The sequence below is a fragment of the Lethenteron reissneri genome, chromosome 65 (assembly GCF_015708825.2).
Source record: "Lethenteron reissneri isolate LAM-NWPU_2019-01 chromosome 65, ASM1570882v1, whole genome shotgun sequence".
NCBI classification, from domain to species: Eukaryota; Metazoa; Chordata; class Hyperoartia; order Petromyzontiformes; family Petromyzontidae; genus Lethenteron; species Lethenteron reissneri.
The window spans coordinates 1,756,481-1,823,712 of record NC_083843.1 but is presented as its reverse complement, the minus strand read 5'-3'; the positions used below and the strand labels follow the sequence as shown (position 1 = coordinate 1,823,712).

At 49.9% G+C, this 67,232-nt stretch overlaps 1 protein-coding gene across 2 annotated transcripts; it reads right to left on the bottom strand.

Moving 5' to 3' along the window:
* Positions 1-26,357: 26,357 nt before the first annotated feature.
* LOC133359716 (E3 ubiquitin/ISG15 ligase TRIM25-like) lies at positions 26,358-48,570 on the bottom strand. 2 transcript variants are annotated; one of them, XM_061578236.1, is made up of 8 exons: positions 48,277-48,570; positions 44,045-44,252; positions 43,419-43,514; positions 43,080-43,181; positions 40,490-40,723; positions 40,346-40,368; positions 39,955-40,058; positions 26,358-30,318 (listed from the first exon to the last, which is right to left on the bottom strand). In XM_061578236.1, exons 2-8 carry the CDS (start codon positions 44,213-44,215, stop codon positions 29,756-29,758), a joined length of 1,293 nt encoding a protein of 430 aa, XP_061434220.1. In that variant the 5' UTR covers positions 44,216-44,252; positions 48,277-48,570; the 3' UTR covers positions 26,358-29,755. The 2 variants fall into 2 exon arrangements, with proteins under 2 accessions (XP_061434220.1, XP_061434219.1); XM_061578235.1 differs by lacking the exon at positions 48,277-48,570 and having other exon boundaries at positions 44,045-44,654.
* Between the last annotated feature and the right edge of the window lie 18,662 nt (positions 48,571-67,232).

Below are 67,232 nucleotides of genomic sequence, written 5' to 3'. Positions count from 1 at the left end.
CGAAGGTTGTAGAATCGGCCAATACCCGTTTACTATAAGTTGGTTATAGAGTCGATATAAACTGCAACGAACGGGAAATATCCGGCGATGCCCGGGGCAAAAATATATTTTAAAACTTCTGAAAACTTTAAAATGAAAATAAAACTCTGTAATTCAAATTGTAACCCAAGCGCACCAAGAAGCGATTCTTTGGAATCTTTGCCAAGGAATCGAGGGTTGCAGATTACTTTAGAATCGCCCTATTCCCTTTTTAACAAACTGCGTGTCGTCAAGTTTGCTTAACATTTCCAACAGACACACACATTCACACATTTAGCTTTTACATTTAACATACAAAACGTCACCATGTACTGCTGTCATCATAGGCAAAAATATATACACCCTCACCACTCTCCCTCACCACTCGCTCACCACTCACCCCTCTCCCTCAACACTCAAGCTCACCCTCACCAATCATCCTCACCACCACCACTCACCCTCACCACTCACACTCACCCTCATCACCACCACTCACCCTGACCACCACTCACCCTCACCACTCACCCTCACCACTCACTCTCACCACTCACGCTCACCACTCACCCTCACCACTAACACCACTCACTCACCACTCACCCTCACCACTCACCCTCACCAATCACCACTCACTCTCACCACTCACCACCACCACTCACCCTCACCACTCACTCTCACCACCTCACCACTTACCACCTCACCACCTCACCACTCACACTCACCACAGACCCCTCACCACTCACACTCACCACTCACTTACCCTCACCACGCACCCTCACTACTCACCACTCACCCTCACCACTCACCCCTCTCCCTCACCACGCACCCTAACTACTCACCACTCTTCCTCACCACTCTTCCTCACCACTCACCACTCACCCTTACTACTCACCCTCACCACTCACCCTCACCACTACTCACCACTCACGCTCACCACTCACCCTCACCACTCACGCTCACCAATAACCCTCAATACTCACCCTCACCACTCACCCTTACTACTCACCCTCACCACTCACCCTCACCGCTACTCACCACTCACAACTCACCCTTATTACTCACCACTCACCCTCACCACTCACCCTCACCACTCACCCTCAACACTCACCTTCAACACTCACCACTCAACCCTTACTACTCACCACTTACCTTCGCCACTCACCCTCACTACTCACCACTCACCCCTCACCACTCACCCTCACAACTCATGCTCACCACTCACCACTCACCCTCACCAATCACCCTCACCAATCATCCTCCTTACTCACCCCTCTCCCTTACCACTTACCGCTCTCCCTCAACACTAATGCTCACCCTCACCAATCACCCTCACCACCACCACTCACCCTCACCACCACTCACCCTCACCACCACCACTCACCCTGACCACTCACCCTCACCACTCTCACTACTCACCCTCACCACCACCACTCACTCTCACCACTCACGTTCACCACTCACCCGCACCAATCACACCACTCACTCACCCTCACCACTCACCCTCACCACTCAGCCTCAACACTCACCACTCACCCCTCACTACTCACCACTTACCCTCACCACTCACCCTCACTACTCACCACTCACCCCTCACCACTCACCCTCACCACTCACCCTCACCACTCACCCTCAACACTCACCACTCACCCTTCACTACTCACCACTTACCCTCGCCACTCACCCTCACTACTCACCACTCACCCCTCACCACTCACCCTCACAACTCATGCTCACCACTCACCCCTCACCACTCACACTCGCTACTCACTAATCATCCTCACCCCCACCACCACTACTCAGCCTCACCACTCTCCCTGACCACTCACCCTCACCACTCACCCCTCTCCCTCACCACTCACGCTCACCACTCACTCTCACCAATCATCCTCACTACTCACCCCTCTCCCTCACCACTCACCCTTACCACTCACCCCTCTCCCTCACCACTCACGCTCACCATTCACCCTCACCACTCATCCCTCTCCATCACCACTAACCACTCACCCTCACCCTCACCCTCCCCACTCACCCTTACCACTCTTCCTCACCACTTTTTCTCACCACTCACCCTTACTACTCACCCTCACCACTCACCCTCGCCACTACTCACCACTCACGTTGACCACTCACCCTCACCACTCACGCTCAACACTCACCTTCAACACTCACCCCTCACTACTCACCACTCACCCTCGCCAATCACCCTCACTACTCACCACTCACCACTCACCCTCACAACTCACGCTCACCACTCACCCTCACCACTCACCAATCATCCTCACCCTCACCACCACTACTCAGCCTCACCACTCTCCCTGACCAATCACCATCACCACTCACCCCTCTCCCTCACCACTCACGCTCACCACTCACTCTCACCAATCATCCTCACTACTCACCCCTCTCCCTCACCACTCACCCTTACCACTCACCCGTCTCCCTCAACACTCTGGCTCACCCTCACCAATCATCCTCACCACCACCACTCACCCTCACCACTCACACTCAACACTCACCCTCACCACCACCACTCACCCTCACCACCACTCACCCTCACCACCACCACTCACCCTCACCACTCACCCTCACCACTCTCACTACTCACCCTGACCACCACCACTCACTCTCACCACTCACCCTCACCACTCACTCTCACCACTCACGCTCACCACTCACCCTCAACACTCACACCACTCACTCACCACTCACCCTCACCACTCACCCTCACCACTGACCCTCACCACTCACCTCTCACCCTCACCACCACCACTCACACTCACCACTCACCCTCACCACTCACCCCTCTCCCTCACCACGCACCCTCACTACTCACCACTCACCCGCACCACTCACCCTCACAACTCACGCTCACCACTCACCACTCACCCTCACCACTCACCCTCGCTACTCACTAATCATCCTCACCCTCACCACCACTACTCAGCCTCACCACTCTCCCTGACCACTCACCATCACCACTCACCCCTCTCCCTCACCACTCACGCTCACCACTCACTCTCACCAATCATCCTCACTACTCACCCCTCTCCCTCACCACTCACCCTTACCACTCACCCGTCTCCCTCAACACTCTGGCTCACCCTCACCGATCATCCTCACAACCACCACTCACCCTCACCACTCACACTCAACACTCACCCTCACCACCACCACTCACCCTCACCACAACTCACCCTCACCACCACCACTCACCCTCACCACTCACCCTCACCACTCTCACTACTCACCCTCACCACCACAACTCACTCTCACCACTCACCCTCACCACTCACTCTCACCACTCACGCTCACCACTCACCCTCACCACTCACACCACTCACTCACCACTCACCCTCACCACTCACTCTCACCCCTCTCCCTCACCACGCACCCTCACTACTCACCACTCACGTTAACCACTCACCCCTCTCCCTCACCACTGACGCTCACCATTCACCGTCACCACTCACCACTCACGCTCACCACTCACGCTCACCAATCACCCTCACCACTCACCCCTCACCCCTCTCCCTCACCACTCACGCTCACCAATCATCCTCACTACTCACCACTCACCCTCACCACTCACCCTCACTGTCCACCATTCACTCTCACAACTCACGCTCACCACTCACCCTCATCACTCACCCCTCACCGTCACCACTCACCCCTCTCCCTCACCACTCACGCTCACCACTCACCCCTCTCCCTCACCACTGACTCTCACCATTCACCCTCACCAATCATCCTCACTACTCACCACTCACCCTCACCACTCACCGCTCACCACTCACGCTCACCACTCACCCTCACCACTCACCCCTCTCCCTGACCCTCACCACTCACCCCTCTCCCTCACCACTCACGCTCATCAATCATCCTCACTACTCACTACTCACTCTCACCACTCACGCTCATCACTCACCCCTCTCCTTCACCACTCACCCTCACCCTCACCCTTCTTTGTCACCGCTCACCACTCACCCTCACCACTCTTCCTCACCACTCTTCCTCACCACTCACCCTTACTACTCACCCTCACCACTCACCCTCACCACTACTCACCACTCATGCTCACCACTCACCCTCACCACTCACACCACTCACTCACCCTCACCACTCACCCTCACCATCACCACTCACCCTCACCACTCACTCTCACCACCTCACCACTGACCACCTCACCACCTCACCACTCACACTCACCACAAACTACTCACCACTCACACTCACCACTCACTCTCACCACACACCCTCACCATGCACCCTCACTACTCACCACTCACGCTCACCACTCACCCCTCTCCCTCACCACTGATGCTCACCATTCACCCTCACCAATCATCCTCACTACTCACCACTCACCCTCACCACTCACGCTCACCAATCATCCTCACTACTCACTACTCACCCTCACCACTCACCCTCACCACTCACCCTCGCCACTCACCACTCACTCTCACCACTCACCCTCATCACTCACCCCTCTACTTCACCACTCACCCTCACCACTCTCCCCACTCACGCTCACCACTCACCATCACCACTCACCCCTCTCCTTCACCACTTACCCTCACCACTCTCATCACTCACTCTCACCACTCACGCTCATCACTCACCCCTCTACTTCACCACTGACCCTCACCACTCTCATCACTCACTCTCACCACTCACGCTCATCACTCACCCCTCTCCTTCACCACTCACCCTCACCCTCACCCCTCTCTGTCAACGCTCACCACTCACCCTCACCACTCTTCCTCACCACTCTTCCTCACCACACACCACTCACCCTTACTACTCACCCTCACCACTCACCCTCACCACTACTCACCACTCATGCTCACCACTCACCCTCACCAGTCACACCACTCACTCACCCTCACCACTCACCCTCACCACTCAACCTCACCACTCACCTTTACCACTCACCCCTCTCCCTCACCACTCACGCTCACCATTCACCCTCACCACTCATCCCTCTCCATCACCACTAACCACTCACCCTCACCCTCACCCTCCCCACTCACCCTTACCACTCTTCCTCACCACTTTTTCTCACCACTCACCCTTACTACTCACCCTCACCACTCACCCTCGCCACTACTCACCACTCACGTTGACCACTCACCCTCACCACTCACGCTCAACACTCACCTTCAACACTCACCCCTCACTACTCACCACTCACCCTCGCCAATCACCCTCACTACTCACCACTCACCACTCACCCTCACAACTCACGCTCACCACTCACCCTCACCACTCACCCTCGCTACTCACTAATCATCCTCACCCTCACCACCACTACTCAGCCTCACCACTCTCCCTGACCAATCACCATCACCACTCACCCCTCTCCCTCACCACTCACGCTCACCACTCACTCTCACCAATCATCCTCACTACTCACCCCTCTCCCTCACCACTCACCCTTACCACTCACCCGTCTCCCTCAACACTCTGGCTCACCCTCACCAATCATCCTCACCACCACCACTCACCCTCACCACTCACACTCAACACTCACCCTCACCACCACCACTCACCCTCACCACCACTCACCCTCACCACCACCACTCACCCTCACCACTCACCCTCACCACTCTCACTACTCACCCTGACCACCACCACTCACTCTCACCACTCACCCTCACCACTCACTCTCACCACTCACGCTCACCACTCACCCTCAACACTCACACCACTCACTCACCACTCACCCTCACCACTCACCCTCACCACTGACCCTCACCACTCACCCTCACCACCACCACTCACACTCACCACTCACCCTCACCACTCACCCCTCACCATGCACCCTCACTACTCACCACTCACCCGCACCACTCACCCTCACAACTCACGCTCACCACTCACCACTCACCCTCACCACTCACCCTCGCTACTCACTAATCATCCTCACCCTCACCACCACTACTCAGCCTCACCACTCTCCCTGACCACTCACCATCACCACTCACCCCTCTCCCTCACCACTCACGCTCACCACTCACTCTCACCAATCATCCTCACTACTCACCCCTCTCCCTCACCACTCACCCTTACCACTCACCCGTCTCCCTCAACACTCTGGCTCACCCTCACCGATCATCCTCACCACCACCACTCACCCTCACCACTCACACTCAACACTCACCCTCACCACCACCACTCACCCTCACCACCACTCACCCTCACCACCACCACTCACCCTCACCACTCACCCTCACCACTCTCACTACTCACCCTCACCACCACAACTCACTCTCACCACTCACCCTCACCACTCACTCTCACCACTCACGCTCACCACTCACCCTCACCACTCACACCACTCACTCACCACTCACCCTCACCACTCACTCTCACCCCTCTCCCTCACCACGCACCCTCACTACTCACCACTCACGTTAACCACTCACCCCTCTCCCTCACCACTGACGCTCACCATTCACCGTCACCACTCACCACTCACGCTCACCACTCACGCTCACCAATCACCCTCACCACTCACCCCTCACCCTCACCCCTCTCCCTCACCACTCACGCTCACCAATCATCCTCACTACTCACCACTCACCCTCACCACTCACCCTCACTGTCCACCATTCACTCTCACCACTCACGCTCACCACTCACCCTCATCACTCACCCCTCACCGTCACCACTCACCCCTCTCCCTCACCACTCACGCTCACCACTCACCCCTCTCCCTCACCACTGACTCTCACCATTCACCCTCACCAATCATCCTCACTACTCACCACTCACCCTCACCACTCACCGCTCACCACTCACGCTCACCACTCACCCTCACCACTCACCCCTTTCCCTGACCCTCACCACTCACCCCTCTCCCTCACCACTCACGCTCATCAATCATCCTCACTACTCACTACTCACTCTCACCACTCACGCTCATCACTCACCCCTCTCCTTCACCACTCACCCTCACCCTCACCCTTCTCTGTCACCGCTCACCACTCACCCTCACCACTCTTCCTCACCACTCACCCTTACTACTCACCCTCACCACTCACCCTCGCCACTACTCACCACTCACGTTGACCACTCACCCTCACCACTCACGCTCAACACTCACCTTCAACACTCACCCCTCACTACTCACCACTCACCCTCGCCAATCACCCTCACTACTCACCACTCACCACTCACCCTCACAACTCACGCTCACCACTCACCCTCACCACTCACCCTCGCTACTCACTAATCATCCTCACCCTCACCACCACTACTCAGCCTCACCACTCTCCCTGACCAATCACCATCACCACTCACCCCTCTCCCTCACCACTCACGCTCACCACTCACTCTCACCAATCATCCTCACTACTCACCCCTCTCCCTCACCACTCACCCTTACCACTCACCCGTCTCCCTCAACACTCTGGCTCACCCTCACCAATCATCCTCACCACCACCACTCACCCTCACCACTCACACTCAACACTCACCCTCACCACCACCACTCACCCTCACCACCACTCACTCTCACCACCACCACTCACCCTCACCACTCACCCTCACCACTCTCACTACTCACCCTGACCACCACCACTCACTCTCACCACTCACCCTCACCACTCACTCTCACCACTCACGCTCACCACTCACCCTCAACACTCACACCACTCACTCACCACTCACCCTCACCACTCACCCTCACCACTGACCCTCACCACTCACCTCTCACCCTCACCACCACCACTCACACTCACCACTCACCCTCACCACTCACCCCTCACCACGCACCCTCACTACTCACCACTCACCCGCACCACTCACCCTCACAACTCACGCTCACCACTCACCACTCACCCTCACCACTCACCCTCGCTACTCACTAATCATCCTCACCCTCACCACCACTACTCAGCCTCACCACTCTCCCTGACCACTCACCATCACCACTCACCCCTCTCCCTCACCACTCACGCTCACCACTCACTCTCACCAATCATCCTCACTACTCACCCCTCTCCCTCACCACTCACCCTTACCACTCACCCGTCTCCCTCAACACTCTGGCTCACCCTCACCGATCATCCTCACCACCACCACTCACCCTCACCACTCACACTCAACACTCACCCTCACCACCACCACTCACCCTCACCACCACTCACCCTCACCACCACCACTCACCCTCACCACTCACCCTCACCACTCTCACTACTCACCCTCACCACCACAACTCACTCTCACCACTCACCCTCACCACTCACTCTCACCACTCACTCTCACCACTCACCCTCACCACTCACACCACTCACTCACCACTCACCCTCACCACTCACTCTCACCCCTCTCCCTCACCACGCACCCTCACTACTCACCACTCACGTTAACCACTCACCCCTCTCCCTCACCACTGACGCTCACCATTCACCGTCACCACTCACCACTCACGCTCACCACTCACGCTCACCAATCACCCTCACCACTCACCCCTCACCCTCACCCCTCTCCCTCACCACTCACGCTCACCAATCATCCTCACTACTCACCACTCACCCTCACCACTCACCCTCACTGTCCACCATTCACTCTCACCACTCACGCTCACCACTCATCCTCATCACTCACCCCTCACCGTCACCACTCACCCCTCTCCCTCACCACTCACGCTCACCACTCACCCCTCTCCCTCACCACTGACTCTCACCATTCACCCTCACCAATCATCCTCACTACTCACCACTCACCCTCACCACTCACCGCTCACCACTCACGCTCACCACTCACCCTCACCACTCACCCCTCTCCCTGACCCTCACCACTCACCCCTCTCCCTCACCACTCACGCTCATCAATCATCCTCACTACTCACTACTCACTCTCACCACTCACGCTCATCACTCACCCCTCTCCTTCACCACTCACCCTCACCCTCACCCTTCTCTGTCACCGCTCACCACTCACCCTCACCACTCTTCCTCACCACTCTTCCTCACCACTCACCCTTACTACTCACCCTCACCACTCACCCTCACCACTACTCACCACTCATGCTCACCACTCACCCTCACCACTCACACCACTCACTCACCCTCACCACTCACCCTCACCATCACCACTCACCCTCACCACTCACTCTCACCACCTCACCACTGACCACCTCACCACCTCACCACTCACACTCACCACAAACTACTCACCACTCACACTCACCACTCACTCTCACCACATACCCTCACCATGCACCCTCACTACTCACCACTCACGCTCACCACTCACCCCTCTCCCTCACCACTGATGCTCACCATTCACCCTCACCAATCATCCTCACTACTCACCACTCACCCTCACCACTCACGCTCACCAATCATCCTCACTACTCACTACTCACCCTCACCACTCACCCTCACCACTCACCCTCGCCACTCACCACTCACTCTCACCACTCACCCTCATCACTCACCCCTCTACTTCACCACTCACCCTCACCACTCTCCCCACTCACGCTCACCACTCACCATCACCACTCACCCCTCTCCTTCACCACTTACCTTCACCACTCTCATCACTCACTCTCACCACTCACGCTCATCACTCACCCCTCTACTTCACCACTCACCCTCACCACTCTCATCACTCACTCTCACCACTCACGCTCATCACTCATCCCTCTCCTTCACCACTCACCCTCACCCTCACCCCTCTCTGTCAACGCTCACCACTCACCCTCACCACTCTTCCTCACCACTCTTCCTCACCACACACCACTCACCCTTACTACTCACCCTCACCACTCACCCTCACCACTACTCACCACTCATGCTCACCACTCACCCTCACCAGTCACACCACTCACTCACCCTCACCACTCACCCTCACCACTCAACCTCACCACTCACCACTCACTCTCACCACTCACCCTCACCACCACCACTCACCCTCACCACCACTCACCCTCACCACCACCACTCACCCTCACCACTCACCCTCGCTACTCACTAATCATCCTCACCCCCACCACCACTACTCAGCCTCACCACTCACCCTCACCACTCACCCTCACCACTCACCCTCAACACTCACCACTCACCCCTCACTACTCACCACTTACCCTCGCCACTCACCCTCACTACTCACCACTCACCCCTCACCACTCACCCTCACAACTCATGCTCACCACTCACCACTCACCCTCACCACTCACCTTCGCTACTCACTAATCATCCTCACCCCCACAACCACTACTCAGCCTCACCACTCTCCCTGACCACTCACCCTGACCACTCACCCCTCTCCTTCACCACTCACGCTCACCACTCACCCTCACCAATCATCCTCCTTACTCACCCCTCTCCCTTACCACTCACCGCTCTCCCTCAACACTCATGCTCACCCTCACCAATCACCCTCACCATCACCACTCACCCTCACCACCACTCACCCTCACCACCACCACTCACCCTGACCACTCACCCTCACCACTCTCACTACTCACCCTCACCACCACCACTCACTCTCACCACTCACGCTCACCACTCACCCTCACCACTCACACCACTCACTCACCCCCACCACTCACCCTCACCACTCACCCTCACCACTCACCCTCAACACTCACCTTCAACACTCACCACTCACCCCTCACTACTCACCACTTACCCTTGCCACTCACCCTCACAACTCACCACTCACCCCTCACCACTCACCCTCACAACTCATGCTCACCACTCACCCTCACCACTCACCCTCGCTACTCACTAATCATCCTCACCCCCACCACCACTACTCAGCCTCACCACTCTCCCTGACCACTCACCACTCACCCCTCTCCCTCACCACTCACGCTCACCACTCACTCTCACCAATCATCCTCACTACTCACCCCTCTCCCTCACCACTCACCCTTACCACTCACCCCTCTCCCTCACCACTCACGCTCACCATTCACCCTCACCACTCATCCCTCTCCGTCACCACTAACCACTCACCCTCACCCTCCCCACTCACCCTTACCACTCTTCCTCACCACTTTTTCTCACCACTCAACCTTACTACTCACCCTCACCACTCACCCTCGCCACTACTCACCACTCACGCTGACCACTCACCCTCACCACTCACGCTCAACACTCACCTTCAACAATCACCCCTCACTACTCACCACTCACCCTCGCCAATCACCCTCACTACTCACCACTCACCCCTCACCACTCACCCTCACAACTCACGCTCACCACTCACCCTCACCACTCACCCTCGCTACTCACTAATCATCCTCACCCTCACCACCACTACTCAGCCTCACCCCTCTCCCTTACCACTTACCGCTCTCCCTCAACACTCATGCTCACCCTCACCAATCACCCTCACCACCACCACTCACCCTCACCACCACTCACCCTCACCACCACCACTCACCCTGACCACTCACCCTCACCACTCTCACTACTCACCCTCACCACCACCACTCACTCTCAGCACTCACGTTCACCACTCACCCGCACCAATCACACCACTCACTCACCCTCACCACTCACCCTCACCACTCAGCCTCAACACTCACCACTCACCCCTCACTACTCACCACTTACCCTCGCCAATCACCCTCACTACTCACCACTCACCCCTCACCACTCACCCTCACAACTCACGCTCACCACTCACCCTCACCACTCACCCTCGCTACTCATTAATCATCCTCACCCTCACCACCACTACTCAGCCTCACCACTCTCCCTGACCACTCACCATCACCACTCACCCCTCTCCCTCACCACTCACGCTCACCACTCACTCTCACCAATCATCCTCACTACTCACCCCTCTCCCTCACCACTCACCCTTACCACTCACCCGTCTCCCTCAACACTCTGGCTCACCCTCACCAATCATCCTCACCACCACCACTCACCCTCACCACTCACACTCAACACTCACCCTCACCACCACCACTCACCCTCACCACCACTCACCCTCACCACCACCACTCACCCTCACCACTCACCCTCACCACTCTCACTACTCACCCTCACCACCACCACTCACTCTCACCACTCACCCTCACCACTCACTCTCACCACTCACGCTCACCACTCACCCTCAACACTCACACCACTCACTCACCACTCACCCTCACCACTCACCCTCACCACTCACCCTCACTACTCACCTCTCACCCTCACCACCACCACTCACACTCACCACTCACCCTCACCACTCACCCCTCTCCCTCATCCACGCACCCTCACTACTCACCACTCACCCGCACCACTCACCTTCACAACTCACGCTCACCACTCACCACTCACCCTCACAACTCACCCTCGCTACTCACTAATCATCCTCACCCTCACCACCACTACTCAGCCTCACCACTCTCCCTGACCACTCACCATCACCACTCACCCCTCTCCCTCACCACTCACGCTCACCACTCACTCTCACCAATCATCCTCACTACTCACCCCTCTCCCTCACCACTCACCCTTACCACTCAGCCGTCTCCCTCAACACTCTGGCTCACCCTCACCAATCATCCTCACCACCACCACTCACCCTCACCACTCACACTCAACACTCACCCTCACCACCACCACTCACCCTCACCACCACTCACCCTCACCACCACCACTCACCCTCACCACTCACCCTCACCACTCTCACTACTCACCCTCACCGTCACCACTCACCCCTCTCCCTCACCACTCACGCTCACCACTCACCCCTCTCCCTCACCACTGACTCTCACCATTCACCCTCACCAATCATCCTCACTACTCACCACTCACCCTCACCACTCACCGCTCACCACTCACGCTCACCACTCACCCTCACCACTCACCCCTCTCCCTGACCCTCACCACTCACCCCTCTCCCTCACCACTCACGCTCACCAATCATCCTCACTTCTCACTACTCACCCTCACCACTCACCATCACCACTCACTACTCACTCTCACCACTCACGCTCATCACTCACCCCTCTCCTTCACCACTTACCCTCACCACTCTCACCACTCACTCTCACCACTCATGCTCATCACTCACCCCTCTCCTTCACCACTCACCCTCACCCTCACCCTTCTCTGTCACCGCTCACCACTCACCCTCACCACTCTTCCTCACCACTCTTCCTCACCACTCACCACTCACCCTTACTACTCACCCTCACCACTCACCACTACTCACCACTCATGCTCACCACTCACCCTCACCACTCACACCACTCACTCACCCTCACCACTCACCATCACCACTCACGCTCACCACTCACCTTTCTCCCTCACCACTGATGCTCACCATTCACCCTCACCAATCATCCTCACTACTCACCACTCACCCTCACCACTCACGCTCACCAATCATCCTCACTACTCACTACTCACCCTCACCACTCACCCTCACCACTCACCCTCACCACTCACTCTCACCACTCACTGTCATCACTCACCCCTCTACTTCACCACTCACCCACACCACTCTCACCACTCACGCTCACCACTCACCATCACCACTCACCCCTCTCCTTCACCACTCACCCTCACCACTCACCCCTCTCCGTCATTGCTCACCACTCACCCTCACCCTCCCCACTCACCCTCACCACTCTTCCTCACCACTCTTCCTCACCACTCACCCTTACTACTCACCCTCACCACTCACCCTCACCACCAATCACCACTCACGCTCACCACTCACCCTCACCACTCACGCTCACCAATCACCCTCAATACTCACCCTCACCACTCACCCTTACTACTCACCCTCACCACTCACCCTCACCACTACTCACCACTCACCCTCACCACTCACCCTCACTACTCACCACTCACCCTCACCACTCACCCTCACCACTCACCCTCAACCCACACCTTCAACACTCACCACTCACCCCTCACTACTCACCACTTATCCTCGCCACTCACCCTCACTACTCACCACTCACCCCTCACCATCGTCTAAATAAATCAAACATGTCTCCCACTGCAGACCCGTTAACACCAGCTCCATCAACCGCTGAAAAGTGGCGGGGGCCGCATTCAAGCCCATCGGAAGGCAATTAAACTGAAACAATCCCTGCGGCGTACGGAAAGCCGTCTTTTCCCTCGAGGACTCATCGAGGGGAAGCTGCCAGAATCCCAAGGAGAAATCCAGTGTTGAAAAAAACTTCGCCCCGGACAAGGCATCGAGGAAATCATCCATACGCGGCAGGGGGTATGCGTCTGCGATGGACACCTTGTTCAATTTTCGAAAATCGACACAAAATCGCAGTTTCCCATCCTTCTTCTTCACAAAGACTACCGGCGCACCCCATGGACTGTTAGACGGGGATATTATGTCAGCGGCCAGCATGTCCTCCACTGCACCGCGGACCTGATCCCACTCCGTCGGGCTCAACCGATGCGAGTTCAACCGAATTGGAGCGGCATCCCCCGTATCAATGTGGTGGGAAAGCAATGAGGTGCGTCCCAAGTCAAAATCATCTGAGCTGAACACGTCGGAATAGCTTAGCAATAGCGCGCGAAGCGCGGACCGTTGCTCTCCGGTCAGGGATGAATTCTCCCCGCACAACTCGGCAACCGAACGATCGTCCTGCCCCGTAGGCCCCGAAACCCCCCCTACCATGTCCCGGCAGCCCCGGTTGTCATGGGCCGTGAACGCGGTCATGGCGTGAGCCAAAACCGTTCCGGCCGGGACACTAACATTCTCCGCACTCCCATTCAGCACCTGCAAGAACGGGGGCTGGCCCGGCCGGACAATTGTTTGTGCCCCAACCAGCGCCGAGCCGCCCGTTATAGCCGTGGACGGCGATAACAAAACCCCCGCCGCTCTCTCAACGCCAGGTACTGGCTTCCGATATCTCAACGGGATAAGCATCTGCGAACCAGGTGGAATGTCAACATATACCTCGGACAGCGCCTGTACCTGGCAAACAGGGGCAGACCGGCCCCATGGCGACGGTAAGAACGAAATATTCCACCCCCCCGGTAATTCAATGCAAATTTGATGAACCCTTATTTGAATGGGCATTTTTGCTAGGAAATCAGTCCCCAACAAACAGGGTACCGCGAGGGACCTAGAGATCAAAACGGTCCCTGAAGCCGACACCCCCCCAATCGATATGTTGGCATCCACCTGGCCCACAATGCCCATACTTCCCCCGTTCGCCGCTATGCACAAATCATAAACCGCTCACACTCTCCCTGGCGGAATGCCCAAAAGATAAAAAATTACATCCGAAATAATGGTCGCGGACGCACCGGAGTCCACCAAAATACGCACCTCGACCCCCTGAACAGAACCCGGTACCGTGGACGACCCAGTAGCGGCCGCAACTACCCTCCGTGCCAATCGCCGCCATTGCGTCAGCGAGCAACACGGGTCAATTGGCGGCACCTCGTTGATAACGACACACGGACCGCGCGGCGATGGTGATGCATGAGGTGACAGGTCTTGCCGGGTGTCTGATGCGCACCGACTTGCCTGTCCTGGCTGGTCTTTTCGCGCGACGTCCGTGATTGAGGCCTCCTGCTGGGGCGGCCCCGGGATGCGAGCCCAACAGTCCCTGGCGAAGTTGCCCTTACGGCCGCAGCGGAAACACTCCACGTCGTTTCTGTGCGTGGCACCCCCTCTGTCCCGACGCTCCCGCGCCGGTGGGCCGGACCTCGGCCCCGTTCCCCCCTGAGCAGGTCACTGGGCGGAGGCGGCCGTCAACTCCTGCGGACCGCCTTCTTAGGATCCCACCCCGTAGCACCGCCTTCAACGATGGGACCCCCCGTCCAAGCTGACACCTGTTTCCAGCATCGGAGATTAAATTGAGCATCCAAGCACTTATCCGCAGCACGGGACGTCAACTTATCATGGCTGCACACCGGCATGGAGATCCCCAGGTCTCTAGACAATTCCAGCATCTTGCCCAACACAAGGGGTTCCAACAAATCTGGCTCCGTCTCGGGGTATGCTGCCATCGCCAGTTCCAGAACGGTGCCTCTGAAAGCCACCGGCGATTCTTCAGGCGCCCGTTGCCGCTGTACAAATCTACAATGGGCATTGTCCGGAGGCTCGTACGCATCCGCCATTTCCTCGAAGACACCCTGCAGCGTCCTCTTTTTGTCAGCCTTGATGGAGCGGAAGAACCTGACGGACTCGTCGTCGAGAAGTGTTGGTAGGACTTCCAGGGCCTCCGCATCCATCCATTTGGCGGATCGTACGGCCGCTTGAAAACGGCAGGCGAATGCGCTCCAGTCGCCGCCGATGGAGAATTCTTTGACCGTTGTTAAATGACGGCTTCGGGTCCTTGCTCCGCCATCCTCCACCGATGGTGACTCACGCGGCAGTGACAAGATGGCGTCACTCCGCAACGTGTGCAAGATGGCGGCTTCCCGCGGCGGAGGGCGCAAGATGGCGGCTTCCCGCCGTTCCTCCTCGGCCACGCCCAATATGGCGTCTTCGTGCCACGTGGTCGAGAGGGTTGATGGCGACGGCAAGGCCCCGGCCCGCTGTTCCCCGCCGGGCCTCCCCGAAGTCGTCGCCAGCGTCACAAGGTCGCACAACTGCGCCAACATCATCTTCAGTGCCTCCAGTTGGGCCGCCACCTGTCGCCATCCTTCATCAGCGTCCACTCGCGTGGATGGGCCCACCGAGGCGGCCACGTCCTGCACGCCCGGACCCCCGCTTGTCCCAGTGTCGCTTCCCTTCTCCATCGTCGGTAGCGCCACCGCTGGAGGGAGGTCGTCGTCAGAAGATGCTGCAGAAGATGGTGCAGGGACGTTCTTCCTTCTGAGCTGCTTTGACATGCCGTTTCACTTCTGACACCAATGTAATAAAGGACTCTTTCTCATATGTCGATCTCTGTTGTCCTTTATTGGGTTCGTAGAATCTCGTTACCACGGCGTCCTCGCTCAGGCCCGCGTCTCTCCCGACGATCACTCCACAGCCACTCTGCTGCTCCGATATGCAGTCTCCCTGCTGCTCCGCCTTGCAGCCACACCGCTGCTCCGCTCTCCAGCTTCACTGCTGCCCCGTATACAGCTAGCCTCCCACAGCCCGCTAGCTCTCTGCGTCTGACACCGATGGCTGACAGTGTCGACGTCTCCCACCGCGTGGCAACCGCGCCACTCTCCCCGTACTGCCCAGCGTGGCCTCCTCCCGTTTCACTCCGTCTCCACTCCCCATTCCTCTTCCGGTTCTCTCCATAAATCCTCTCTCCCACGTGACCCTGACTCCTCCCTCTCCCCACGTGACCCAGACTCCGCCCCCCCTCAATCCTTGCTCGCATTACACATACAAGGCAAGGGAGATGACATCTCACCACCACTGCACGAAAAATAACATCTTATTTTCATATATACGAGTCAGACTTAGCTCTGATGGCTAATTTATAACCTGAGTTTTGAGTGATACACTCTTGTTATCACAGCTTAGAGCAGTGGTTCTCCACCTTTTTTGGCTACTGTACCCCTTGTTGAATTTTGCCTGGCCCAAAATCGTTCTGAAACATAAATGTATGAATAATGAACATCAATACTTTAACCAATTGTAAATTTTGTAAGGTATCCTAACTAGATAGAAACTGCAAGCGAATGAACAAAAATGCAACAGACGCTCTGCATGCAAAACATAATTTGTTCACGCTCGCTGGTTACTCTTGGAAACCACATTGTTGACGATCAATGAGTTTATTAAGGTTGTTTTATCGTTCCTGGTTACTATATGGTGAATTGTATTGTAGTTATTTTATATTGTCAGATTAATCCATGATTATTCGCCAATGATTTGCATGTATGATATAATTTCACACGTACCCCCCAGGATATTACCACGTACCCCCAGTGGTCCGCGTATCCCCGGTTGAGAACCACTGCTCTAAGGTGAGATTTGTTTCCACGCAGAGAAAAATAATTTGAAACCAAACCGGTCGGATGGATTTTAATTGGGCCAAACAACTTTGTGAAAGAAAAAAAAACAAGCAGACAAAAATACAATTCTTTTTTAACACCGATCATTCCAACGGACTCCTGAGAGTGCATCATTTCAGAAGTATGATTCAGTACAAGGACATTTTATAAAGCTTTTGACATAACAGTGTCTCATCAGAAGAGTCAATCTTACCCGAATCGATGCTGTTGAACTTTCAGATGTAATAGGCATGTACCTATCTTTAAGATATGGGTCCTAGTTCGATGCAAACTTATATTACATATATCTGAAAATAATATTTAGTGTTAACTGCTATAATACGTGACTAATGTTAACTAGTATTTGTACTGCACGTTATATATTGACTTGAAATAGGATCCATACATTTAAAATAATACCGTAAAAACAGAAATTGTCGGTTGTTTTGGTGTTATTATAATGTTTAGATATTTTATGTAAGTATATTTACTCATGCAAGAATTATTGATGAATAAATGTGTAATGTTCTTGGAGGGAGACGGAGTCTTCGTAGAGGCAACACGCTTTATTTCACCAAACAGTTTACACAAATCCCTAACACAAAGGGGTAATGGCCCCTTTCACCCACAACCTGCGGAGGTACAGCCTCCGGGCTATCGTACCTACAACTCTCCCTACTTCAGCCCTCTGGCTAATTAAACCTAGGGGAGGCTGACCAACCGCTGGCCCGGTGGGTCCCTGACCACTGGCCCGTTGGGACCTGGCCCTCACAAAGGCATCAGGCCGAGGGAATCTCAGGGTCCTAACCCCACGACCACTTGCACCGCACTGAGCCCCGGCCCTTAGAAGGACGTCGGTGGCTTGGGGTCCAGGGTCTTCTTCTTCTTCAGGCGGCTTCTGGCTTCAGCTTGAGACGGACTGACTCGCGCTCTCAGGGACCCGCCTTATATGCTCTTTCTCCCTGAGGGGCGGGGTTCTGGGGGATCGTAGCTCCTGCCAGCCCTCTCCCCTCAGAGGGGTTCCAACCGCCGTTGGCCAGACCGGTCCGGACCGGTTTCTACCCCCTGGTTGTGGCGCGTGTGTGTCAATCATGACATCACCCCCCCCCCCCCCCCCCTGTACAGCACGCAGCCGTCCCGGCTGCAACACAATCCACAACCCCGACAATAATAAAAACAACAAGAACCAGGATTAAAAAAAAATCCGTGAGCCTCAACGCAACAGTAACAACAGCACAACTACAATAAGCCAACAACACCCGCAATAATTTACCCCAACCCACCTGTACATATCAACACTGTGGACATACCACACGAAGGACCTGGGATCAACCTCGCACCCACACCACCGACTGAACGCAATGAGCCGATGGAGAAGGGGCGGTGTGGGTGTGTCAGATCAGGTCTCAGGAGAACCGGGGACGCTTCGAGCGAGTCCGTGTGGCGGGTCCATCGTAAGAGTTCAGCGTCCCCGTTGGAGGGTCGGGAGGGGCCTGACGACGGGCGTCCGGCTCGTCACTGTAGGCAGGGGACAGTGCCTGTGAGCCGTCTTCCTGCAGGCCGGGCGGTCGGGCAGCTCCCCGATCCTTCGGTGTGGCCACCCTTGGTGGACTCACACCTGCAACATTCGAAGGAGTAGCAGGAGGGTGCGGAGCAACACAAGGATCAGGAGAACCCTCTCCCGGCATGTCGGACACATCACACGAACGACCCCTGCGAGATGAAGATGATGTGTGAGTGCGCGGTGTGACGTAGGGTTTCAGACGCGATGAGTGAACGTACCACGAGCGCCGTCTGCACGCGACCCGAACACACTGGTCCCGAACGACCCGAACAATGTCCACCGGACCCCGCCAGGGCCTGAGCAATTTAAATGATGTTGCCAGCGGTACCTGGGGACAGTGCAGCCATGCCCTATCCCCTATGGATCATTTGTGTACTGAAACCCGGCGATCATACAGACGCTCGTTTGCCCGTTGCCTCGCCCCGGAATTTTCCTTCGCGGCCACCCGCGCCTCGACCAACTTCTGAATGTTACATTGAATGTGGTCGGACAGCTTAGAGCGTGACGCAGCCACCTTGACCTGCAATTGCACATGCATGGGGGGGTCAACGTCCCTGCCGTACATCAAGTAGAAGGGAGAATAACCCGTGGCTCCATGAGGTGCCAATCGATATGCGGCCAGAACTCCAGGTATACGCAGGTCCCAATCCAACTGTGCCTCATCCACCTGATGGCACAACATAGAAGTAATAGTCCGGTGCAGGCGCTCGACCATACCATCGGTTTGCGGGTGGTAGGGGGAAGTTCGCACCTTATACGTACCCAGAAGGTCACAGACCTCCCACAGAAGGTTAGATGAGAAGTTTTTTTTTCCCTGGTCGGTCAGCAGCCGTTCCGGGGCGCCCTTATCCAGGACATAGCCCTTGAGAAATGCCTCCGCAATGGCTGCCGCCGACTGGTTGGGGAGGGGCCAGGCCATGGGCCAGCGGGTGAAATACTCAACCCCAACCAGTAGGTACTTATTACACCGAGCGGTAAAGGGGAAGGGACCCAGGATGTCAAGTGCCACCAGCTCGTTGACCCGGGACACCCGAATTGACTGAAGGGGCGGACAGGCCGCCCCTTCTGGATGTTTCCGCAGCACACACTGCGTGCAACTGTTCAACAGGTCGGCGACATCGCGCGCCATTCCCGGCCCAAAAAAATCCAATTGCAATGGTTTCAAGGCCCACGTCGTCCATCCGAGGGCAGGCCGCTTGAGCCAGCACCATCAGCGCGCTCTGGTAGGCGAGGGGGGTCTCGTCAGCCTCCCTCCTCCGGCTTGCGAAGTGATGCCTGGTTTCTGATGGGGCCCGTACACCAAAGCCATCCGATCGAGGCCATCCTGTAGCGTGGAGCGAGCCTTCCGTGGGATGACGAGGAACGTAGCCAGAGCGATGTCGTCCAGTGCAGAAGGCAAAGCTCAGAGATCAATGTCCGCAGTCCACCCTGCCGTCTCAGCATTTGCCACAAATCGTCGGGCAAAAGCTGCCCAGTCTCCGCCCTTAGCCGCGAAGACTTGGAGAGACGGCAAGCGTTGTTGCAGGCCAGGGATGTAGTCCCCCCCCGAAGCGAGCTGCGCACCAAGCGTGGCGTTTGTAGGGCCGTCGGACGACAAAATGTCCGCCAGAAGTGGCAGTCGCATCTCCGATGATGCGGCAGCCTCGGGTAGGAGGGCAGCAAGGCCGGAAGTGACGCGTGCCCCCTGGGGCACATGACTTCCGGGGCAGTTGATGTCATTTCTGGAGGAAGTGGAGAAACCCCCGGCGAAAGTGACGTCGCTCCCAGCTGCGGCGTTCCCGGCGGCAGTGACGTATCCCCGGGCGGAAATGACGTCGTACCCAGTAGAGATATCAACATTTTGCGTGGGAATCCCTCGCGTTTTGGAGGGAACGGCACCCGACCTCCGGCCTGGCCCCCCACCCGCAGCCACTGCTCCACCCAGCGTGAGCTCATCGAGGATAGAGGCAGCGGCAAGCAGGAGATCGGCCAGCCGAGCGTGTGCCGACCGGATCGCCCATCCCGATAGTGGCGAGCTCCCTGAGGGGCCCGGAGATTGCGAGCCCGCCGCTGCAGACCCATCCCCCGGAAAAGGCGCCCCCGCCTCCAGAGCAGCGTCGGCATCGGCCTCCTTGTCCAGAGCCCTGGTAAGCACCTTCTGTCTGGTCTCCATGTAGGCAAAGTTCTTGGCCACTTCTGTCACCAGTTGTAATGTTCTTGGAGGGAGACGGAGTCTTCGTAGAGGCAACACACTTTATTTCACCAAACAGTTTACACTAATCCCTAACACAAAGGGGTAATGGCCCCTTTCACCCACAACCTGGGGAGGTACAGCCTCCGGGCTATCGTACCTACAACTCTCCCTTCTTCAGCCCTCAGGCTAATTAAACCTAGGGAAGGCTGACCCACCGCTGGCCCGGTGGGTCCCTGACGAGTGGCCCTTCCAGACCTGGCCCTCACAAGCGCATCAGGCCGAGGGAACCTCAGGGTCCTAACCCCACAACTACTGGCACCGCGCTGAGCCCCGGCCCTTAGAAGGACGTCGGCGGCTTGGGATCCAGGGTCTTCTTCTTCTTCAGGCGGCTTCTGGCTTTGGCTTGAGACGGACTGACTCGCACTCTCAGGGACCCGCCTTATATACTCTTTCTCCCTGAGGGGCAGGGTTCTGGGGGATCGTAGCTCCTGCCAGCCCCCTCCCCTCAGAGGGGTTTCAACCGCCGTTGGCCTGACCGGGCCGGTTTCTACCCCTCCCCCTGGTTGTGGCGCGTGTGTGTCAATCATGACCACCACAAATGCATAGTTCACCAATATTGATTGAAGTATACTTGGCTGCTGATGACACACTGTATGACAAACATAATCCGGAATTTGCTTGTATTATCAATGTTACTTAAATGTTAGATATATGAAGGAGTCGTAGTGACTGTTTGTCGATATTGTTAATTGTATTCTCTACAACTAATCTCGTGATTATTTCGTGTGAAAAAACGGTATTCAACTGAGGTGAGGAGTCTGGTGCCGTATGCCGAGCAATGTTATTTGACGCCAATGTTCTTAGTGAGGCAGCCAATCAGAGACGTGTAGGCCGTGAATAGCACGAAGCCAAGGTCAGAATCGTGAGAGATTTTGTATGGGAACTTAGTTTCCGCAGATAAAGACTCCCCGCTTTGACCGAAAAAACTCCAGCAGCCTGAGAAGTCAGATGTCATCTACCATAGGGCTAGGCTGCTGCGAATAAAGTGACATTGCTGTAGGCCAATGCAAGAAGGAGCGTGACGAACAGTGTCGATGGTGAAGAGATTTCAAGGCTAATCTGATGATATGAGTTCAATATCTGGCCATGTCTAACATCATTGACGAGTTTATTATTAAATGGTCCACGACTCGACTTCACCAACCCGGATTGTATTTTTATGCTTTTATTGTTTTTTCATGAGAAAGCAATTCATACGTTTTAACGTTCAAGTTTTCACAGCCGCTCGGAATCCAAGTTGATGTATATATATATATGCCTTTTCAAAAAATGTTTATTAATTTAGATAATTTTTAATTTTAATAGCATAACTCCTTGGAGACGAATGTGTTCCCTGCATCCTGAAAGTCGGGACAATCAGATGACAAAGCCAAAACAGCACTAGAATGAGAAGTGGGGAAACAATGCAAGATATATCGATCAGATGGGTATGATTAGAATAACCAGAGCTGAAGAAGGCCTTGAAGCCATAGTATATTTTGCTTCCCAGGAATTAACCTAACTCATGTAGCAATGGAGGAAAACTTCATGATAGGCCATCGAGGAATAACTCTTGCATGGGCAAGGAGTGACCCAGGGAAATATGTGAGAGAGAAATGTACACGAGAGAGGACCCATGGCAAAACACAATAAACTCCCTGTCCACCTGAGGGCAAATACAGGGCACAATGACAGAGCCCGTCCCTTGCCATTTCACTCTCTGAATTAACAAACCTTAGTACCTGAAAAGTTAAAACGTTCAAATGGCAACCACTGCATTAAATATTCTTAAACATATTGGTGTTAAACGTTAACTTGGGGGATAGAATATATTGTTAAATGACAATATAGCACCTAGTTAGAAGGTTTTGAATATGACTAGTGGCATGTTTAATTAACATACACTAATTTATACATAAGTGCCATGGGTTTAGCACGTCAACTTGATAACGAATAATGGAAGTTTGGTTTTAAAGTATTGATAATTCGGAAAAATATACGTGTAATGGGTTCAACAAAGTCGCCGATGTTGACTTGGAGGCAATACATTTATTAATTTCCCACACACGGGGTAACTTCTCCTTAACAGAATAACAACCTAAGGTGGTGACCACCAGGCTAACTACACTAGTTACAACGTAACTGCTACTGCGGACCGGGACCAATGACTTCGGCCCGGGTCCACGTGTTGGACGGAAAACGGAGACGAAGGGTTTCTTCCAGGATGAACAACAACCCTGGTCGCTCTCTGTGGCGTGGTCGGCTCCGCCCTTGGCCACGTTCACCTTCCCAATCACGTGACCCCCCCTTAATCCTCTCTTGGGGCCCCTCTGTCAACTTAACCGGTCACGTGTCCTACCGGGTCAACCAGAGTGCCATGGCCTCATACAACCTTACATTTGGTCGGCACCCACACACCCTGTCCTGTAGGGTCGGCACTGCACTTAAAGCGTGTGCCATCCAGCGCTATTATTCAGCGCACACCCTGCCCCTCTAGGGCCGGTACTGCAACCACAGCATGTTGACATCCAGCGATGTCACTACATACGTAATATGAATTATGTTAATTCTCCACGATCAAATATAATATGTATTCCAGGGATATAATCAGAGCCTGCCACATCATCTTTGTCTTCCCAGTGGCTATTTTACATGCCGCACCAATTGTTCATATTAAGGCTGAGTCGACCTAAGGGGGAGGGGGAACCAGTTCAGATAACTGCTACTGTGTTGATTGTGAGTGGGACTCGAACTTGGCAAACCGGGGTACAGATACACACACCACATCAAGGGCCAATTAAGTGGGTCTGTGTTCACAAAAATATTGGGATGACCTTCGGAGGGAGGGAGCATGATAGGGGTTATGCCATTAGGTGCAAGATGTCTGACGAGCCAAAACCAGGGATGTGCAATGGTGGGAGGAACATCGGGCCTTAATATGTCCATCCTACCTGCCGGTCTACTAGCACCTTTTTTCTGTTTTTCCCCCCGTGTCCACACAGCTTCCCACTTCTAGCCCCGCCCACTCCCCCCTCCCCCAGCCTCACGTCCTCTTTCCCTTGCGCTCACGCGGCCCCCCCCCCTTCCCCTACCCACCCCCCTCTCTCTCTCGCCCCCCTTGCCTATATAACCTCTTGCCACGGCAGCTCTCACGCCTACCTCAGCATTTTCTTGCTGTGGGTGTTCCACCTGATGAGGATCGCTAGTGTTGTGATCGAAAAGGCGTGATTTATTTTATTTTATTTCTACCTACGTGACTTTACCGATAAAAACAAAGAGTATGTCTTCGGTAATTAATCATATAAGCTAGAAATGCATCGATAAACACCACACGAAATCGTACAAACCAGTCTTGCAGAGGAGAGCTTCGGGGTGGGTCTGGCCACAGTAATCATCCATCGTGTTGAGTTCTGCGGTGACAGACTCCGGGGTTGCCTCCATCACTGGCAAGTGTTGAGTTCTTTCTAAGGCAAACTCTAAGTATAGCTGCAAGTTTTATTCTACGTTTGTCCTTATATTTTGAGTCATTTACAGAGTCAAGGACGTCGAGAAGTTGCACTGTACTAAGCTATGAGTTGTGATAAGCAAAGAGGTGCGCAAAGGAATTTTCTTATCATACTGTGATCAGCTAAGACGTGTGAGAAGTTAAGTGGAAATTTGAGTTTTCCACCCATATCGAGTTTGCATGAAATATTGTCCAAGCTATAGGCTGGAAAAGTTATGTTGGTCAAGTGACTGATGTTTTATGAGTTTTGGAGAGTCCGGGAGTGAGTTATCGAGACGTGCACGCTGCGGCACAGCGGGAGACCTCCCCGGGGGGGGGCACCAAGGGTGCTCGCGAACCTCGACTGACAGGCACGTGCTGAGCAGCGAAAGCAGCGAGTATGCGCCAGCTGCAGGTCGAGGCTGGCGTGCAGATAACCAGCGAGCGTGCAGGGGAGCAGCTAACGGCTAACCACGAGGGTGCTGACTCGAGAGTCTCGAGCACACTCCAGCTGTGGATCGAATGAAAAAAAAGGTTCGCAATATTTAATTATGTTTCCGTGTTTTATTATGTTTTTATCACAATATATACAACACCAGGGAGAGGCTTCTTCCGCCTCAGATTTTAGAGACACCGCTTGCTGCCCGATGTCCTCAGTAGGCAGTCGACGTTCCAAGTGGACTGCGACCCTCAAAGTAATGTGGCCGCCACCCCTCGCCGTGATCCGTGGATCAAACAAATGACTTGAGACGCTTGTGTATAGCATCAAGAGCAGTTTATGCGAATGATGTCGCGAGAGGTCACGCATTTGGCGCAATGGTCCGTCACTGATTCTGCTTGATGACTGAATGAAGAAATGAGGGCTGGGCGAGGGAGCGAGTGGAGACGGAGGGGGGGCTGGGTGAGGGGGTTGAGAATGCTTGACCGAGCCGTTGAAGGTTGATATCACCGCGGCAGAAGCTTGCGTGATGTCGCCGCGCCTATCATACAACACCAGATAATATATAAAAAAAACTCGGACATTAATAGATTTTTGTTGCTTATGTCTTTTGTTTAGGTGCCATTTCTGTATGTGTTTATTCATTTTTGTATTTAATTTGCTTGATCCTGGCTATATGTAGTATTTGGTCGTTATATTTAATTAATGTACATCATTGTGTAATGCAATTAGCATGAACGACGCTATAAAAAAACTTGTTATTAACATTTATATTCAATCATTTTTATTGCAGAATCAACGATACAAGCGTTATAATTGCATTTTTGTAAGTGTACATTACTACTTTTTAAACTGAATATTTTTATTGGCTCTCTTCTCCACAATGTATTACACTAACAGTGGAAAAACAAATCCCATTTTACCATTGATAATCATAGCACTGCTACACTATAATCACACTCCTCTGGCAGAGTGAATACATCCATGTTGGCTTCACACACAAGGCTGTCTCTGGTGTAGGCCAATTGGTTTCAAAGACAGTGCATACATTATTATCAAAGCACACATGTTTCCATGTGTTGCTACAAGTATGTGTGGTTAATGCTGACTTCATTCCTTGTAAAATGTATTTATTTAATGTTTGAACATCTTAACAACCTATTTTAATGCCAGAAAGGAGTCAAACCTATTATTATATTTCATACTGGTAGTTATATTCAGGGTGATTTCAACGAAATACAACATCAGCTAGTTGCTCTTAAACTAATCCTGAATACCTCTAAAACCAAGGTGCAATGCTCACCAGGACTAAAGCAGGAAGTTATTTTTCCCCAATTACATTCCTTAAATAATAATTTTAAAAAATAGAGCGAGACAATATCTATAAGTATCTTGGGGTCATCCTGGATTCAAAACTGAATTTTGAAGATCACATTGATTATATTGGTAAAAAGACAAAAATAAAAATTGGTTTTCTGTATCGACACAAACACTGCTTCCACCCTATGTTCCGTTTGGAATTGATAAAAGCTAACATACTGCCTCTACTTGATTACTGTGACATCTTTCTTTCTTCTTCTTTTCTTTTTTCTTCTCTTTTATATTACAATCTCCGCGTGTTCGCGCTTGCGGGAGATTTGGCTCTTGGACGGTGGGCTTCACGTAGAAAAAGATTTGACAGGCAGCACGCCCTAAGCCCCGCGGTGGGAATAGGCTATTCCGTTTTCCCATCCGTAAACGTTAAAGTAGTTTAATTAACACATTTGTGCTGTTTCTATTATTCATTATTTACTTATTGCGCGACATCCACCGTACCAAGTGACGACAATTGCGTGGGTGGGCGGACCCTGCCACAAGTGCTGCGCGTTCGCTCGACCTCACGGGGGACATTTCCTTTTACGCATTTTACAGACAACACATAGACACATAACGCTGCGGATATTTATTCACAGTGTCATGTCCTCTTCGCCCCCCTTAACACGATGCGTCCAGTTTATAGTACAGACTCCGTAGATAATAATATTTTAGTGCTTACATAGCAATATTCTTGCACGCGCTGGTAATGCTGGGGGGGGGGGGGGGGTAGCGGCCCAGCCCCTAGCCTGGCAATGTGCCAACTCCACCGCCTCGCCAATGTAGGCCAGGATGGGGGCTACGCATGGCACAAGGCCTCAACATGGCTATGGTGCGAACAGAGTTCCTTGCTTCTTACGCTAACAACGCAAGTCCATTGTTTACTATTGTTAAACACATTAGTTCACAAACATTACAATAATAATGTTTGTGTGCAGATCATTAATCACGTTCATTGCTTATTATTATTATTAAACAAATACGTTGCCAGATATTGTGTGCAGATAACAACTCAGGTCCATTGTTTACCATTATGAAACAAGTTGACAGATGTTACAATAATTATGTTTGTGTGCACAAAGTCTTTTTGGATTATTACGTTGCTCAATTTTCTCTTTTTTTGCTGCGCTTTTATGACGCTGCCACGGTCTACTGCCAGTCTGTGATTTTTGAATATTTCTTCAATACATTTCTATTGTTTCCATCGCTAACGTCACGCTATTTCCTCATACGTAGTACTGCCATACTGATGGCTGTGCCATCATCGGGGATTACTGTGCCCGTCGATGTGTGTGTCTTTGAGTCCATATGTGTGTGCATGGAGAGCCATGCGTGTCTTTAACTCCATGTGTGTGTCTGTCTTTTTTGAATGGACAACGCCCCATGTGTGTGTGTACGTCAAAGTGTTTATGTGTGTGTGTCAGTCCAAGTGTGCGTGTCAGTCCATTTGTGTGCGTATCCGTCGCTGTGTGTGTGTAAGTCCATGTGTGTGTGTCTTCGTCCATATGTGTGTGTAGGTACATATGTGTGTTTACGTCAATGTGTGTGTGAGTCGGTGTGTGTGTTTGTGTGAGTCGCTATATGTGTCTACATCCATATATGTGTGTGTAAGTCCATGTGTGTGTATCTCAAGTGCATGTCTATGTGTCTGTGTGTGTGAGTCCATATGTGTGTGTGTGTGTGTCTCAGTCCACAAATACTGGAGGAAGGGCCTTTGCTATTGATGCCCCCAGGGTCTTGAATGATATCGCCAATAAACTGCAACTTGAATCACTACCTATAAGATCTTCACTCAAAACTGCTCTAGAGGAGTTGTACACCCCTAGCTGCCACTGCTATTCAGTGACCTAAAATCAACCAAAATGTTTCTCTCCGGATGACCGCTGCAAAGTATGATCTGTGTTTTGAATTAGTGTGCTGATCTTGAAGGTGCATTGAAAATTTTTGATACTCCGACTGATGCTCCTGCTGTTGTGGAGTGACTCATGCAGCCAGCTATGGCTGTAGGGTCTGGTGGTATATGTTGTTTATGACGTTTATTGTGAAAATTCGGTCACAGTTCCTATGATCACTGTTACATTGCTTTTATGAATTTATTTTGGTGATTGCAAAACGCTTTTTGGTTTGGCCATGTTTGTTTGTTGTAGTACGGAGTTAGACTGATGGCTTGAATCTAAGTTTGTCTTGTGGTTGTTGTTGTTTGACTTGCATCCCCCTGGGATTTTTGCACACAGCGTTGGTGTACGTTGCTTTTTGTGGAATATTTTGCTGTCTTTTCCTGGATTTTCTGTTTGCACATAGTCACTTTAATATGTTTTCTTGTTTATGTTTTTGTTTCATGTTTTTGTTTTTTGTTTGTTGCGGTTGCACCCGATTCAAGAGCTAAATGGCTCACAGGGCTATACCAAATAAATGAAACTGAAATTGTATCACTCCCTAGACCAGAGGTTGAAAGCCTGTGGCTCTGGAGCCGCATGCGGCTCTTTAAGAAACTGCTTCGTAACGTTGTTTATTAAAGAGCCACTGTCTCATATTCACCACATGCATTGTAGCGGCTCTTGAAATGGAGTTGTTTTTACGTAATTCGAACAAAAAATATATTTTCTTGTTATTTTGGGTTGCCAACCCCTACCTTAGAAGGTCGTGAGGATTTAGGCCCAGCCCCCTAATTCTAATGGAGAGCGACGCACTCCTAACCACTGATACTCACCAACCAGTCAAGAGTGTGGCATTGCGTGTAACAGTGATGACAGTAGTGAGCGCCATGCGTCGTAGTGTCTGCTCTCTATGGTGTTCACCTTCACCTCTCTTAGGACGCACGACTCAGATCCACAATCGTCACTGACTCACCAAATTTACCGATATACCATCCCCCCACTCCCAACCCTGGATATAGAGGCTGATCGAAGGTTTGGTGAACCGAGTGTAACAGTGCCATGGAGTCGGCGCTGTAAAAAGACAGGAGCCCCGCGTCCCAGTCCAGATGAACCCCGACTCTTCGTGTAGGCTCCGGCACCAACAGTGAGGTTGCTACTCCGCCATGCCACACTGAGAAGCTATCGTCAACTTTCCTTAGACTCCAGGAGACGTCACTGCATCCCAGGCCACACTCAGCACCACGCCCTCTCCGTGGGATCGTCCCATACGCGACTCCAATCCAACACTGCCCAGTGCTGCCTCCTACGTCCACCTCCCAGTAGTGCTGACCCGACGAGAAGCTCTCGGAGCACAGGGCTTGTAACTTCACATCAAACCGGTGTGGGTGTTGGGGGCGACCCTGGGAGACACCGCTCCACGTCACCGTCCTGAGATCCGAGGAAATTTGGATGTAGTCGCAGGCTGAGTTTGTGTCCAGAGTCGGTGAGCGTCCATCTGTGGTGACGACAGTGATTACGCTCACGCAGCAGTCACAGCACGAGAATTGCACACCGCGTGTACACACACACGCTGTGTGTTGTGTTATTATTTATGTTATTGTAGTGATACAGAAATGCATAATACATTAATATGTAACAAACGAACAATGATTATAACGTGTATAACAAATGCATATAGTTAAGGGTACACACATACTCATGAAGGCAAGTATGTGTATATAAATACTGAGGAACATTAGTATGTGTACAGGAATTAGTGGACTGCTTGAGAAGGACGAAAGTCGAAATCACGTGCATCCAGGAAATAAAGTGGAAAGGCAGCAGAGCAAAGAGAGTCGCTGTAGTTTTGAATTGTTATATCATGGAACGTCAGTAAGGTGTTGTGCTGAGTGAGAAGATGAAGACAGAGGTGGTGGAAGTCATACAAGTGATTGACAGACTGATGATAGTCAGACTAGAACTGGACAGTGGGGTTGTAAATGTGGTGTGTGCATATGCCCCGCAGATGCGTAGCAGTGGGAAAGAGAATGATACATTTTGTGAGAACTTAGACCGGAAGTTTAAGAGCTTACCGGTAGATGAAGCAGTTGTGATGGGCACAGTATTAAATAGAAGAGTGGGATATGAAAGGAGTCATGGAGGATGCAGATATGGCAGTAGAAATGAGGGAGGAGAGGACATTCTTCGAATCGCCCAAGCAATGTATCTTGCAGTCATGAAAACCTACTTCCAAAAGCAGGATGGACATTTGATGACCTAGCAGGATGGATAGGTGAAGAGACAGATATATTTTATTTTGGTGAGGAGGAAGCACCTGAAAAGAGTGAAGAACTGCAAAGTGATCCCTCGAGATTGTTTTACTGGACAACATAGACTATTTGTGGCAGATTGCATGGTGAACGGAGTTAGGAAGAGGAAGGTGAGACAAAAAAGTAATAGGGTGAAGTGGTGGCGACTAAACAATGAGATAAAATGTCTGCAGACAAGCTATAGAGAACTTAATAACCACAAGGCCTAGGTGGAGCGTGAATGAAATATGGCAACAACTAGCAAGTGGAAAACTGAAAGCAGCAGGTATTACAGTGGGAGTGAGCAAAGGAAGATATGCAATTGAAGGAAACATGGTGGTGGAGTGATGAAGTGTAAAAGGCAACGAGAGAAAAAGGCAAAGCTTAAGAACTAGCAGAACACGAGAGAGAAGGACCATCTGAATGAATACCTGGCAGTGAAAATAGATGCAAAGCGAGTGGTAGTATTGGCAAAAAAATACATTTACACAACTCTAACAGAAGCTTTACAGCAAAGAAGGCGAGCATATGGTATACCGTTTGGCAAAAGCAAGAGAGAGGAAGACCAGGGACATCAACCATGTAAATCTCGTTAAGAACAGTCAAGGACGAACAATCTTGGATTAGATAAAAGATAGAGAGAGATGGAAGAGTACTTTGAGAAGTTGCTCAATTTGGAAAACCCAAGACGAAAAATGGTTGAGGAACATCAAATATTTTAAGTAGTTGCAGAGACTATAACCAGATACTATAACCAGAGACTATAACCAGATACTATAACCAGATACTATAACCAGATACTATAACCAGAGTCTATAACCAGATTCCAAGAACACAGGATGAAATGTTACTATCCTTTGTGCAATCACTTCCAAGAGTTCATGAACAGTAGGCCTGGTGAAATTTGGGGAACGCATCGTCAGTAGTGTACCTTTGGTTCCTAGGGTGTTTCGGCCTTTCACACTATACACCCTCCCCAAAAGCGGCCAGCGACAGGGTGATAAATCCTACGCTTGCGTCCCATTCCCAATTAGTCATAGGAGTTGCCTTGTTGTTGATAGCCAACATCCCATGGGACTATGCATGGCAGGGGCGTCCTCCTCCCTGAGTTAAGCATTGTTGACCGCATACCTCCTGGCCCTCTCACTTCAGGGCCCAGCTGGGGTCTTTCCTCTTCATCCAGAGCCACTGACTGTTGCCTTCTACCGCCTCCGATACAGCTCTGATTGCCGAACGCTGGCTCTGGCCCTTAATTCCCAGGTCTCTAAACATTCTGGTTGTAGATGTTGCCACAAAACCTCTGCAGCCCACCTCCACTGGTCGGACTTCTGTGTTCCAGCCATGATGCCATGCTTCGGCAGCTATATCGGCATAGCGCAGATGTTTTCACTCATAAGCCTCATCTACTGAGTCCTCCCAGGGTACTGTGAGCTCAATGATGAAGACCTTCTTGAGCGAACGGGACCAGAGCACCATGTCAGGTCTTAGGGTGGTGGTTGCAATCTCCGGAGGAAACACAAGTTGCCGGCAAATGTCAGCTAGCATTTTCCAGTCGCGGGCCAAGCGCAGCTGGTCTCACTCTAATGGTGTAGAGCCGCTCTTCGGTGGTTTAGCCATTTCGCGGACAAAGGTCGTCCGTAAGGGGTGTGATGCTGCTGGGGGTGGTAGGGAGTTGGTGGCAGCTCGCTTGTCCTCCAGGGCGGACGCAAGGTTTTTAAGGACTTGGTTGTGAGGCCAAGTGTAGCGTCCTTGGGTGAGGCTTGTTTTATACCCTGTGAGAATGTGCCTGAGGTTGGCTGGCATGGAACAGAGGGCAACAGTTCGGATCTTCACCATACCATTGGTGAAGATTAACTGGTGTTGGAAGGACGTCATATGTTGCTCTGATGGAAAAGCTCAACTGCCTCGCTTCCATGGCCCACAGATCCTTCCAGCTGATCTTCCTCTTCTCCATACTGTCACATCGAGTCCATTGTCACTGTTTGGCAAGATAGACTGCCTTGGCCCACCTTGCAGACTCCTCCTGATGGCGTACTTCCTGCACTACCATCCTCTGCCGCTCTGGTGCAGTGGCCTTACTCCAAGCAGCACGGCTAGTTAGCCCAAGGCCTCCTCTCCCTTGCTGAACATGACCCACAATGTCAGCATGTCTGAGGGCTGCTGTTGCCTCCTGGACTGCTTTTCCTGGCCTCCATTTGTGCCCAGTTGCCAAGGTCAGCGCGTTGTTGCTCACCACTGGGTCTCGAGATTCATTCAGTGTCATCTGGAGCCTGGTTTTTGCACACGTGAATTCCTCTGTTAGACTGGTGAGGGGCAGCTTGATGACACCATCTCCATAGAGACCTATGGTGGTAAGGCATCGTGGAACTCCGAGCCACTTCTTTAAGTAGCTCGTGACTCCTCTTTCCATCTTCTCCACTGTTGAGATTGGAACCTCATACACTGCTAGGGGACACAACACCCGGGGTAGGAGACCAAACTGCAGACACCAGGCCTTTAACTTTCCAGGTAGCTGGGTGTTGTCGATGGACTGTAGGCTACTACTGATGTCTTTGCGCAGCTGTTGCACCTGGTCTTTGTCCTTCAGGCTTGCATCATACCACCTTCCAAGGCTTTTTACCGGCTGCTCAGACACTGTTGGGATTTGGTCATCTCCGATGAAGAATTTCAGGTCACAGAGTACTCCCTTCACAATCGAGATGCTGCGTGACTTGGATGGTTTAATCTTCATACGGGCCCAGCTGATGTTCTCCTCGAGTTTTCTGAGCAGTCTCCTGGTGCATGGGACAGTGGTGGTCAATGTTGTAATGTCGTCCATGTAGGCTCTGAGTGGAGGGAGGCGAAAACCAGAGTCGACTCGCTGTCCACCAGCAACCCATTTTGAGGATCTGATGATAACCTCCATTGCCATTATGAATGCCAATGGAGAAATGGTACATCCCGCCATTATACCTACATTCAGGCATTGCCATGAGGTGGTGAACTCTGAGGTGGTGAAGCAGAACTGCAGATCCTGAAAGTACGACTTCACCAGGGTTGTGATGGTGTCCGGTATGTGGAAAAATCTGAAGGCAGACCACAGGAGTTCATGGGCCACAGAGCCAAATGCATTGGCGAGGTCGAGGAAGGCTACATGGAGGTCCCTTTTCTCCACCTTGGCCATTTGAATCTGAATCTTAATTTTAGAACTTTCGTGACTGCAGTAAATGATTATTTGGTTCTTTCGGTTAAGTCACGTCTAAAGATAAAATAATAAATTAAATTAAATAATAGCATACGACGTTTCGATTGCAACACAAGCAATCATCATCAGGTATAATGAAATAGCGACATAAAATCTAACCAGAAAACTATAGACAGACATATTAGCAGACAGATATCACCAAGATACATAGAGGGAGCAACACAGGAACCAGAGAGGGGTGATCATCTCTGTGGGGTGGCCTTAAATAGGCTATGCGTTAATTGTGTGTTGACCGACTCTCTGTGTTGTATTACATTACATTTCGATATTTTGCTAGGTTATTGAATTTTAGTTTGTCCTTCTGATTTTCAGACTTGCTTGCCGTGTCATCGCACTTGCAGAACCTTGTTTTTTGGACCACTCATTGATATGCAAATGTTTTCCCTAACCCCCTCCCTCTCTCTGCCTCCTCCCCCCTCTGTCTATTTAAGGCCACCCCACAGAGATGATCACCCCTCTCTGGTTCCTGTGTTGCTCCCTCTATGTATCTTGGTGATATCTGTCTGCTAATATGTCTGTCTATAGTTTTCTGGTTAGATTTTATGTCGCTATTTCATTATACCTGATGATGATTGCTTGTGTTGCAATCGAAATGTCGTATGCTATTATTTAATTTAATTTATTATTTTATCTTTAGACGTGACTTAACCGAAAGAACCAAATAATCATTTACTGCAGTCACGAAAGTTCTAAAATTAAGATTGAACCACTTCTACGGGGAAGTTTTGAGCTTATCCTTTTTTTCTCTCTCTCTTCTCTCTGCCTGTGTCTTCTCTTTGGAATGTTCACACTTAAATTCTAACTTAGCAATCTTTGAAATACGTAATCAACCAGGCCATGCGTTAATTGTGTGTTGACCGACTCTCTGTGTTGTATTACATTACATTTCGATATTTTGCTAGGTTATTGAATTTTAGTTTGTCCTTCTGATTTTCAGACTTGCTTGCCGTGTCATCGCACTTGCAGAACCTTGTTTTTTGGACCACTCATTGATATGCAAATGTTTTCCCTAACCCCCTCCCTCTCTCTGCCTCCTCCCCCCTCTGTCTATTTAAGGCCACCCCACAGAGATGATCACCCCTCTCTGGTTCCTGTGTTGCTCCCTCTATGTATCTTGGTGATATCTGTCTGCTAATATGTCTGTCTATAGTTTTCTGGTTAGATTTTATGTCGCTATTTCATTATACCTGATGATGATTGCTTGTGTTGCAATCGAAGCGTCGTATGCTATTATTTAATTTAATTTATTATTTTATCTTTAGACGTGACTTAACCGAAAGAACCAAATAATCATTTGGATCTGGTGCCAGATCATGCTGGAATGTTCCAAGCAGCCAGAGAACCCTGATATTCCTGCCTTCTGTACAGATGTATCGACGTACGCATTCCTTTGCAGGTACTCGGCCATCCTCTGGGCAATGACCCTAAAGAAAATTTTACCCTCGACATTCAGTAAGGAGATTGGGCAGAATTGGCTGATGTTCACTGCATCCTTCTCTTTAGGGATCAGGACCCTGCCTGCCCTACGCCACACTTTGGGTATTATCTTCTTTTGCCAAGCTGTTCTCATGAGCCTCCACAGGAACCTCAGGACGTCTGGTGCGTTCTTATACACTTTGTACGGGACTCCATTTGGCCCCGGGGCTGATGCTGTTCTTGCCCTTCGAACTGTGTTTTCCACCTCTTTCCATGTCGGAGGGCTGGTCTCAATATGATGTTCCGGGGGTTCAATGGGTGGGATATCTGATGGGATGGCCAGATGTTCATGTCGCTTTGAGTCAAAATTTGTTGTTCTCAGGTGCTCTTCTAGGTCTTTCTTTGTTGTTTTTAGAACTCCACTTTTTTCCTTCGTGAAGAGACTTTTAAAGAACTTGAAGGGATCTTTATAGAATCGAGTTCTAGGGAAGTAATAAAATAATAAAAATAAAACATAATAAAATAAAATAATTCTCACGACGTTTCGGCTACAACGCAAGCAGCCGTCTTCAGGTGAAGAATGAGACACTACCAAGCTAGGAGCTTATATATAAGCTGGGTGGAAGAGCGCCTTAACAAAAATAATGTGCATATGAAGAGGAATTTAGCATAAATTCCTGTTCTTCACCTGAGGACGGCTGCTTGCATTGTAGCCGAAACGTCGTGAGAATTATTTTATTTTATTATGTTTTATTTTTATTATTTTATTACTTCCCTTCTACGTGACTTTATCGAATGAACCAAGAAGATGAATCCCTGCAGTCACGAAAGCTTTAAATCGAAATTTAATCGAGTTCTAGTTTGTTCTTTCTTCCTTCTGCACTTCCGTAGGTTCTTTGCTCTACCGAGGGATGCCAACCGGGTTTTGATGTCAGCCTGAAGTGCCTCTATGCCCTCCTTTTCCACTTCCGAGGCTTTCTTCCACTGTTTCTTAAGCTGTCTCCTTTCTTGAACGAGGCGCTTGATTTCTTGTTGCCTCCTGGAAACTGGTGGGGTTGGAACCTTTCTCCCGCCTTTTGCCTCTTGCACTCCAAAGCTTTCTGCCCCGTACTCATAGATGATGTCCCCCATCCTCTCCAACTTCTTCTCCACTGTGCCACGAAGTTTCTCGAGGGTCAAGGTAAGGTCAGTATTCACTGTTTCCCACAACTTCTTGTCACTGGTGCCAGGCCACTTCACATACGGTCTGTGCCCTGGTAGTCTCCTCTCGACTGCAGGTCTGGGAGGCTGGGTGAGTTCCACTCCTGTTGTTGGTTCCATCTCAGTTGTTACTTCGGTGCTTGAGTTTACGTCCTCCATGACAGTGGTACTGATGCACTGCAAACTATGGTTTGCGTCCAGTTGCTGTGCTTCATTAGACTGATTTGATCGCTTTCGCAGAAAGTAATCAATGCGAGGCCTCTGTCTCTCTTTACCCAAACACCCCTTCTTCCCCTGGTGGATCCTCAACCCATGGTGTGATTTAACTTTCCTCCAACCACAGACACATACCTGCATCTGTTTGTGGCCTTCTGTTGCAGCGGAACTTGTGTGTAAAAATTAATCACGACGTTTCGAATGCAACACAAGCGCTCATCATCAGATACGTGACTTTACCGAAATAACCAATGAGTATAGTAATTTCTGCAGTCACGAAAGCTTCAATTCTAGAACGATAACATCTATGGTCTGTAGATGAGGCACAAACCGACTGGGATCTCCATGTTCCACATGCCTCCATGGGATTTTCCCCCTTTTTCCTCATGTACGGCCGTGAACCGGATCCTACCATAGAAACACAGTTGGATAAAAACCTCTACAGGTTCGTCCAATCGATTTGCATCTCTGCATAACACGTTCAACTGATTGCTCGAAGCACACACAGCGGCAATGGCGAGCACGGCAAAAGCACAGGCCACTAACGAGCGAAATACAAGGCGACAGGTTCACACACTTCCCTAGGCAGTAGGCTACAATGCATGGTTACATTGCCCGAATGTCCATTATGTACCTCTCACAAATTGCATCGGCTATGGCAGGGCCCGGTCGAATCTATCGAGGTGAATCGGCCACAATGCGTGCATATACAGTCAGGACGTCACCATTGGTATGTTCACCCATCGTGCCTGAAACCCTACCTCCATCATCAACAAAGCACCTCATTTCCATGTCCTCTCCCTCCGGAATCTGGGGTGTTCGACAAGCCACAGCAGCCGCCCAGAGGACCGATGTCTCCTGTGCATGCTCCTGTGCCTCCCACAGGACCGAGCCTAATGTAGGACGACTCACTGCTGGACACTGCAGCGTATGCCGGTCCAGCAACGAGGACCAGTGCAAGATGTGCACAATTGCATTACCACTGTTCCTGGATGGAGCAGGAGATTGTTGCACCTTATTGTTCCCACGGTCTTGTTGTTAACTAATTATGGGATGTGCAAAAACTGCGTGCCGAAAATACACTCATTTATTCACATCTACATAGACAAAAGGTTAATTTTGGTCATGAACATGTTTATTGCCATAATTGGACACATAAGCACATTATTGTTGGGCCATGCCACAGGGCCTCACGTGGGTTCTGGAAACATGAGGCCCTTTTGATGTCATACATTTTTTGAGTGAAATTCTCCTAGGCTTCCCGTGGTCTGTTGCTCTTTGTCATTCCCTTCTCTGGTGTTAGCCAGGATTGCTCTTTTTTTTAAGGGGTGCGGGAGTGATGTGAAGACCGAAACAATAGACCACTTGTCTGGCAGGGTAAGTACACAGACGGACAATCAAGAAGTGCGTTACAGGCCTCTGATTGGTGCAGGAAAGGCCTCAAAGAGGATTGGTCACGGACAGAAAATGTAACTGATTGGTTGAGAAATCCGAACGTAAAAGGCGGGAAAATGAGAGTCAGAGCAATGGTTGCCAACCAGTTGAGGAGGACGAGGATTGCCTGAGGGAAATGGGGTGAGTGAACCTTCAAGAAAAGGGACTCGGGGAATATAACAGGGGAGAGCACAAGGGGAATGGATGGTTGGAGAGAAGACGAAGTTCGAGCATCAAGAGCCAAAGTCCAGGCATAGGAATAGAGTCGTGTCCAAACTCAAGGCTCTTAACAAACCAAGAACGTGTGTCGGAGTCACTGCACTGGTATGTGTACACACATACTAGTGAATACTAGTATATGTACACAAATACTAACGAATACGAGTATGCATGCACAAATACGAACAAATACTAGTATGTGTAAACAAATACCAACGAATCCTAGTATGTGTACTAATGGATAATAATAGCACCATGGGTGTGTGTGCAGTGGTAATGAATATTGGTGATGATGCCAGCACCACGATGTTAATGCCACTGTTAGCATTTATCTATAAACACAACACGTGTGCAAATTGTCCACGCAGCCTTGCACAGTAACATCAACGCACAGACATGTTGTCTCTCCAATGCTGGATAAGGGCCTCCCCACGCCGTGTGAGTCATGGGGGTTATTTGATCATACTTCACCACTCTTGTCATTGCACGTTGGTGAAGGATGGGGATCATAAACGTAGAAGCGTAGAGGTACAGTATAATGGTGTATGCTGCATTACCCTCTGCTGGTGTGATGTGGGAACATTTGCTGCGAGGAAGATAAAGGCAGCCAGGCGTGGTGCTTGCCACCCACCCCCTCGTGTGCCATACCGGGCTTTATATGTGCTGCTAGCTAACAGCACTTGCCCCAACAGTCTGCTGAGGCTACACGAGGGATCTTTGTCTCTGTAGGTACGTCTCTTTTTCTATCCGTCTGTAGATCGTGTTGGACTGCCTTTCTTCAGAGGTTGTGGGTGCGATCCCGACGCTGACGCCTGCTATATATTTGGAGTTGTCGTCTCTCTCTTCGTGGTCGTCTGGATTTTTCCCCGAGTCCTCTGGTTTTCCCCTCCACATTTAGAATCAACATCACGCGTTCAGAGAATTTGGCTGCTGCTATAAATTCCCACACCAGAGCCCGCTTATTTGAGTTATCATTTGTGAAGCCACTTTGCTTCTGAAAATAACTACATCGCTTAGTGGACTTTAGCCGTTTAAACACAGTTGACGAAGGTGGTGAGCACAGAAGTGGAGTGCAACACAGCGGGACACTCGGGTGCAAAACTGAGGTACTTACAGACGAGAGGCAGGAGTCTGCGCATCCCTCTTTCAAGGGAGCGGATCGTGGTGGCGTCCAGTGAAGTGGGAGGTGGAGGTGCGGATTCCTTTTGGATCTCTCTCCTGAGAGAACCACCAACAGCATCACACGCAGCCTCATTTCACCACAGCATCGGAACACTCAGCATCCACAGCACACACAGCAAGTGTCTCACACACAGCAAGTGTCTAACGCACAGCAAGTGTCTCACACACAGCCATAGTCTCATACACAGCCCGTGTCTCACACACAGCCCGTATCTCACACACAGCTAGTGTCTCACACACAGCCAGTGTCTCACACAGCCAGTGTCTCACACACTCACAGCCCCGTGTTGAGTATTTAACCGTAAAACGTTAAATATTTGTACCTGTGCGTCTCCTCCAGGTGCCCCTGTAGAAGAGAGAGAGAGATCATGAGTGAAGTCTCTACCCTTGGACCACGAGTCCCTCTGCTGCTGCCGGCTTTGTTATTCTGGACACCCGCGCCGTATCTCTACAGAGGCGCTCCCCACCTGCAGGAAGGTGAGCGAGTCCTTCTCAAGCTGAAGAGTGCGCAGGCGAGTGGCCGCTGCCTGGAGCTCGGCGATCTCCCCCTTGTGATGAGCGATGTTCTCCTCGATCCGGGATAGCAGCTCGCGCTCCTTCATGGCCACGCGACGTAGAGCTTCCCTCTCGTCCTCGTCCAGAGCCTTTCTTAGGTGAGCGAACTTGCCTATGATGCGACCCCTGATCCCAGCCACCAATTGCTGCAGAGAAACAGGGACTACGGTTGTCTCTCGGAGCCATGATCCACTTCGTATGTTTGTGTGGGCACCGCAGTGGCGAGATGTTATCGCCTTTGCCTGGTATACAGAAGGACAGTAGTTCGATCCTGTCGCCTGTATATTAGGAGTTTGTGTGTTCTCTCTGTGGTCGCATGGATTTGTATCCGGGTCCTCCAGTTTTTTCCTCTACATTCAGAATTAACAAGCATTTAGATTATTTAGCTGATATACATTCCCTCGTGACCAGCCACTTCATTGATCTATCATTTGTGATAGCCAGATTGCTTATGAAAAAGAGCTACATAGCTCATTGGTCCTTACCTGGTAAAATAAAATATAGTTCCTAGTCGTGAATCATGCATACGGGAACGAGGGACCCATGGGACTAAGTACAGTGAGGGAAAAAAGTATTTGATCCCCTGCTGATTTTGTACGTTTGCCCACTGACAAAAAAATGATCAGTCTATAATTTAATGGTAGGTTAATTTGAACAGTGAGAGAAGATCTTCTTGGTTCTTTCGGTAAAGTCACGTAGAAGGGAAGTAATAAAATAATAAAAATAAAACATAATATTTTTTTAAATTTTTTTTATTTTTATTACCGAAAGAACCAAGAAGATGAATCCCTGCAGTCACGAAAGCAGTCACGAAAGCTTTAAAGTGAGAGAAGAATAACAACAACAAAATTCAGAAAAACGCATTTCAAAATGTTATAAATTGATTTGCATTTTAATGAGGGAAATATGTATTTGACCCCCTCTCAATCAGAAAGATGTCTGGCTCCCAGGTGTCTTTTATACAGGTAACGAGCTGAGATTAGGAGCACACTCTTAAAGGGAGTGCTCCTAATCTCATCTTGTTACCTGTATAAAAGACACCTGTTCACAGAAGCAATCGATCAATCAGATTCCAAACTCTCCACCATGGCCAAGACCAAAGAGCTCTCCAAGGATGTCAGGGACAAGATTGTAGACCTACACAAGGCTGGAATGGGCTACAAGACCATCGCCAAACAGCTTGGTGAGAAGGTGACAACAGTTGGTGCGATTATTCGCAAATGGAAGAAGCACAAAAGAACTGTCAATCTCCCTCGGCCTGGGGCTCCATGCAAGATCTCACCTCCTGGAGTTGCAATGATCATGAGAACGGTGAGGAATCAGCCCATAACTACACGGGAGGATCTTGTCACTGATCTCAAGGCAGCTGGGACCATAGTCACCAAGAAAACAGTTGATAACACACTACGCCGTGAAGGACTGAAATCCTGCAGCGCCCGCAAGGTCCCCCTGCTCAAGAAAGCACATATACATGCCCGTCTGAAGTTTGCCAATGAACATCTGAATGATTCAGAGGATAACTGGGTGAAAGTGTTGTGGTCAGATGAGACCAAAATGGAGCTCTTTGGCATCAACTCAACTCGCCGTGTTTGGAGGAGGAGGAATGCTGCCTATGACCTCAAGAACACCATCCCCACCGTCAAACATGGAGGTGGAGACATTATGCTTTGGGGGTGTTTTTCTGCTAAGGGGACAGGACAACTTCACCGCATCAAAGGGACGATGGACGGGGCCATGTACCGTCAAATCTTGGGTGAGAACCTCCTTCCCTCAGCCAGGGCATTGCAAATGGGTCATGGATGGGTATTCCAGCATGACAATGACCCAAAACACACGACCAAGGCAACAAAGGAGTGGCTCAAGAAGAAGCACATTAAGGTCCTGGAGTGGCCTAGCCAGTCTCCAGACCTTAATCCCATAGAAAATCTGTGGAGGGAGCTGAAGGTTCGAGTTGCCAAACGTCAGCCTCGAATCTTTAATGACTTGGAGAAGATCTGCAAAGAGGAGTGGGACAAAATCCCTCCTGAGATGTGTGCAAACCTGGTGGCCAACTACAAGAAACGTCCGACCTCTGTGATTGCCAACAAGGGTTTTGCCACCAAGTACTAAGTCATGTTTTGCAGAGGGGTCAAATACTTATTTCCCTCATTAAAATGCCAATCAATTTATAACATTTTTGACATGCGTTTTTCTGGATTTGTTTTGTTGTTATTCTGTCTCTCACTGTTCAAATAAACCTACCATTAAAATTATAGAATGATCATTTCTTTGTCAGTGGGCAAACGTACAAAATCAGCAGGGGATCAAATCCTTTTTTCCCTCACTGTAGATCAATCCCAAGGAGGCAAGAGTGGTGTGGCTCTTTTCCTCTTTCTGCATAAGAGGGCGCTGGGTCGTGGAAGTTCAGACTTTGGGACTCGGAGTCAGGAGGGGGCCCCCCGTGGGTCAGACTCCGGGGACGCGATTAGGGGGGTGTGAGATGTGGCTGTGTGGTGTTCATGCCTCTGCGTCAGTGCCGGTGTGCAACCTCCCGTACAGCAAAACAGCTGCACCACACTCCAGCTGCACCACACTCCCTCTTGAGAATCCATGCATTCTCTCCATCTGTTTTTTCCACAGCAGTGGAACACGCGATGCCGAGTTACCCAAGCTCATAGCAGACTCACCACTGCAGTTAATGAATGCAATACATATGCAACCCACTTGCAGTTAATGTTAAGTTTGGAAAGTAATTATATTGTATAGAGCCATCAACGTTATAATGTTGCACGGAACTCGCTTGAATTGTGACCTCCACGACGGGGTCATGGGGACCAGAGAGCCAGAGCCGGAAATGGTAACCTGCGCCTCCCTGCGAGCAGCCTCCATCCGCTTCACAGACTCCTCCGCCTCCTTCCTCTTCTCCTCCACCGCTCGCGTTTCCTCTCTTACGTGTATCTGTAAGAGATGAGATGTCACCACGGGAAACTCGAGGCACTGAGCCACCCCTCACATTGCCCTTCCCTCCATCGCAATCCCTCCATAATGAAGGCCGTCATCTCCATGCTGCCCCTGTTTCGCAACTGAGATGGGGAGAACAGGGAGTGGGAAAGCTGATGCCTCGTTGTAAAGCGGCCGGTGGGAGCCGCACTGGTTTGGTATTACTGTAGTACCGAATCGGACCCAAGAGCCCATGTGCCCACAGCTGTCTATAGTTTAGAAGATACATCTAATAGAATTGTCTATCAGGTGGCTGTAATATCGGTCCCATATCTCTGTCCAGTTAATTCCTTATACAGATATGCTTATGGAGAGCCTAGGATTCAATATATCCTAAGGCTGTTTCCTAAAATGCTAACCAGATTAGCAATAGAGACAGAGATTCATGAGAGAGAATTAACACTCAATAATGTTTTTTTTAGATATTGTGCAGCCCAGTGACAGCATTGGTCAGATCGTGTTGCGGTGTCTTATTCTGAGGGCCTCACCTTCCGTGTCTCGTGCTCCTTCTTCAGCATAGTGACATCATGTCCTTTGTGTTCACCTGCGATGGTGCAAGTTGAGCAGACCAGGCTGCTGTCTTTTGTGCAGTAGAATTTCAGCTCCTCACTGTGCTTAGGGCATCTTCGCTCGTCCCAACTCGCAGTAGGATCCACCATGGCATGATATCTCAACCTGGGATTCTCCACGTGAGGTCTGAAGTGTGAAAAACAGTAGGACATTTCGCATCTCAGGCAAGTCTTCACTGCAGGGGTCTGGCCGTCACCGCAGATGTCACAAACGACGGCCGTGGCCATCCTGTCGCCAACTTTTAGCTGCTCCGAGATATTGGTGAAGGGCCACGTTCCTCCTCAGCTAGCGTCGCACAGGGAAAGCTGCTCGGCACTGCGGGCAGCTTAAGTGGCTCATTGTCTCCCAGGCAGCCTCCAGACACCAGAGGATAGAACGAGTGTCCGCAGATTAGCGTGGAGGAGCAGAAGCACTTGTCCAAGCAGATGCAGCAGCACAGCTAACGAGCCACACTCTCACTGTTAGTCGCGCTCGCCATGAATCATAGCTTCGCTCGGAACGCTAGCTGTTAGGCTCAGGGAGAGGCTGGATCAGGACCTCTCTCTTATAGCGATGGTGAAGAAGGAAGTAAAATACTTAAATATTTTTTATTGTCATCATTGACTTCACGAGACACTGCCTGGAATTTGAACCTGCGTCCTTGGTGCACAAACAGCAGCCTCATGATTTACACGGATACTGTACACAACTCTCTAGATCTAGTTGTCCATATACATCAGAAAGACTGAGCTGTGATAGCTCTGTTGTGAGGCGAGTATAGAGAAAACCTAATTCTTCCACAGCTTTGGGAGCGGTGTCTTTGCAGTTAGCGCTGCACTACGACCCAAGTTCGAATCCCACTCACGGCCACCACCATCAGTGGTAGCGATTATCTGACCCAGTCCTGGGCCTCATCCCCAAGGTCCACTCAGCCTCAAAATGTGTACGTTGGGTGGTGTGTGGTAAACATCGCCACTGGGGCGACAAGAGGCGTGGTGTTTGGCGACCTACCCCCCGCGTGTGCTGTTCCAGCCTTCATAGGTGCTCGCTTTCAGCACTTGCCCCTAAAGCCTGTTCAGCCTATACGGGGGATATTTGTCTTTGTGTTGTATGTGTGTCTGTGTGTCGCTAGTCTGTGTGTATTACTGTACAGTGTATACTGCTGTGTCTCCAGTCAGTGTCTCTATGCGTAGAACTGTATATGTTTGTTCATGCCTCCAGTCAGTGTGAGTCTGTGTATTTATATGCCGATTGTGTGTCCAGCTTCTGGATGCCTCTCGTCTTTGCGTGTCTCTGTATGTAGTACTGTACGGTATATGCTTGTGTCTTGTCTGTGTGTGTAGAACTGTTCATGCTTGTGTGCCTCCAGTCTATGTGCATCTCTGTGTGTGGTACTGTACGGTATATGCTTCTATATGTCTAGTATGTGTGTAGAACTGTACATGCTCCTGTATGTCTCTAATATTGCACCTCCCATGAAATACATCTCGAGGTGGCAGAACAAACAGGTAGTTGAGATATTTACCGAGTAAGGAAGTGATAAGCTAACATACGATGTTAAAAACAATCGTGTATAGTGTACACCAATAAACGTAAATTAACAAAAACAACATTTGAGACCACTCTATGTTTTTTTGGCTACATAATTTGAGTTATCATAAGCAATCTAAAAATAACGTCTTCAATTTAGTCTTACATTTATTATTTATAGGTGTACTATTGATATGTATAGGTAAGTTGTTCAAGAAGTTGTTAAAGGCAGAAAAAAGATGCCAATGACCTTTACACCTGAGTTGGACTCTGAACCTGACCTGAACTGCACGGAACACGTGGCCTGGACTTGTTTGCCGACAAACTGGCATAAGTGTGGCCACGCTATGTGAAGTCGTAATAAAACCTCCCTCAAAAAGTTCACCAATGCGAGCTAAGAGGATCCCATAATACCCAAGCCTAATCGAACATCTCTACAACCCAGCAAGATTGCCACATTTGAAAAGATGCTATTGATACGTGACCAATCTATATATATAAAATCGTGAATCTGTCTGTCTGTCTGTGTGTCTGTGTGTCTCCGGAACATACGCACTTTCATTGGACGGCGGTTGCCCCTGGCAACGGCTAGCGACGCCTTCGCCGCTTTCATTGGACCTGGCAACGGCTAGCGACGCCTTCGCCAAGGGCTGCAGTTTCATTGGACGGCGGTTGCCCCTGCCAACCACTAGCCACGCCTTCTCCACTTTCATAAGCTCCGTAATTAATTAAATAATAGCCATTACACAGTGTTGTTGGCGCGCTAGGGGGGGGGGAGGAACGCCACCCGTACCCTGCCTCTTCCAAGTCGACAATTTTAGGCGAGGCCGCAGGCTTTGCACGCTACTAGGCCCCGACACCCACCACGCCACTCTGAGGTAAATTCATCAAAGTTTTTCCTACTCTTCACTACACCCCCACCACAATGTGTGCTATTAATATTACTTTTAAACCCAACGCGCCAACAATCGATTACTTTAATGTTCACTGTACAAATACTCATTAAGCTGGGTGAGCGTACTGACAGTCTATTATGTACACTGTAGCCTGCTTATTAAGCTCTGTCAGTGTACTGCCACTCTATCATGTACACTCTAGCCTGCTTATGAAGCTGAGTGGGTGTACTGGCAGTCTATAATGTAGACTGTAGCCTGGTTATTATAATCTATATATATAAAATCGTGAATCTGTCTGTCTGTCTGTGTGTCTGTGTGTCTCCGGAACATACGCACTTTCATTGGACGGCGGTTGCCCCTGGCAACGGCTAGCGACGCCTTCGCCGCTTTCATTCGACCCGGCAACGGCTAGCGACGCCTTCGCCAAGGGCTGCAGTTTTATTGGATGGCGGTTGCCCCTGCCAACCGCTAGCCACGCCTTCGCCACTTTCATAAGCTCCGTAATTAATTAAATAATAGCCATTACACAGTATTGTTGGCGCGCTAGGGGGGGGGGGGGGAACGCCACCCGTACCCTGCCTCTTCCAAGTCGACAATTTTAGGCGAGGCCGCAGGCTTTGCACGCTACTAGGCCCCGACACCCACCACGCCACTCTGAGGTAAATTCATCAAAGTTTTTCCTACTCTTCACTATACCCCCACCACAATGTGTGCTATTAATATTACTTTTAAACCCAACGCGCCAACAATCGATTACTTTAATGTTCACTGTACAAATACTCATTAAGCTGGGTGAGCGTACTGACAGTCTATTATGTACACTGTAGCCTGCTTATTAAGCTCTGTCAGCGTACTGCCACTCTATCATGTAGACTCTAGCCTGCTTATGAAGCTGAGTGGGTGTACTGGCAGTCTCTAATGTAGACTGTAGCCTGGTTATTATAATCGATTCTTTAAATGTTCTTTGTACAAATAGTCATTAAGCTGCTTTAGCGTACTGCCCGTCTATTATGTAGACTGCTGCCTGCTTATTCAGCTGGCTGGGTGTACTGCCATTCTATCATGTACACATTAGCCTGGTTAGGAAGTAAAGTTAGTCAATTTGTAACACGTACGCTTTCGCAAACATTATTCATAAACAACGTTATTGCGTTTAGATCGCCTTATTTATTAAGGTGTCACCCTTATCCACCACCCGACACGCCCAATCTGCACAAAATTGTCACGTTCATAAAAGACTAAGACTTGACTGCTTTAGCCCACCGGTGTGTTCAAGCGGAAAACCACAACAATTACCATTTCTCATGAAAAAACTACTGTATAATTATGTTTAAACCACACGCGCCAATAATGGATTTGTTTAAATGTTCACTCAACAAATACTCATTAAGCTGGCTGAGCGTACTGCCACTCTAGAATGTACAGTGTAGCCTGGTTATATTTCTGGGTGGCTGTACTGACAGTCTATCATGTACACATTAGCCTGCTTCTTAAGTAAAGTGAGTCTTTTTGTAACACGTACGCTTTCGCAAACATTCTTCAAAAATAACTTTATTGCCTTTCGCTCGCCTTAATTATTAATGTGTTGTAACCCTCCACCACCCCACACGGCCAATCAGTCAAAAAGTGTCCCGTTGATAAAACACTCATAAGTCTCTGCTTTGGCCCACCGGTGTGTACAAGCGTAAAACCACAACAATTCCCATTTCAGAGTACGTCCTTTCGCTGATGCTGGATGCAATTACCAGCCAAACGTCGTACTGTTCAGTTGTCTGTCCATCTGTGTACGATCGCTTGCGAGGGATTTGCCGGGAGGCACGTCCCGTGCCCCGCGATGGGAATACGCATGTCACTGTGTATGTGTTTGTGTGTATGTATGTGTGTTTGTGTGTATGTGTGTGTCTGCGTGTATGTATGTGTGTGTATGTGTGTGTCTGCAGCAAGCGCGTGTATGTGTACCTATGGACGCGCGCGCGTGTGTTGTGTAGGGGGAACGGTAGTGTAGTGGTTAGCGTGCTGTCTGTGTGTGTGTCTGTGTCTGTGTGTGTGTCTGTGTGTGTGCGTGTGTGGTGTGTGGGGAGCGGTAGTGTAGTGGTTAGCGTGATGTCTGTGTGTCTGTGTGTGTGTCTGTTTGTGTGTGTCTGCGTGTGTCTGTGTGTGTGTCTGTGCGTGTGTGGTGTGTGAGGAGCAGTGGGTGTAGTGCTTAACGCTACGCTGCGCTACCAACCCGGCGAACCCAGTTCGATTCCCGCTCACGGCCACCACCGGTGACGATTATTTGAACCTCCCCTAGGTCGACTCTGCCTCAAACGAGTAACTGCTGTGGCGTATTAACATCGCCACTGGGGAGACAAAGGCGGCCGGCCGTGGTGGATACAAGTCCCGGGCGAAGCCGGGTAGTACAGCTAGTGTAATGATAAAATATTTGCCCAATTATGTTGTTTTAATTCTACCTTTTTAATAGTATATATATAAAATGCTGTTTGTCTCTTAACTGTATTCCTTTAGTATAGATACATGTTAATCTTGATTGAAATGTTTTTTCGGACTTTATGTGAATGAAGACACAAATTCGCCCGTTTTCTCATTGTAAATAGAATATTTTCAAAATATCACTGTCCTGGTTACAAAAGTAAAGTTTGTTGGGAATAATAGCCATTTTCTATACTTTTTAGGTATAAACAATTACGAAATAACACTACCAAGAACAAAAATAGTTTTCCATAGTGTTATCGGACTATGTTATTTTATGGTTACTTGTCAGGTTACATATATAAACATATTGTAGTTGGGTTGGTTCTGTTAATTTGTAACCGAGTGTGGTTTATAGTATAGTTTGTATATTTACTTGTTACTCTTTGGTTCTTTCGGTAAAGTCACGTAGGTAGAAAAATAATAATATATCACGACGTTTTGATCACAACACGAGCGGTCGTCCTAAGGTGGAAAACAATTAATCCAGCAGTGGAACTGCTGAACCAGGAAGAACACAGTGAGAGAGCTGTTACAACAAGAAGTTATCTTTGTGGCGAAGGGCAAGCAGGCAAGGTCTGAGCTGGAAAGGAATTCCATCCCCACACGCAAGCACGTCAGTTGTGTTTATGGGGAAGATTAGGGAGAGAGAGATTAGGGAGAGAGATTAGCATTAAATGAGCTTCCAACACCGCATAATAGTATCGTCCCCGCATATGCGCACAACAGTAGTGTTAATGGGAGATTAGCACTATGTTAATGGCAGAGAATAGGCAGAGATTAGGGGGATTGGAAAGTTAATGTCATGTCTATGTGTAACACAAGCTGTGGCGCTGCCAACTGTACTGTGAGAGGCAAGCACGTCCACGTAAGAGAACCACCGGAGGCTAAGGGAGCAGAGGTGGCCATGTTAGCGAGACCCCAGCCCGTTAATGCAAAGCCACCTAACAGGGCAATGCAACTCAGAGAGTCGGAGATAACAGCCAGACGGCAGGGAAGAATGGAAGCACCATAGCAAGTTACGACTTTGCTTGGTTAATAACGTCCTTCCAATGATTGCTCAGCTTATACCCTTCTTCTCGGTTGAAATTGTCTCCGTGTTTATATATCTGGATGGCTTCATGACCAAATCTTTGAAGGTAGCTCGAAGGTTTGCAGAGTACCTTGGTCTCGGAAAAAAACAATATCGTGTGAGACATTTTTCAAATCTGCCTTGTGTTCGCGAACACGGTCCGAGACATGTCGTTTCGTTTCCCCAATGTAACTGCTGCTGCAAAAACAACTTCGTTTGCAGACAACCAGGGTATTGCATGTCAGGAAAGACATCCTTCACAGATGGGATCAAATCACGGATTTTGTGTACTGTATTGAATCGGACCTGGATCTTGTGTTTGTTTAAGATTTTGGAAATATTTTGATAACACCTGATATTTATGGCAAGGTGATGGTTTTGATTGGGTCCTCAGATGGTTGTCTTCCCATGGTTGGGGATACAGCTTTGCAGATTGTGCGGTCTGAATATCCATTCATCTTGAGGGGTTAGTGTACGTGCACTGGCAAGGTGGCGCTGGTCGGAGATGCAGCGGGCCCTATGGTGTAGTGTTTTTTTATGAGGGAGTTCTTCTGGGCCAGATGGTGGTGGGAATCAGGCTTTAGATAGGAATCCATGTGGGTGGCTTTCCTGTGGACGGAATGTCCCAACGAGCCATGAGGCCCCTTCTCGATCAAAACATCCAGGAATGGTAGCTTGTCATCTTTTTCCACTTCCATGGTGAATTTGATGGATAGGTGTATGGAATGAATGTGTTTGAAAAATTGGTTCAGTGCTGGCTGGCCATGTGGCCAGATGACGAAAGTGTCATCTACATATCTCTTCCACAGGGAATGACGTAGGGTGGATGTCAAGATGGCATCTGTTTCACATTTCTACATGAAAATTTTCGCTACCACAGGTGATAAGGGAGAACCCATAGGGGTACCTTCATTTTGTGTGTAGAATGTACCATTCCAGATGAAGTAAGTTTTGGTAAGGCAGTGCCTCACCAAAGTTGATACATCAGGATTCAGTCCCTGTTGGACCAAGTCTTTAATGATTTATATGGTGTCAGGTACAGGTATCTTGGTGAACAGAGAGACTACAACTAAGCTGACAAGCAAATCATTTGGAGACAGTGACATGTCTTTGATTAGAGAAACCAAGTGAGCTGAGTTAAGTACTGCTGAGGTGGTCTTGCCCGTGAATGGAAGCAGGGTCTCAGACATAAATCGGGCCAGTTTGTAGGTAGGTGAGTTTATGGTGGAAACGATAGGACGGAGTGGAGTACCTTCTTTATGGATATTTGGAAGGCCATAAAATCTGGGTAGTCTAGCACCCGAAGGTTTTAGAGAGAGCTGCTTGGTCGGTTCGATTCGAGAAGTCGAATTAGTAATGATATTGTTGTTTTTTGTAGCCAGGCGGTTGGTAGGATATTTGTTGATTTTGGTATAATTGCCATCATTAATAACGTGCGCTATGCAATACTGAAAATAGAGGGGTTTGGGTTAGATCTCATAAGTATAAACGTGTCGTAACCTTATTCTGGCAAATAGCCCGATGACCCTGAATGTAATTGCTTGCGAAACGTCATATTCAAATTGTAAATATTGTGGATTTTCTCTCCAACACACCGGTGGGCTGAAGTAGTAACTAATTGGTGTGCTGTTTATGCAACAAACCTTACTGGCTGTGTCGGGTGGTGGAGGGTTATGACACATTTATACTTACATGATATAATCTTGATTGAAGCTTTCGTGACTGCAGGAATCCATACTCTTTGGTTCTTTCGGTAAAGTCACGTAGGTATAAAAAAAAATCACGAAACGTCGTGATTTATTTTATTTTATACTTACGTGATCTAGCCCAAAAAACTTTATTATGAATAATATTGGTCGGGAAAGCCTACGTTTTAAAATGCAATACTTAGTTTATAACTGCCTGCTCTGTTATTGACGTTGCTTTTATGTCTTTACATCTTATCTCATCTTGACGTGATTTATATAGTGCCTTAACCAAGGTGATTTACAGATGTAGTGAGTTCAGGGAGACGACGTCGGAGTTGAGGCACACTCTTTTTATTAACTCAGGGACAGACACAATAGTTGAAGGGGTAACGGCCCCTTCACCCGTACTATGTGGGAAACCACCCTAGTACTAAGCCCTCTATCCTGCTCCCCAGTCCTCCTCTAATGGGCTACGGGAGGCTGTCTGATCTGGCCCTGGTAAGCACAGATCTCGGCACCAGCTAAGCCGGCCCTGCCCTTACAAGGGCAGAGGTCCGGGAGCTCTTGGGCCGCGCCGCTGGCTTACCCAGCTCGGCCCTGACAAGGGCAGCGAGACAGAGGAGTCCCAGGGCCTAATCTCAGAGTCTTCAGTCTTCACTGGTCAGCTTCGTGTCGAACTGGCCCCGAGCTCTCTGGCTCCCCGCCTTTTATAGAGATCCCCTCGGAGGGGCGGGGTTATGGGGGATCACAGAGCCCCCATGGCCCCCCAGTGGTTAATGGATGTGGACGTCGGTGTGGCCACCCGTGTGTGCGGGTGCAGACACCTCTGTGTTTCTCGTCTGCCTTTTCTCCCGTAATAACCCCTACACAGAGAACAATTGTACATATGAATGCAATGGTGGATATGAGGTGAATAACAGAGAGGAGAGAAAGCAATGGGCGAATCGGTGATGCGCGGATTTGGTAAAAGCGAAATTTATTATAGTAAATTATGATATTGAATGGATTGAATTATTGGGAAATGAGTGATAGTCATGTAATGGGAGTATGAAGAGGCCCATCGCGGCTCCCAAGCCATGCAGTGTTCCCAGTCTCCAGTGAGATGCCTCCAGTGAGGTTCAGCCACCCAATATTGTTATTCCTGTCGTGTACACAATACAGTACACTTATACATGTACATTATTGTATACACTACATTATTTTATTCATTCTATATATTTACCATACAATATGTATTTAACACTCGAAAATAGTAATCATATTTTACATTCGAAATACTTCAAATGTATTGTTTGGTTTGATACTATTAAGTGAAATGACGGGATTTCATATTGCGAAGCATGAACCAACCCCTAGTTTTCTCATTGCTTTAAGTTTGCATATCGCGGATGTGCCACTTATTTTAACAACCTAACCAAAGCGATGGGCAAGGGATTGCTGTACGTGATGTCGCCATCAAGCAATTACTCTGGGTACAAAGGTTAAAGTTCTCTATGATAAAACAAAAATGGGGACGTTGGTTGACTTTATCAGTGTCTTACATCAATAATAAGTGAGAAACATTTACAGTTGTAGGGGACTGTATAGATAAATAATAAAATACACACTTTTAGATAATTAAAGACTGTAGGCACAGTCAGGTGGAGGTCACTGTCCGATTAAGCGCATGCCGAAAGGGTATTAAACCGGAGCGAGGCCCCCAGTCGGGGCAATTGCCTCGGGCGTAATTACTTAGATTTTTATAAATGGACGTCTCCAAGGAGCTTCTTTACACAGTATTTATTAATATTAAATTTTGCGGTTATTTCTTTACTCTACAAATACATTTCTCGCATATAATTCACCCTAGCTCAGTTCTAATTTCTAAGTCTTCCACGTATATATTTAAGCACACGTAATGAACACCCACTGTAACGTGTGAGATTATTTACATCACTTATGTCACCACGTTTTAAATAGAAGGAAGATTGAGACAATTAATGTCTATACACTCTTCAAAAATACAAGATAAGAAGATATGCTTTCAGTTAACATTCATTATCATCGGATGTTTAATCTACCGTTGGATGAAGCCCGAATTTATCAGCAGCCAACTCTCACACACTTGCATTGTAATAATCCGCCGAGCTATACACGAACTAATTTCATCTCAACTCCTTGGCCGGCATTCTCTTGGGATGAAATTAATTCCGAGGCTGCCACTCAGGAATCTTTTTTTACAGTCAGTCCTCAACACAAGTGGCAACATAAAACTACGACAAAACTCTTTTCAATTTACCAGGTAAAGCGCAATAAGCTATGCAGGTATTTTACAGAAGCGACCTGTCCACAAATGATAACTCAACGAGGTGACTCATCATGAAGACATAGGAGCCAAATTACTCTAAACGCATGTTTCTAAATGTTTGAGGCACACACCGGAGAGCCCAGAGAAAAATCCACACGACCACGTGGAGAACATGCAAACTCTAAATATCCAGGCGTCAGGGTCGGGATCAAACCCACAACCTCCTGCATATCAGGCGATGTAGATAATATCACCACCACGGCTTAGGACACATGGACACACATAACATGTCTTACGTCTCTTTATTAACAATGCTAAACTGATATGACCTTTGGGGTTGTTTTTTTAAAATAAAATCAACTGGGATACTTCAGAGTGCCCTGTATATAAGACAGTCCGGACACGTCTGCATTTTCTGAAGCACTTGACATGTTCAGAGCACTGGCTTTCCAAACACACAATGGGGGGAAGCGCCCGGCGTGTTTACCATTTGTGTGTGGAGCAGTCGAGAGATGTGTGTGATGCATGGATATTGAGCCTTTATGGTATGGGGATATATTTTATTCAAGATGTGACCTATGCAATATCTCATAAGCTCGAGAAATTGACCTGATACCGCTGAAATCCAGGGCTTGTATCAGAGCAGCCGCCTGTGATTAAACCGGGATCTTACTACTTGTAGCGAGTTGATGGTCTCAGCCCCATCATTAATGACTGCACAACTTAATAAAGACGTCACATTTCATTGGCTTTTCAATATAATTTGGCTAAATTACCGCTGTTATGGGAAGGTGATGCCCCCTACAACATGAACGAGAGGATACGGGAGTCTTAATACATTATTTATTTGATGATGTGACATCGAGAGCTCAATCATAATAACGCCCAGAGAAAAAGAAGAAATATATAAAATACTGTAAGAGAACCACGGTGGCGAGATGTTAATTACCTTGCTTGGTATACAGGAGGCAGTGGCTTTGATCCCGACCCTGACGCGATATATCTGGAGTTTGCATATTGTCCCCTTGGTCGTGTGTATTTTTCTCCAGGTCTTCCGAATTGTACCTCCACATTTAGAATCAGCGTGCATTTAGAGTATTTGGCTGCTATACATTTCTAGACGATAAGCCATTTCATTAAGCTGACATTTGTGGCCAAGTCGCTTCTGAAAAAGAGCGACATAGCTCAGTGGGCCTTACATGGTAATATAAACATATCATAGTTTTATTTTGGTGACGGTCGAAATTCGTGAGAGGTGGGGTGTGATTTATATCTGCCTCTGAATTCTATATATATAAAATCGCGAATCTGTCTGTCTGTCTGTGTGTGTGTCTGTGTGTCGCCGGACCATACGCAGTTTCATTGGACGGCGGTTGCCCCTGGCAACGGGTAGCGACGCCTTCGCCGCTTTATTGGACGGCGGTTGCCCCTGGCAACGGGTAGCGACGCCTTCGCCGCGGGGTGGACGCCATTTTTAATTCCCGTTAAAAATAGGCGCACGCATTAACACGCGACTCTGAGGTAAATTCATCAAAGTTTCACGTCCTCTTCACTCCCCCCCCCCCCCCACCACAATGTGTGCAATTACTATTATAGGGTCCGTAGATTATAAAATTATAGCGATTAGACAATATTATTGTAGCGCGGGGGGGGGGGGGGGGGGGGGGACGGCACCCGTACCCAGCCTCAGCCGGGTGGGCAATTTAGGCGAGGCCGGAGGCTCTGCACGGTGCTAGGCCTCGACACCCACCACGCGACTCTGAGGTAAATTCATCAAAGTTTCACGTCCTCTACAGAGTGATGAGGGAGGGAGAGTGGTGAGGGAGGGAGAGTGGTGAGGGAGGGAGAGTGGTGAGGGAGGGAGAGTGGTGAGGGAGGGAGAGTGGTGAGGGAGGGAGAGTAGTGAGGGAGGGAGAGTGCTGAGGGAGGGAGAGTGGTGAGGGAGGGAGAGTGGTGAGGGAGGGAGAGTGGTGAGGGAGGGAGAGTGGTGAGGGAGGGACTCAGCCTCAAAACGAGTAACTGGTGTGGCGTATTAACATCGCCACTGGGGAGACAAAGGCGACCGGGCGTGGTGGATACAAGTCCCGGGCGAAGCCGGGTAGTACAGCTAGTCTCTCTATAAAGACACTGACACACGCTGCTACTTGGAGCCTTTTATTGAACACAGCACCAAGACTAGGCCCGGGCTTCGTTTTTGATGCTTGAAGCTCGTAGTCTCCACAAATGTCCCCTCCCCTTGTGCTCTCCCCTTTTTCACCCCTCGAGCCCCCTTTCTGGAAGCTTCGCTCACCGAATTCCGTCATCCAATCGACTTCCTCCTCCTGTAATGGTTGTCAACCATCGCCCCTACCGTCCACCCTCACTTACCGCCTTTTAAGTTTTAATATCTCCTTCAATCTCTTTGAACCTTGCCTCCCAACCAATCACTCTGGAGGCTTCTCTGCACCAATCAGAAGCCTTGGCCAACTTCCTTACTGTCCGTCTGCCTGTACGCTTCTTTTAAGGAAGTGATGTGTTGCCTTGGTCATTCCATCGCCCCCCCCACCCGTCACGGCTAATACCAAGGAGGGAAATGACCAATCCAACAGATCATCGGAATCCAAGGAGAACCCCACCCACTAGAACTCGATGACACCATTTCAATTTGTCCCTGAATTCAACCTATGGTAATAAACAATCATATGGAAAAGAACAATTGCGTGGTGCGGATTATGCACCTCCCACAATTAGTAAATATTGTGTTGTGAAAAATAATTAGAAATAAAAAATGCAAAATATTAAAATGTATAAAATTAAGCTTTAAGTCAAGATTACATTTTATGGAATTATGCAATTGTGTGTAATTATGCAATTTAAGCAAAATTAATAAAATTATAAAACGTGTGTGTGTGTGTTACATGTTAATTGAGTGTGTCAATCGTATGTGTTATTAAATGTGCATAACATATTACGTGAAAATGCATGGGTATGATCTATGTGTGTATGTAGAAGTATTATTGCGTGTGTTAGCTTGTATTATGATCAATAGGTGTGCGTGCAGTTATGTGTATGGCTTCGTTGTCTAGGGATGTATTATGTGTGTGTGTTTCTTGTGATTGATGTGTGCGTGATGTGATGCTCGGCTTTGTTGTCTAGGGGTGTCTTGCCAATCGTGATAATACAACGATTCTCGCTTTAACTTTTACTGATGATGATTTTTGTGTAATTATGTCCGGTCTCAGGTTTCAGATCTCGCCGCAGGATACAGTTCTTATAATTAATATTATTATGCATGAACTAAGGAAGGAACCACTCGGACTCTTCTGTGTAAAGCAACTTTAATATCTCAAAACACTCTAATATGCGAACACACTGATGATCGGAATTGCCACAACAATACTCCTGCAGATATCCTACTCATCGATCCGTCTAATGAAACCTCAATGGTTACATTGTTAAACTGAGCAATAGAATAGGCTAACTCCTCTTAGTAGCGTGACAATACACAACGATAGGAAAGTCCTTAAAAATAACAATATTCATACGGAAATGCGCGAAAGAAACGTGCCCAATGGCAAAAGTAGACATAAATGAATTCATTGGTAAGATTACACAATTAAAGAAATGTCCCGAAACAATAGTGTACATGCGCTTGTGTAGGTTTGGCTAGTCTCATCATGGCTTGGCTTCGCGAACGAAGATCTAGGAAGGACATCCACGTCTTCTGCAGGCACGCTGGTGGCTGACGAGGCCTATGTGGGACAGGCAGGTCCTGCCACAACGGCTGAAAGTAAAGGTCTGATCTGGGATGGGTGCTGAGGGGTCACGGTTCTTCCTCCTCCTTTTGTCCTCCATACAGGCCCTGCGGGTATCTTTGAAGAAGGAGGTGGCCTGGTGGACTGTGTGCCGCCAGGAGTTGCGATCAGCTGCTTGTGTTGCCCACTGATGGTGATCGATGCAGCAAGCAGAGAGGAACTTCTTCAAGGAGTCTTTGTATCGCTTTCGTGGTGCCCCTATGTCGCGATAGCCAGAGGACAGTTCCCCATACAGCACAATCTTAGGTAGGCGGTGGTTCTCCATCCTGGCGATGTTCCCTGCCCAGCGAAGCTGTATCTTGAGGACCATGGCCTAGATGCTGGTGACCTAACTCGTCCCCCCATTGGCTGTGGCCAAAGCCAGCAGGGCTTCCAGGTGTCACCTTCCCATTACGTCAGGGCCACGCCCCTACACCTCTCTCCATTGGTTATGGGTCTGGACCGGTAGAGCCAATCATTATAAACGGGGTGTGACCATTCAATCACCCAGGTATACCCTCACATTACAGCAGGATACAGTTCTTATAAATAAGATTGTTACGCATGAACTTAGGAAAAAAACACTCAAACACTTATATGTTAAGCAATTTTAATTCTAAACAAAAACAGGACACTCTAATATGCGAACTCTCATGCTTGGAATTATTAACACAGTACTCTAGGAGTTGTTCTCCTTATTGATCCGTGCATTTAACCCTCAGTGATTACGTTGTCAAACTGGGTAATCAGAACAATGAATTCCACAGAGTAACGCGAGCATATCCGGCGACAGGAGTCTTTAAAACAGGCATGCAATGATATTCATACGAAAGGCAATAAAAGCTAATTATTATACCCCAAAGGCAAAAGTATACGTCAATAGATTAATCGGCAAGATTATATATTTAACGAAATGTCTTGGAACAATGGTGTGCGATGGCGTGCGTGCCCTCTTACGGAAGATTATTATCTCTGGCTAAGCTTTAATTAATTCGTGGACAAGGTTATATGACAAAGAAACAGGTTTAACACGATATTATCTCTCTGTAAGCGTGTAGATTCGTGACGAAGGTTTCAAAAGTTTAGTTCGTCTTTATGAATCTATTGGTCATTTATGCGATTAGAAGTAAAATAAAACAAAATAAAAACGACTAATACACTTATAAACGACGTATTCTTATCACTCGATGAGCCGCGATGCCTTTACGGCCAGCTGATAGTTCATGCACTTTTATAATTAGTCTTCTTATGATTGGCTAGGGTTGATTCCATTGTGTTGGGGTGTTTGATTGTCCCCTTGATAAATTCTTGTGTGAGCATCCGCCGGGCGCGTCGTGGGTTTGTGAGTGTGGGGGAGAGCGTATCATACGAACGGCTTCGGAGGAATTCCCTCTCGCTCGGGCGTGGCTGCAGTGAGCCGCCGGCTTTCTCTCTCCGCTGCTAGATGAGCGGCGTCGGTGCGATGTTGTCCTTGAAGAGGCTCGGTCGCTCGTGGCGCCCGGTGGTGCCCAGTAGTGCCCGGCGGTGCCCAGCGGCGCTTGGCGGTGCTCGTTCGCTCGTGCGCTGGTGGCTGGCACCTGTGCTCTGGGCATTGGGCGACGCGGCTGTGCGCGCTCTCCGGCTCCGGGTTCTCTGGCGATGAACGATGCTCTCGTTCGTTGCTTGATCGACGTTGGGCACTTTCCGCTATTTCACGAGAGTGATAGCTGGAATTTTCGCCAGCTTTACTCGCACGGCAGCGGCTCGGTGGAGCGATCCTACTTCTGCTGGCAAGCTTCTTCTGTGTCGGTGGTGATGATCTCCTGCGTCCGGTGGTGATGATGATGTCGGTGGCGATGATTTCACAGCGCATTTGCTGCGCGCTCACTTTCAAAAGTTTTGAAGTGTATTCGCACACCTCTTAAACAACTGTGAAAGCTTAATACACTACCACTTGTCGCAATCCTTGACTTTACGAATGTATGAACACATCAGGGAAAATGTAGCATAAAAATTTCAGCGATACTCTTGTCGGCTCATGCCGAACCCAGCTCTCCAAACACACATCGTCACTTCTCTCTGCGAGACATGACACCCATGGTTGGGGTCGGTGCTTGCTCCCTCGCGACGGCACCGCAAGCCTGAGCAAGACTGTAGCAAGACTGACAATTTGTGAATCGTGTTCGTACTTAGAATTGCATAATTCCTCCCCTCTCTCTCTCTCTTCACAACAGACCTGACTTACTTTGATGTCGCTTGCTGTGGGGAGGGGGAGTGGTATGTGTATCCGTGTGTTCCATTTTATTGGGGGTGATAATTGGCTTCCTCGGGTTCTCTCGCCAACTAAGGAATTTGCTCCAGATGGTCCCCACTCGTGCCTCTCCTCAGCCTCTGATTATTAACTTGGAAGGAGGGGGGTTTCTCCGTCTCCGGCGGTGGGTGTGACTCTTTGTCTCACACAAACTTCCAAGTTTTTCCCGTTTTCTGTCGCTTTACTTCTTATAACATTACTTGTAATTTTGATTGTAAGTGATTCAAGGTATGTTGTAGCCGGGTTCACAGTATTTCCATCGAGATTTGATTTTCTTTCATGGGGAGATGTTCTTTGCTTGTGTGCATATCTTGCTATCCGTGCTGCGGGAAGACAAAGGCGGTTGGGAGGCTCTTTCCCTATGGAGTACATTCCATCTTGGTTGGGTATTACTGACTTATTTCGCCTTTAATTCTTCTAGATGACCCTTTGTCTACTACTCGTAATTATTATTTGGCTTGTGTTTATTCAAGATTTGTGATTTAGCATTATTATTACCACGTATATTCATAGGGTTTTACTAACGTTCGTTCCACTGCCTGTAACCTGGGTTTGTGCTGTTTGTTCTCGAGTTATTATTATTATCTGATATCCCGAGGCTAGGGAATTCGTTTTGGCTTGGTCGCGTAGATAAAGATAATGAATTACATTTGTATTAAAATAATGAATGGGAAATAATAAAAACTGATGTAGATTTTAGCCTGGTTTTTTATTACTTGGCGTGAGTGTGAGGCGTACTGCGATAATTTTCACTTAATCTTTGTCGCTAAGTTTTGGATTTTCGTTATTAGAAGAAACATGAAAAAGTTAACAAAGCGAAACGCGTGTGTCCTCTTTCGTCCGGGGGTGGGGGGGGAGCGGGTGTTTTTTTTATGACTGACCCCTTTCCGTTGGTGGGAGGAAGGGGTGTCACCTTCGTCTCTCCTTTGTATGGGGGGGGGGGTGTCCTTTCATTATCTTTTATGGTTCATCTCCGGCTTCTTGTCGCGAGCGTGTCACGGCAGCTGCTCGCGAGAGGGGGGGGGATTCCGTTGTTTGCGCTCCAAGTGACCCCGCGATTGATTGTATGAAAAACATTATTGGCAGAATTATTCTCAATATGAATATACAACACGGCAACCACAGTAGAACCGGCTTCTTCCTTGGGGCTTGAAACTCGTCCTCTCTACCGAGTGTCCACTCCCCTTGTGCTCTGCCCTTTTATATCCCTTCAGCTCTCTCTCTCTCAAAGCTGCGCTCCCCTCAGCCAATCCTCGTTCTCCTTCACCAACAATTATCAACCGTTCCCTCAACCCTTAAATAGCTTCCCACCTTTTTCGGTTCAAATCTTTCCTTCATCCCTTTTGAACCTTGCATCCCGGCCAATCACTATGGAGGCCTCTCTGCACCAATAGGAGGCCATGGCCTACTTCCTGACAGTCTGTTTGCCTGCACGTTTGCTTCAGGTGAGTGGTCTGGAATTTCGGTTATTACATCACCCAACCCCTCTCCCCCCCACCCCCCTTAAAAAAAAAAAACTAGCCGTCCAGGCTAATACCAGCGGGGAATTATAGACCTAAAGGACCACAGGGAGTCAAGAGGAATTTCACACACCAGCAATTGGTAACCTTGTTCAATTTTTTTCTGAGTCTAATCATGTGCAATTAAACAATACATGAAATGAACAATGTGTCGTGTTAATAATTTTGCTGCACAGATTTTGCACCTCCCAAAATTAGTAACACAAACAACAGGATGGTGGGAACGAGGTCTAATGGTCTGCTGCATCGTCCAGGACAGTGTCAGTGCCATCGTGCACATTTTGCACAGGTCCTATTTTTCAGGACCAGCATTCTCTGCAGGGTCCTGCGATGAGGCATCCAGGATAACACACGGTGCTGCGAGTGGAACAGGGTCATGTACGGGTGATCTGTGTGCAGCTGGCGGCTGCAGCAAATTGTCGGCCATCCCAACCTCTGGCGGAACAGGGCATGGGGATGAGGTGCATAGATAATGATGAAAATAGGGCTTTATGCGCAATGGGTGAACATACCAATGGCGACGTCCCGACTGTATGCATACGCATTGCAGCCACTTTATCTCGACTATTTCGACTGGACCCTTAGCTGAGCATACCCTAGATAACACCGCGCACAGCCGCTGCAGCTGTTCATCGAACAAGCGATCCAAAACAATGATGTCATCCAAGTATACGAGGCAAGACTCCCATTCTAGCCCCACTAAAACCAGTTCTATTAGCCTTTGGAATGTGGCCAGAGTGGTTTGCAAGGCCATCGGAAGGCAGTTAAATTGATCAAACTTTGAGGTGCACCGAATGCTGTTTTGGGCTTCGAGGCCTTGTCCAAGGGCAGTTGTCAAAATCCTAAGAGTAAGTCCAATCAATGTGGGATTTTTTTTACCCCTGACATTGCGTATAATTAATCGTCAATTTGCGGGAGTGGATAAGCATCAGTTAATGTAAAATTATTTAGATGGTGGAAATCAACACGAAGCTGCAAGCTGCCGTCTGTTTTTTTTTACAAGTGTAGTGTCATTGATGATGGCACTATAGTGTAGCGACAGTACCGTGTGAGTGGTACTGTATGGGTGGAGCTTCTCCCAGACACCGGATGAGCATACCAATGGAGAGGGTGAGTAAACAGTAGGTAACTAGATCAGGTAGGATCGGGACCAGGGTGAGAGGAACATGTGAGGTGGGTCCTGAACCCTTGCGAAGGATCTGGAAAAGGGGCATGGCCAAGGGCGGGGCCTGGCCACACCACAGGAATAAAGGCCGAGCCCCGGGGGGGACTGGGGTTGGTCCTGGCTGGGAAGAAACCTTCGTCGTCGTGGTCTTCGGTCTCCGGGCGTCGCACAAGTGGACCAGGCAGTGTGTTGGCTGTCCTGGTCCGATTTAGTAGTTGTCCCATCCAAAGTGTATATACCTATTCCCCCCAAGTGTATATAGTTAAGTATAGGAGAAGTGGGTTACCACCTTATGTCGTTATCCCGTTAGTGTTAAGAGTTATGTGATGTTAGTTAATGAAACGAGTTGCCTCCAAGTTCTAGTGTGCGCCTCGATTGACTCCATTACAACTGGTGCCAAAGGTGTTTAATTTTTCTAACAGAGTAGCCGTAAATTAGGTGATATGTTCACGTGCCGGAGACAACTCACCATGACAGCTTCGGATGACGATGAGGGGACTCCCCTGCAGACAGCCCGGGAATAGCAACCCCGGAGAGAGGGGACGAGGCGGTGCGACCTGCGGAGCAGCAAAACGACCACCACACCGCCGCTTCGCCGCCACCAGGGAGACGGTGCCAATCGCTCCGCATGTGCCTCGATGAGCTACTGGAAGCGACGGCTGCACTTGTCGCCGAGCTTGACCAAGAGGAGCTGGCGATGGAGGTTGGAGCGCCACGGTTGCAGGATGTGGAAGCAGCCGCGCACGGGAAACTTCCACCACGCAGAGCGCACACGCGGCCGCCATATTGGCGGTCACGCGAGAAGAGGAGCCCGCCAAGTTGGACTTCCTGCCAAGTTGGACTTCCCGCCAAAACGCCAATGGACATCCCATCACCCAAGTGTCCGCTCCCATTCGTTTCGTGAAGGAGTTCACGGCTGTTGGAGGGGATTGAGAGGCATTCTGGCGACGCTTCACTGCGAACTGTGAGTTAGCAGGCTGGACGGAGGAGTAGGCGCTGAAGGCGCTTCTCCACTGCCTTCGATGACGACGCCTTAGCGGCATTTTACGCCGTCCTGCCGGCTGAAAGGGCCATGTTGAAGCTGGCTTTTGCACATATGGCGGAGATCTACGATCCTCCATCTAATTTTCATCACAAGTTCGCTGTGCGAAGGCGGGGGGAGGCCGAGACACCTCTCGCCTTCCGCAGCGTACTTTTGTCGCTGGCACAAGCAGCTTTTCCAAAGATGGAGCAAACTGGCTTGGACTCATTGGTGTGTTTTAACGTATGCTGGCTTTGGCGAAGGAACTTCACTTCGCCCTGCTAGCAATGGAAGACGGCGATTTATCGTCCCTTAAGATCGCCTGGTGCATTCAAGCACATTTCAATTTGAAACGGCGTACACAAGTGGTGGTGTGCACCACACCCTCTGAGGTGTTTAGTGTAACTGAAGAGGTTGAGCCCGTTCAAGTTTGCACTTCAGTCGATGACGGCGGTTGGCGGAAAGGCACCTCGGAGCGACGGGGAGGACACAACTGATGGTGGGGGACCTCTTCTCGCATGGGGAGTGGCTCCGTCCTCTGCTATATTTGCGGTCTGCCTGGACACATCTCGACAGGATGCCATACTGCAAGGAGGAGATTCTTTGGGCCCTCGCAGTCATCCACGTGGACATCTCCAGACCCGCTTGATCCCCAGGACGAGTCGCAGCACACCACACACTCAGCCCTTACTTCCACCTCACTCATCCCGTTCGGCTGTCGGTTCACGCTCGCGCATGGCATGTTGCGGGGCGGGATAATTCGGTGCGCCAAAAAAAGGCTGGCACATCACCCTGGTCAGGGGTCAGAGTTGGCTCACTGTGTGTTCGCCACGGCGGCAGGGTCGTCGGCCGTTATCGGGAAGCTACAGGGTGTAGAGGTATGGGTGCTCATCGACACCGGAGCATCCGCTACAATTATCTCAGAATTTACTTTTAACATCCTATACCACATGGCACGGGACCTTTGTCCTGTCAAAGCCCCCGTGCTTTGCCAAGAATGGTGGCTCCCTCGGAATTATTGGGCAAATAACGGCAACGGTGTGCATCGGTGACATTCAATTGATGGGACTGGTGTTGGTTTCGACATCCCTTGCAGTACCATGTTTATTGGGAACCAGTTTCTTGGGCAAAATGCCCCTCAAATTTTTTGTGGATCAAGGTTACCTTGAATTGCCATCGGGCCACTGCATGGCCTTTTGGTCGGTTGAGCATGGTTAATGCCACGGTTCGGGCGCTAGCGACAGAAACTGTCACCAATCCACCTTGTGCACAAATACTGATTCCCTTGCGGCTGCGAAACTAACTTGATAAACAGACGACCGCTGAAAGAATTCTGCGCTCACACCATCTAATAAAATGGCTCGGGGTCTAGCACGAGTGGGGGCAGAAACGCTGGTGGTATCCAATGACTGTGAACCCTTTGGTTGGACACATCTGTTGTGCAGGCGGGCACTGTGTTCATCCACAATAGTGAACACATTCTCACAGCACAATTCAGCGATCCACCGATCGTCCGAATGAGTGGCACGAGACACGCCGGCAGCCATTACTCTAGGTTGGTCCCCATCCAGGCTAGTAAAATCGGTAGTGGCATGGGCCAATACGGCACCTGCCGGAACGACCACTCATTCCAGGCCCCCATTCAACACTTGTAAGAACGGGGCCTGCACACCCCGAACAATAGTTTGAGCCACGACAAGGGAGAAGGCCTTAGCCACGGAGTTCGACGGGTACAGTAACACACCCAGCGCCCCATCCGCGGCCTCCAAACGCTTCCGGTAGCGCAGCGGGATGAGCATCTGTTTACCCGGGGATATCTCCACAGTGACATCGGCTAGCGCGTGAACGGCATTCCCCGGACGTGGCCGGCCCCACAGGGATGGTAAGGACATCCTAACGCCCCCAGGAATCTATAAACAACCCTGATCCACAAGGATTTTGACAGGCATCCGACGCAGAAAATCGGTACCCAACAAACATGGAACCGCCAGCGATCACGAAATAAGAACCGAACCTGACGCGGCAACATTCCCAATGGCAATGTGGACATCCACCCGCCCTATGATACCCATGCCACCCCCATTAGCAGCAATGCATGCATCATTAGCCGGTTAGACCCGCGACCCAGGGATGGATAAAAGATAAAATCACATCGGAAATTATGGTTGCCGACGCACCGGTATCAACCAAAACCCGCACGTCTACCCCTTGAATCGTGCCCGGCACCGTGGAGGACCCCGATACGGCTTCAACCACCCTTCGAGCCAACTTCTTCCACTGCGTAACCGTGTGCGGAACCGAGTCAGCATGCCGACATTTAACATCCGATAACCCTAAGGGGATGTGAGTGAATGCGTGAGGTGGTAGGATCTGCCGGGTGCCCGATGTGTGCCAACTTGCCCGAGAATGACGTCGATTCGCGTCTGCTAGAGGAAATGGAGGAAGGCCCGACGAGAGCCGCGGAGGTCGGAACTGGTGCCGTCAATCGTGGGCGACGTGGCCCAGTCGGCCACACTTGAAACAAGTGGCGGCCGCCCGACGGTCGGTCGCCTCGGCCCCCACTCATGACCACCAGTCCCCGTCCCGTTGCGTGTCCCACTGGCATTGCGGGATCCAGCGAGGAGCAGCAGCCACCAACTCTTCGTCGCTGGACTCGTCTGGGATGTGCACGACATGACGTGGAGCCCATCCCAGTGGTTCACCATCCTTTTTGGGGTTGATCCGCGTCCCCCGTCCAAGCCGCCATCTGGTCCCAACGTCGCAAGTTGTACTTTGCATCTAAACATCGTGCTGCCCAACGAGACGGCAGCGAGATGTTTAACTCCTGCGATAGTTCAATCATCCTTGCAAGGATGAGAGGATCCAGGAGATCGGCGGAGGACTCGGGGTAGGCGGCCATAGCGAGCGCTAACAGCGCACCACGATACTCCAAAGGTGATTATTCCGGTCCTCGACGTCGCTGCATACATTTTCTATGAGCAGCCGATGTTGACTCGTAAAATTCTGCCATTTCAGCGAAGGCGTCCTTTAGCATCTTCTTCCTACTGGAGCGGAAAACTGCCAAGGACACGTCGTCCAACAGCGTAGGTAGAGCCTCCAACGCCTCGGACTCCGTCCACCGCACTGATCGAAAGGCAGACTTGAATCTCTACGTGAATACGCTCCAGTCGCATCCGGCGACGAACTCTTTAATTTGAGGAAGGCGATGGCTGCGGCTACTGTCGGAGGCCTTGGGTGCGCCCGTTCCCGCCGCCCGCGCAGCACGCGGCTCTGCCAAAATGGCGGCCGCCGGCAGCGTGGCAGCGGCCCCGCCCAAGATGGCGGCCTCCTCCTCCGCTGCAGGTGTAATGGCGGACGCAGCCCCCGCTGGAGATCAAGGTCGTCCGCACTCGGATGTGTCCCACGAGGCCGAC

Excerpts from the sequence above, each read along its gene's own strand:
- LOC133359716 (XM_061578235.1), bottom strand. The coding sequence starts at position 44,353 with ATGGCCACGGCCGTCGTTTGTGACATCTGCGGTGACGGCCAGACCCCT. Across the intron at positions 43,515-44,044 it reads AGGAGCACGAGACACGGAAG|ATACACGTAAGAGAGGAAAC; the intron begins GTGAGGCCCTCA and ends CATCTCTTACAG. Across the intron at positions 40,369-40,489 it reads ACTCGCTCACCTTCCTGCAG|GGGCACCTGGAGGAGACGCA; the intron begins GTGGGGAGCGCC and ends TCTCTTCTACAG.